General features: G+C 44.2%; 1 protein-coding gene across 1 annotated transcript; it reads left to right on the top strand.

Annotated features, from left to right (window-relative positions):
* The first annotated feature begins 27503 nt into the window (after window positions 1-27503).
* On the top strand, window positions 27504-63244 carry SYT16 (synaptotagmin 16). The gene is made up of 5 exons (XM_058856475.1): window positions 27504-27594; window positions 46686-46942; window positions 50795-51238; window positions 52267-52456; window positions 62873-63244. Exons 2-5 carry the CDS (start codon window positions 46811-46813, stop codon window positions 63184-63186), a joined length of 1080 nt encoding a protein of 359 aa, XP_058712458.1. The 5' UTR covers window positions 27504-27594; window positions 46686-46810; the 3' UTR covers window positions 63187-63244.
* The last annotated feature ends 8098 nt before the right edge of the window (window positions 63245-71342 follow it).

Here is a 71342-nt window from a genome sequence, read left to right as displayed (position 1 = left end):
ATATTCATGCCTTGGCAAGGGGAGTGCACTGCCCTGAGCTCTGTTTCATAAGCTTTTCTAGTTTTGGGGCTCCTGCCTCAGAGACCCCACTCTGTTGCATGCAGTTTGCTCTTTAGTCTTACATTTCTTTTGATTAAGACTTCAGCCAAGAAGAGGGAATAACTGGCCTTTAAGTTCAAGCACTGGGAGATGTATTTGTTTTTTGCAAGTCTAGAGAATGTTGAGGAAGGCTTAATGTACTGAACAAAGTGGAAGTGTGAGATGTTGCTGCTTGTGTGCAGCTTTATTGCCATCCTGCCTTCCCTGCACATTCATGTTTTGTTCAGCCAAGTTTACCTCCGGCAAATGCTGCAGCAATAATTGTTTTGCAAAGAACTGCTATGAGAGTGGTGCCTGCTAAATATCAGGTAGGTGGCAGGTATCCCATGGCTGCTGCTCTGTGAGGGAATTAAATCAGCCACACTGGCATAAAGTCTATTTTTCTTGGTATAGCTGGGCTGATCTCTCATCCAGGCCCAGGGCAGAAGATGCCTGAAAGGGATCTCACAGCTTGGCCAAGCCAGAGGCACATCCTGCTGCTGGGGGAACAACCCTTCCAGTGGCTCCCAGGTGAAAGGATGCTTGATCTTTGGAATAATGGTGTAAAGGTTTATGTGAAATACATTGTCTGGGTTTTAAAAATACCAGCTTGACGTTTAGTGGGACATAAAGGGAATATATCTACAGTTTAGCTGGTGGTTGACAAAGAATAATAAAAACTGACTACATCTGAAAATGTATTTGAATTCCTGCCAATTGTGCTCTAGCTCTTTTAGCACAACAGTTCTGTAAAAAACAACCACAGAAAGGGCAGTGTTGAGTTGATGAGGATGAGAGTTTATTCTCTTGACATCATTGTGCTGTTATTTCTGGATTACTTATTTTTCCCCACTGCAACTTTGTAAAGGAAGGTTTCAAGAATAAAGTAGAGTAAGAACTTCATGTGGGAGATGAAGAAAGGCGGCTGAGTGCATGGGAATCAGAGTGGGAGACACATTGTATGGTCTCTCATTTCCTTCCATAAATGTGATAGTCCTGATGAATTCTGGGGAAATTTGAATGGAAGTGGATAAGCATTCTGTTTCCACAGAAAACATGTTCGAGGCAACAGAGAAAGTTGCAAAAGGAAGAGTTCAAAAGTAAGGGAAAGCAGAGCAATCATTGGGAAGAAGTTCGGAGTAAGCAACTTCTCTGGTGCAGTAAAGCTGGGTAAACCTTATTGAACCTGAGACCTGGTTTTCTCTTTGGCCAATCATTTCACAGCCTCCCTTCTGGCATTGCTACTTGGACATTTATTTTCAGTCAATCATGCAGCATTGGAAACACAGGGAATGCACAGGGAATGAGGCACCCACAGACCGGTGTGCCCAACTGCGCAGGCAGCCTGGCTCTGAAATCTTCATTCTAAATTAGCAGGGAAATTTCCCCTTGGCTTAGCATTTGAGACAAGCCTCCTGGGCGATGGATGGATGGAAGTGGCTCACTCAGCTGCCTCCAGTGACGAGTCTGACATACCCAGACGTGGTGCTTCCCTCGCGGCTCTGCTGCGCTCTCACGTATTTTTAGCCACAGCTCCACAACTCGTCAGCACGGCCACTCAGCCATGCCTGATGTGGGCACCACGGGGACAGGGGACAGGCTGTGAGGCTGGTAACAGCCCTGCTGGAAGGCACCTATCCCCAGCAGTGACTTCACCAGGGCTCTGCCCAGGGAGCCCGACACCCTCTCCAGCTGGGATCCATTGGGATTCTGCCATGGCCAGACTCCTGCAGTACAGGGGATTGAGGTCTGGCCAGTAAGGACTTTTCTTGCTCCTCTTGAGCTCTTCCTAAGTAGCTTTTATTTTGAAGATGCCAGTCTGGACTGCTCTTGGGGGATCTGCCAGGCAGCAGCTTTTAGGAACAAGATCATCAGAACACCTTTTCTCTTCTATTTTTTTCTGGGGGGGTGAACAAAGAGTTGCATTAGGAACACCTGCAGAAAATTGCCTCGGGGAGCAGCTTGCCTTAGAAAGGCAAGATACTGCTGAGAGCAGATTAGAGCCAGCTTACAAATTGCTGCAGGCAGTGGGGCCAGAAGCCCTTTGGGTTGTGAGCAGCCACATCAGCTTATTCCCTTCCTTCCCCCCATTTTCTCTTCACCTTTCCCACCCTTTCTCATGTTTTGAGCATTGTGAGAAGCTGGATTCAGATGTGTGGCTTTGTTTTATTTTATAGCTTTTCTATGCTCTTTCTTGAGGAACATCAGGTATCCTAGAAGCTGGAAAAAAATTTTTTTACACCAATAAATGAATTGTTGGGAAGAGCTTCAGTTTCAATACAGACAGACTTTTTGCAGGCAGAGACTGAGGAAAGATTTGCCCTGAATGTTGGGGGAATGACCCTTCTCATACAGGGATTCAAAACTACATCCAAAATGCACATTCAAAGTAGCAGCTGTGTGGAGAGTGAAGAGAGATTGTGCCCTCATGGTATGTGAGGCTTACACAGAGCCTTCCTTAAAATTAAGGTTGCACTGGGATCAGTGCTGTGCTTACACCTTTTGCTCTAAAACCAGCTTTTACCTGTGTGTAAAAACCCACTGGGAAGCACAGAGCTGCTGGCCCAGCTTTGCCCTTCCAGCCTGGGATCCCCCAGAGATGGAGTAGGGTCTGGCCCCAGGGTGAGCAGAGTTCAGGGAAGTAATGACTGCCTGGGCATGGCAAGTGCAAGGGGCAGGCTGCTCCCTTTGTTTTAGACTGAATGATCCTTACTTTAACCCTTTTACTGCAAATCTGTGGGAATCCAGGATGGGAAAGGTACATTTCCGAAGTGGATTTAAAATACTTATTACCAGGCTGTGAATTTAAGCCAAGTAATAAATGATATCTCTGTACAGGGGAGAAAATCACTTCCAATTTCCAATTGCCTGATACATGATTGACAATTTTTTTTTCTGGGCAAATTTGTCAGCAGGATAATTGTATGCATAAAGACCTAGAGCTCATAAGGTGAGAGCAGTAGTATTTAAATAACCCCTTTAGGAAGTGGCATAGCCTGCTTTATCTCCTTTCCCCTGGTTCACATTCCTTTGGTGGCTGTCACATGTTTACCAACCAGCAGCCTCCCTTCTTCCTTGGGATGTTAAATCAACAAGCACATGCAGAGAAAAGGGCAAGAACACCAGCACCACTCCTGTTTCTCAAACTCAGGACTGTGATTCTCTTCGGCTTTGCCCAACTCATGTGAGTACTACAGATTCTAAAGATTCAGCAGACTGTCCCAGGAAGAACACTTTTCTCATAAACAACACATTTCAAAGCTTTCTTGGGAAATTCCATTTCTGGTTTGACTCATCTTGCTGCTTTATGTAAGTGTGATTAGGTAAGTCTCGTGTTTGGAATGCTTTGGGGCTATTTCTTGCTGAGAAGATTGCTTTCCTAGTTTGTTACTTTGGAGACAATTACAATTTGAAAAGAAAATCCTATGTTACCCTCACTTCTAACTTTGGATTGCCATGCTGCTTTGGTTTTCTTGAAATACAAAGATCTTGGAAATTGCAAGGAATGAAATAGGAGTAAGCCTTTTCTTCTGTTTTCTGCTTTGACATTGTTCTGTTTCCTGCTGTCATTCCAGATCTTATTTTAAGGCAGTAGTAGACTGTAATTCTAGATCCATAATGAGTAACAAAAGTGCAAAGTATTTGCATTCCTGTTAAGCAGAGGGCACATATGATTGCTGTGCAAGGGAAGCCACGGGCGCTTGCAGGTGCTTGTGACAGAGACAGGTTCAAAGAAAAACAGGAGCTTAATGTAGCATGATGGCTGTGGGAGAAAACAGCTGAAGGGATCCAAATAAAATAGTAAATAGAGTCCATAGCTTGGCTCAGTGCATCTGAAAATATCCCAGGAACAGGCTGCACTTTGTTCTTGTGCACCTTTATGTCAAGTGTTCTGCAGAGCGTGTGTGTGGATGTTTGCCCACGTGGGCTGGGCAGGAGCATTGGTGCTGCAGAAGCCCTTGAAGTGCACAGGATCTATTTTAGTCCATCTCCATTGCATCTGTTCTGGCTAACAGCTGCCTCTGTCTGCCTCCTCCCTTCCCTCCTCCTGGCTCTGAAGTGGCACAGCTCTCCATTTATCCCTGAGAACAGCTGGACATCACAGCTTTTGCTTGCAAGAAACTCTGGGTAGATGCTTTGGAACCTCTTAATGACAATGAAACCTCTGAAACAACTTTGTGGCTGCTGCATCTGGAGAAGACCATTCCATCTGAAGAAGACCCTTCTCCCAGGTTTTGAAGTGTTGGGCTCCTGCCCTGCATGTTGTTTTTACAACTGAATTATGGAGGCTGACTTGCAACAGCTGTTTTCTCTGAGATCATTCCTGCTCCCCATGAAATCAGTGACCACTCTTCTGGTTTTCCCTGGCCTGTAGAGACAGATACTTCAGGCATAAGTGTCAGGGTTTATCTTTCATTCAGTTTGGCTGAGCTTTTCAGTCTTTGGCTGAACTCAGGTTCAGTAAAACTGAGGAGTGCCTGGACTAGAAGAAGGTGTGATGTAGGAAAGAATAAAATGGGAAGGCACTCAAAGGGAATGAACTGTTCTCCTGGCCATTTAAAATGAGCTCTGCTTCCCTCTTCCTTATGCCTGCAGCATTTCATTGCCTCTCCTTTGCCACAGAACCCTGGGTTAGCTGAGCAATGACTTCAGTTCCTTCCTTTCTCCATGCAGCCCTAGAAACTGATAACTGGTTTATACCTATGTGGAGAGAGAAATATTCCCAGGGCCATGGTAGAAGGTGGCAGTAATTGCTCAGCTCTTCACTCAATTAAATATATGACTCTAGAAACTGGTGACTATTTTTTTCCCCTCACAAGCATTTATTTTGATGGCTTTTGTTATTGGTAGAACATATTTTCTCAGGGTGTGTCGTGGTTTTAAACTAGGAACTAAAAAAATTACTTATTTCTTGTTGTGAGATATGGATTAGAACAAGAGCAAAACAGGCATAAAACTTAAAAGGAATAAAGTTTATTAACAAACTACAATAATAAGAACACCAGAATAAACTTCCAGAAAAAACCCTTTTTATCCCCCACTATCCACCATTTTCTTGTTCACATGACAACAGAGACAAAAACTTTGGAACTTTGGTGGTTAAAACAGTCCCAATTCCTGTTACAGTCTTTTCATCAGTCTTTGTAGAGAAACAGAAGTCTCTTTCTGTTAATCTATGGAGTTTCTCACACGAAAACTACTTCTGTTATAGTTTTCTATTGCCCTGATGTCAGCTGCCCAGAACTGCTGTTATCAGAGCTCACTCCTCCCATTTCACATCACTCTGAGGTGTGTATGGGCCATGAGTCTAGGGATGGCATTTTAAGGATGAGTTATTCAAAGGCAAAAGTCTTCTTCATCTGTCTCTGTGAGCTCCACTAGAAAACAGTGTTTTTTTTTTCCATTGCCTCCCAAGGCTTCAAATCTTCTAGCACTTCACTGTATCACAATTACTCTACTTTTTACTCAAAATCTACACTTTGAACACTCCATTCCTCCCTACATACTCTATCATGAATTAAAGGAGTTCTTTCAGGACTTTATTGTCCATCTCCATAGCTTTAACAGAAAAATATTTCATCTTAATTAAAGCATCTCCTTATTCTCTACCTTTTCTGAAGCTTCTTGTCTTTCCTGTCACGGGTAGTTTATAAAGTCTCTTTTCATGTTGATCACTCTCTTTTTTCCTCTCTAGATAAAAAGATTAATCTGCAAGTCTCATCTGGGTAATGAAAGAGTTAAAATCTTGCCCAGGTTTTTGTAGATGGTTCTGTGACTTCTGCCAGTGCAGGAGCTGGAGCTGTCTGCGATAGAAGATTCTTCATGGCTGCTCTGGAGAGTGTGGTCTCTGTCTCTGCTTGCTGCAGGTCAAGAGCTTTATATTTTGTTTACTCAGCAGTCTCTGGTGAATTCCATCACGGCAAAACCTGCAGCTTAACCAGGAACCGGCCTGGCCTGGCCAGAGCCCGGGACAAGCCCCGCAGGCCCCATCTCCCGGCCGGGAGCCGCTGGGCCCAGCCCAGCCCCAGCCAGGGCCACATGGCCTGGGCAGAGAACAGGAGGCCAGCTGGAGCTCTGTTACCTTTCACAGCCAGGAAACAGAGAACTAAAGTGCCCTGACTTTACATCTTAAGGTAGGGTTCACAAGTTGATCTCCCTTTTCAATGGTTAAAACGGCTGTCAATTCCCAGTAATGACCAATAATTGGTCAGGAGAAAAGACTCCCATCAGTCCCCAGCAACTTCAACTTCCTTAGCTCTCAAAACCACCTTAAAGGTAAAGTCACCCCGTGACAGGGTGTCAGGTGGCTTGGTTGATACCAGAGGCCTAGAAGTCTTCCACAATACTCTCTCTCTTTGAAATCCCACCCTGCTTTATGAGCAGCAGCCTTCTGCTTCAGGCCTCCCTGTTAAATGCCAACAATTCCTCCATCCTGTTCCTCAAGAGCAGGAGCCTGAGGCTGGTTCTAGCTCAGGTGCCAGGAAGCTGTGGTGGAGCCGCTTCTCCCGTGCAGACATCCTCTGTACCAGGTCAAAAACCATCTGAGGATCACTCATGCCAGCTGTAGCAATACCAGAAGTTAACCTGGCAGCAAATAACCTGTGTGGAATGAGACTCCATGCAGGATCTGTGCCTCTTGGGTTCGAAGAGCTGTGGATTAGTGTCCTCTGAGATGCTGTAAAGAATGATCCAGGAAGGAGAGGAGAACCCGAATGCCAAAGCTAAGTCTGCTCTCAAACACCCTAATTTCTTTTGGCAATTGCATGGAAAGGTCACAGTCAGGGCTGTCTTTGGTGATGTAGCTCTGGTGGTTGTTAGATGGAAACTGGTGGTTGTTCATGGATGTGAATCTCATCACCACCACACAGAATTTCTTGGCTCAGCAGCAGGACTGTAGAACACTCCTCCCTCCCCCACTGCTGCTCATGACTCTTTTTGTGTCCCCTTGGTTTGCTAAATGTCAGACTGATTGTCTGGGTTTGTGTCTGGGCTTAAATGCAAGGGCCAGGAACCTTTAGTGGAACTATATAAAGGTTGGTCTGGCTGCTCCTTTAAAAAAAAATAAAAATCAATGGCTGGTCATGCCTTCAAGACAAAATTATCCACCAAAGCTGCCCCTTTATCACTGCCAATTAGAAGTTTTAGAAAAAAAGTAGGTGTTCTGTGCTGCAGTTTGATGGCAGTCCCTGATCAAGGAAGGTCGAGAGGCACATGCTTGTCTCACTTTTTCTTTTTGGTCAGCAGTTTGCCACTGCTGGTGCCTGGATGTATTTGATGGGAGCTGAAAAAGGGACAGAGCAGCTTCAGAAGGCTCAAAACAAGTCGCACCCAGGGGGTGTGCGATGCCAATATTGGAAACTTTATTTTAATTCCAAAGGTCAGAAGTTAAGGCATGGATATTGTGAGGGCCCTGCATCCTGCCAGGATGTGCAGAGTGCAGCTGTGAGGTTGTGGTCCTTTGCCACCCTTCTTCTCCTTTGGTAGCTGCCAGGAGACGTCTGTGGCCTACAAGGATCCAACAAATAACAGGTCAGGGAGGAGCCAGAGCTGTGTTCAGAGGGTGCCCTGCTTTCACTGGCACGTGGCCCGCTCTCCACAGATGGGAAATCGTCTAAATATTAAGAGATTTGGTTTGATTAGCTAAAATCTCCTGTTGGCAGCACATTTCCAGTCCCTGGAGCAATGGAGATCAGACAGGTTGCCAAGGCAACGCACAGCCTTCAGTGAGAGGTTTACTGTGGCGTCGTCCTTGGTCAATTGATGGAGTAGGGTTTATTTAGGTCTTTGAAAAAAAACCCAAAGCTGCTGTCCAGCCTTTTGCTGTGATGAGTCATTGTGCCTTGGGTCAAATTGGTGAAACTAAGAGCAAGGTTTTGTGGATGAGAAAAATAAGTACAAGAGAGCATAAAGGTCCTAATTAGATTCCTCTTCGAAGAGGTGAGAGCACTTCAGTTCTGAGTGGAGGCAACTTATTCTTTTTTATCCCCCCAAATAAGTGAAACAGCAACTGAGATCCTCCTTTCTGCCCTCTCTCCTCCCATTTCCTCTCTCTCCCAAATGTAAAATACTTAATTTTATTCTCTAGAGGACTCTGTGCTCACTGTTTAATTCTTGACTCATATCAGGTCCTTCCAGTTTGACCTTTTGTCACTGCTTTGCTTGTTGCTCTCTGCTCCTTTCTCTGTTACAGAAGCCCTGGTAAATTCAGCTTATAAAAGTTTCCATTCCATTATTTCTCCTTTTGTATCACCCAGGAGGTGAAAATCTCATCATGTCACCGCTGTGGCACGTGCAGAGAGTCACTGCATCTCTCGTTGGATCCCAAGTCAGGGAGTGCATGGGAACAGGAGCATCTCTCACTGTCACTGCTCCCTGGATTTACTGACACAGTAGAATTGTGCCAGTGGTGGGCACAGCCATCTCTGAAATTTTGGAATGGACCTGATTCAATGTTCTCACAAGCCAAGGAGGGGAATGCCATTGTACTGAGTGTCAGGCCTTAATTTGCTAAGTTAGAAAAGGTTTCTGTTTTAAAATAATTCTGGCAGTGATAGGAAGGTCTCCAAGGCTGCAAGGATAACATGGTCACAGGGAGCTGAAGGTGGTTATTAAGGAGACACCATCAGAGTGCCCCTTTTTTGTTTCTCTCACTGTTGAGATGAATGTGAGTTGTTCTCAGCAGTGGATACCCTGTTAGTTCAGGGAGAAATCACTGTACAAGCAAGACTTGCAAAGAGTCACTGCATGGTTTAACATGGGGAGCCAGGCTGGCATTTTTGAAACATGCAGGTGCTGTTCTCTTTGAGTGTGGATCTCAGCTGGTGTCATGTAGCGTAGGGAGAAGAGAAAGAATTGAAAAATAACTCTAGACACTGCTTGCTGTGCGAGAAATTCTGACCTTCTCTATAATAAAACCGAGGCATGAACTTTATAGACAGTGACTTGTATGTGAGAGGGAAAAATTTTAAAGGGTGGAGGAGCCTTTAAAGTCTGCATTGGCATCCTTATTTATTTATCCTTTTTGAGAGGATGGCAGCTGATAGATGTGTCACTGTGATGCTGCACAGTTATCTTCTTTCCTTGTCTCAAAATACTGCATTAGTGATACCATGGCAACAAAGAAGTTGTCTTTAAGAAAAGAAAGAAAAAAAAAAAGCGTGACTTCAGTGTTCAGGAAAGGTGGCAGACTGACAGCACTAGTCTTCCCTTCCTACCAGAAAGGCAGTGTTGGTGTCAGCTATGACAAAAGGTATCAGATTATGATCTCTGTGTTGTACCATGACTGGAAACAAACCTGGGACACGATCAAAGACAAATCTACTACGGGGAGAGCACGCTGAGAACCTTCTGGGAAAAGATGCTTTTGTTGGACAATTAAATTCTGTTTAAATTATAAAATTTTCTGCAAAGTGCACCATCTTTAAAAAACTTTCCTAGACCCAAGTTGTGGCCTCTTTCAGGATGGAATCCTCCTCTGAGCAGTCTGTGAGAAAAAACAGATGTCCCTTGCTGCTGTGGTAGTTTTTCCAGAGGCTGGAAAGTCAAAGGATATCTGGAAGGGGCAAGTTGAGATCTCTGTGCTGTTTGATTTATTTGCATTTAAGTACAGCTCTCATCTCTATCATGAGAGCCCCAAGAACAGGAGATTGGCTTTTAGGGAGTAGATTCTTTCATTTGTTCTAATTCAAGTTGTATTTATCATTATCACTACAGCCATCTTCTAGTTTTCTACATCTGGAGCCATTTTTATGGTTGTTACTAGAACTGATGATGAACCTCTGGATCACCCTTGTGAGTGGCCTCCACCAGACACTGTGAATTCTCCCTGTCCATCAGGACACATTCCTGTTCCCATTTCTGCTGCCATCTGTGTTTGTGGTGTGTTTGCTTCCAGGAGGAATGAGGAGAGAGCCAGGACTCTTCTGGATGCAGAACTTCAGGTGTCATTGTTTGCAGAGGCTGTGGATTTAAAACTAGTGCTCCACACTCATTTGAAGTGCATCCAGCAAAACTAATAACTTCATCTTTTCTAGCTGAAAAGTGCCTTTTGTTGAAGGCAGAATATTTCACAGAGCCCTGTGTTCTCAGTTACAAATGCCATCAAGAGTAGTGCTCAAGGCCTGGATGGCTTTTTTGCAGCTGGGAAAAGAGTGCATAAGGTCCACAGGGTCGTGCACAGCAAAATACAGAGCAGCCTTTGTAAGGTGGAAAATCTGGCCTCAGGGAAAGCCCTTTGGAAATTGGGCCTGTGACTCTCACAGGTTGGCTGCTGGGTGCTTTGAGGTTTTCTCTCCCAGTGTCTATGTCTTGGTCATTTATATGTAGCAGGTTCTAAGTGAAATCCAGACTGCATCCTGAGAATTTGAGTCTGATTCTGGCTTTTATGAGCAGGCTGAGAAAAATCAAATCTGCTACTACTTCTGGCCCCAACACAGGCTGCATGGTGAGCCAAGCTGAGCCCAAAGGGTAGCAGCTGCCCTCCTCTAGTCCTGCACCTTAGACATGGTACTGGGAAAAGAAAAATGTGGGTTTAAGGGAGAATTTATCTCAGTCCTTCCATTTCTGGTGGGAGAGCACTTGTTAAACACCACTGCCTCTGTGTCTCTTGTTGTGCTGTCAATTCAGTGTGGCCTGAGGGTTTTGAGCACCTCTACTGGATTGCATCCTTTAGAGAATCAGAGGATGCAGTTCCCCAGTTTTGGGGAAAAAAGGTCAATTCTGTGGCTTTTGTGTGACCCAGTGTGACTGAGGAGAGATGCCTGAAGTCCTGTGACTGTCACCATGATGCCATCTGCAGATGAAGCCTCAGCTTTGGGCTGAATCATGAGTTAATTCTAAGCACTGAAATTCCTGTGTAGAGGGATAAAACTTTTCTAGATTGTTCTTTTGGGTCCCTCTTCCACCCTTTGGGGCTGTGCCTGTGCCATGGCTCCTGTTCTGTGGGGCAGTTGTGTTAGTGTTTCCCTGCTTCAGAGACCTGCTGGGGGGATAAATGCATTGAAGCCTGCAAGGTGTTTGGGTGGCTCTGTGGGTGGTAGAAGAGAGGGAAATGAAGTTGATTTACTGTCTTTGAGACCTTTGAAATTGCATACCTATGTCAGAGACCATAAGGGCAGCTTTATCTTTGAAGATGACCTGCAAATACATCAGTGGGAGCTACAAGTGGGCCCATTCCTCCACCCTTTGATCAGACAAAATTGGCAGTCAAAATAAATAGAGGTATAGTCAGGCTGTAAGTGCCTTTCAGTTTTTTTTTATATTCCTTATATAAAAGGACTGGAGAACCTCCTCATTTTTGCTATCTGTAAATCAGCACATAAAAATAAAGTGTGAGAAGCCCAGCCTCTATGCAGGGCAAGTCCTCCTGCCTTGGATGGGAATTTCACTCCTGCTACAGCACCAAATGTGGTCTGATTGCGTTTCTGATAATGTATTTGTGGATCACCTTGAGGAGAAGAGGGGGAGTTATACAACTGTTCCCTCACAGTGCTGTTGGAAAGGGTCGGGCTTTGTCTCCTTTGAAATAGATATCAGGAGAGAGCTGCAATCCTGTGAAAACACACATTTATTTCTGAAGTGTTTGTGTATTGTGTGTGTGGTGCACATGAATAGAATTGCCACCTGTCCAAGGCTGATAAGGACGAGCAGTGGTCATGTTCTTGCAGTTTGCTGTGTGAAGAATTGGCACCTACAGCTTTCCTCAGTCTGAGTTTATTAAATGCTGCATGCAAGGAGTTGCTTCACCATTTGTGGCACTTTGAGTTTGCACAGATGAGGATTTATTGGAGATTTTTCTATAATGGATACAGTGTTAGCCATGGCTTCTGAAAACCCTTTACCTTTTTCTTCTGTCCTGCTGTCTCAGAAAGATCCAATTAGCTGTCCTGTTCCTTTGGGAGTCCACATATGGCACTGCTTTCCTTGATAACCTTGGCCTCAGCTTGTGAGTGGGCAAAGTGACAAGATTCTGATACCCACGTGCTTTGGGCACAGAGTAGAGGAAGTGACTGAGAAAGCTGCTTGGTGTTTCCATTGCACCCAGCAGGGAGCTTGTCCTTGCAGTGGGGCTGCTGCCATCATTCCATCCCACATAACTTCCCTTCCCTATCTGCTGGGCCTTGCCAAGCACTGGGATGGGCTCCTGGGCTTTGCTGAGCTGTGACACTGCTGATAGGGATGAGGATATGTAGATATGCAAGTAGGTGGAAACTCTCTAATACATCATAATAGTAATAATAATAATGTACACTTGTACTGCCTTGCAGCTTTCACTGGAACTTCTGCCCACACACCAGCCTACTTGGTTCACAATGCAGTGTGCATGCTAGACAATTAGTGGCTGATAATGAAAAATGTCATGGGAACCAGCAGGAAAATCATAGCTTACTCCAAATATATAATGAAATGTAATTAGCACAGACAGCAAAACAGACAATTTATGGTTTCTTTTTTTTTTTTTTTCCATAATTAAAAAGCACCAGTAAACATTCCTTTTTCAGGAAATTTGGTATCAAATGAAATTAAGGAACTATTGTCTGGAATTGTATTTTATGCAGAATTTAACCCTTGCATGGCAGAATGGATTAAGATCTTGCTAGTTGCAGACTCTCTAAGTGAATCTACTGTGGAGCTTCATTTGTTCATCCCCTGGCCCTGGTCCATCAGGGGAGGCCAGGTCTGGTAGCAGGATTACTGTGAAACCAGCTACAAACCCAAAACCCAGCTGGATCCAATGCATGTAACACTGTGGCCAACACTTCTCTCTTGCTCTTCTGGACAGACTCTCCCTGAAGTCATCTTGTAGAGTGAATGTGGCTTTGAGGAGAGGCTGGAGCAGGAATAGCATTATAATGCCTTGTGCTCCCTGTGTCCTCTCTCAGATTTCTTCTGTTGACCTCAGCTCCATTTCTGATCTCTTTTCCACCTCGGGGCCCTTCACACTGCACCTCTGGCAAGGAGTGTGAGCAGCTGTGTGGCCCCAGCCTGCCAGGAGCACAAACACCATTTCTTGCCTTGTGCTCCCAACCAGAGCAGCAGAATGAGTGGCACTGCACACAGGTGTCTATGGCTTTATTTCTTTATTCATTTTTTGGCTTAAAAATGGGTAAATAGGGGAGGATCCTGGCTGAATGTTTATGTCCCAAAGCACGTGGTGGTCAGCATCTCCCAGGGTTTGGACCAAGAGTTGAATGCCTTACTATGCCACATTTTCTCACTCCAGGCACAGTCTGTCACCCATTGGTGTGAGGATGGACATCTCATCTGTGTGAAAACTGACACATTCCAGCAATGCTGCAGCACAAGGGATAAGTGTGTGTTTTTTCCTGCTACTTTTCCTCCTCAGCACCTCTCAGGCCCAGAAAGCCACCACAAGCCAGAACAGAGCTCTGCTCCAAATCAGTTTTACTGCTATTTCCCAGGCACAGCCTTAGTTTGGAGTTTCAAATCTGCAGAGAAAGCCCTTCAGCTTGGGGCTGGGAGGAGAGCTGGAAGTTGTGAGCAGGACTGCATGCAGGAGCAGCATGCTTTCCTCTCGATGATGGAGAAGGAAATTGCTGGAGCTGGGTGCAGCAGTGCTCAGGTGAAAACTCAGCCCTCCCTCAGAGACATTGTGGCACAAGCTTCTGGTGTCTGGCAAAAATATTGTGGTTGAGAAAAGAGGAAATTTGTGTGTAAAGCCACAGGACAGGATGCATGAGTTGTGTTGCCTTGTGCTGCAGAAGTCCCAGTCACCTCCTTGCATTTGGACAGACTGTCTTTAGGAGACATTGGAGAGTGGCTCGGTGCCCACAGTGAGGGGATCTGAGGTCTTGGTGGCAGCTGGCTGATGGTCTTTTCCATGCAGGAAGGGTCTGTGCCGTCCCTTCTTGCCTGTGCTCCCAAAAACTCTGCCTCTGTGTGGACAGGTTTTAGTACTTGGCTTTGAAAACTTCTCCTGGAAGTTGATGCTGGACCTTTGGTGAGCTCTGATAGATGGTGCCTTTTGTATTTTTGCCCCAAGGAGTAGGGGAAGCTGGAAGAGTTGTCCCAAGCCCTATGCCACTGAGCTACTGCTTTCTTGTTCTTCTGTATCTGACCAGGAAACAAGAGCTAGATGGGCAATAACACTGTTCTGCCAGTCTGAGTTACTTTAGAGCAAATGCATATCAGGTGATCATTTGTCTCCAAGCTTTCCTTCAGGGTGCCAGTCTAGTCAAACATCTGCTTTTTCTTCTGGGATTTTGCAAGGTATTTGAAGGTCTGTTGAGGAAAAGGAGCACTTCTCTAGCTGGGGGTTGTGTAGCATTTCAGAGCATGTGTTGAATAATTTATATTTAAAAATACTAGTGGCTTGCTTGTGCCCTGTCTGAGAAGGTGAAACCCTGGTGTCTCCTTGGGCTCACTGAGATTTTTATGAAATAAAATAAAAGGTAACAAGTGGTGTCCTTGCTGCACCCATCCTCTTGTGTGCCAAGATGTGGTGATCCTGTGTATTTTATATATAAGGTAAAGCATTATCCTTTTGCCTGCTTATTCTGTGCTCAAGAACAGGGCAAGTCAGTGATGGGATGCAGCCAGGCTTTCATGTATATTCTGGGGTTATGGCTACTTTGATTTATACTCATCCCCTTTGATTTATCCTTGGCTCTAGCAGCCATTTAATGACTTCAGCAGCTGAAAATAGCCAGAGTCGATGTCTCACTCAGCCACTCTCACATCCCCAGCCCTGCTCCCTGGGTTGAGGTGTGAGGGGAAAATGGGTCTGAGATGTGCTGGCCAAATTATCTCAGGAACTTATGGCACCTTATTGCAGTGCTGGCAGGCTCAAGGACAGGTTGGATGGGGCTCTGAGCATCCTAGGGGAGGGTGTCCCTGTCCATATCAAAAGGATTGGAACTAGAGGATCTTTAAAGTGCCTTCCATCACAAACCATTCTGTGATTCTGTGAATTGTCTGTGCCCATGCAGAATAGAGCAATGAAAGTGTAGACTTCACCTTGTTATTTAAGCTTCTGTGATTCAGTGCATATTTCTGTTCCTTCCTCAGGCTGGGATGAGGAAGGTCAGAGCCACCTCCAGAGTTTGTGTAGCACATGTTCCTCTGGGTTCAGTCCCAACCATTCGTTTGTTTTGCATGGGGGCTGCTCCTTTGCATTGGTGATTTTTGTTTCCAGTTGAGACATGCTGGCTTGTATTAATTTAAGTTTTTTAATCCCCTTGGTAGCAGTCATATGGTGCTCTGTCAAGGCTGTAACAGGGCACAGTGTAGCTCTTCTAGCCCAAGTCTTCTGCTGAGTCAAGTCTTATAAATTCCCTGTTGGATGTTCCACAGGCAGGGCTGGCTCTGTTTACATCTTTTCATCCTGCTCATCTCATCTGTGAGCTGCAGCTTTGTAATCACAGGCACCCCTGGTGTGCCAGTGATGCTGCTGATGTTTCATTTTTATGGGGTCTTTGACTTGAATTGAGCAGCTGAACTTCACCCCTCCCTGGTGAAGTAATTACCAGAATAGCAAGCCAATTTTTTTTGTGGATGACACTGAAAGTTTTTGACACATGTGCCCTTGCCACCCACCTCAAGTGATGTATGTAGTGTTTGTCCCTTGTTTTGGCATTTTGATAAGTGTGAGAGAGGTGAAATGGCTTTAAAAGCTTTTTGCTGGCGCCTGTGGTTTGTTGCAGACCCGTGGTACAGGCAGAACATGATCAATTGAAATCAGACTGTTTCTTTACAGTTTGACATAAGGATGTTGATGTACAGGGCTGGGACATCAGCTAGTGCCAAACCACTGTGCTCATTACCTGTGGCCAAACCTGACACTCGAGGAGCTAAACTGAATTACCTGAGCTGGAGGCTGATTTTTTTTCACCCCAGAAAATAATGGTAATTGTGTAGTTTGGTAATATACTTCTTACTTAAGGGTAAAGTAGCAGTTGAATGAGGATCATAGGCTATACATTAACCTGGTTCTTAGTAAATGTAATGAAGTTGGTGAGTACCATTATGTATAATCTGATTTTTTTTAAAGAAAATGCATAAATTGCAAAGGGAGTGTTGGGGCCTTAATGACCAATTGCCTTTTCTTGACTTGTTGTAGCACAGATGGAGAGTGTCTCTCTTAGAGCTGGTGTAATTCTGCATTCCTACAAAAGTTTATTAAAATCTGTTGGTGTCTTTCCTGTGTTGGAATTCATCCTGTGACAGAAATGAAGACCTTAATTGTAACCAAGTCAGTGTGGTGTACATCCTTAGCAGACCAGATTAATGTATTAAATGGATGTTGTATCCAAGCCCAAATTCTGCTGGATTTCAGTTCTATTTCATCTGAGGAGAGGATGGGGAAGCAGAGCCACATCTTTCCCTAGGCAGTTTCTCCTGGTTGTGCTGATGATTTCTTTTTTGACTTTCTGTTCTTAGTTACTCCTGATGCTGCTGGTTTTTTTGTCTGCAGTTGGAGCCTTCATTATCCTCCCTGCAGTCCTCTTTCACTTTATCAACAAGAAGCTCTGCTGTGAAGAGAGAGGTGGGCTCCCATGCCTGGAACAAAAAAGGTGAAGAAAACACTGCAAAGAAAAGTCCAGATCCCATGAAAGCCTTGGTGAGTGTCACAATATTACACTGCCCTTGATGTGCAGAGTCTTCTGGAGGCTTTGATTGCTGGAAAGTCAGACACAGGCTCATTTGCTGTTTCTCAAGTTGTTTGTGTGGAAAACAGTAGGGTTTTGGGTAATAACCTCCCAAATTTGATATAAGGAGATCATAAGGATATGCAATTGCTACCGTGTTCCCATTATCTTTGTTGTCTGGAGTAATGTCTTGAAAAATGAAAGTCAGCACTGGGGAAAGAAGCACACTCCCTGCTCTATATGTTGTGGGAGTGTTTTGCATATCCAGTGAGGAGCAAAATGGGAGTGTTTCTGAGAAACAACTGTGCCTTTCTGCTCATGAAGGATATGCCTGTCCGGGTTTCCTTGTAGTAGCTATTACACACTCCTTTGTGTGCTCTGGAAATGTTATGTCTTGGGTAAACCCATAAGCCCTGGAGTCAAAAGAACGGGGAATTTTACTGTGTTAGAAAAAGAACACTTTAGTTTTTCCCAGCCATCAAAAATGCATCCGTTCTGGTAATGTTGGTGACTGTGAGTTTGGTAATTTCTTCCTTAATTTGTTTGTAAATTTGCATGTCATAAGTGTATAATCACTGAGATAGTCAACCAAGAGGAGGCATCAGAAGCCTCCCAATTGAAAGGTCTCCTTCTCAATGGTTCAGTCTTAAATCCAGCGGCAGAAGAGCACACTCCCAAAACACAGAGCTCATACAAGGTTGTTTTGTTGTTCATTTTGCCTTGTGCTGCAGTGTGGCTGTTGCAAAGGACATGATCTGGTCGTGCTTTGAGACTCCAGGACTCATGGACAGCTGAAGGTTTGGATGCCATCTGTGGTAGGAACTCAGTGGGTCTAATTCTTGCTAAATTCATTAGTGAGCCAGAGACAGGCACCAAAAAGGTGCAAGTACAAATGGTACTAGAAATGATTCCCACTCATGGCCCTCTCGACTGAGAGTCCTAACTTCAGCGTTTCTAAACAAAGACTATGGGGGTTTTTTAATAAGTTTCCTCCATCGATATTTTTTTTAACTCTTCTTCCCCTTCTCTTTGCCTCCCATCAAGTGGTGTAAAAATATGGCTTTTATTTCAGTTTTTAAGATGACACATCTCCCAGGAGCGTGTGGGTGTTGACATTCTATGGAGCTGTCACAGGCTATCATGTAAACATGTATTTGCAATGCTTTTTAAAATGTGAATTATTAATAAACAGAGTGGCTTGCTTTTTTATTTTTTTTTTGGTCTTTGGTGCTTCCAGATTTTGAAGGACAAGAAATTGCTTCCCAGCTGACACTCTCCATGGCAATTTTCGTTTCAGACTAAATCTCATGTGTCTGAGTGATAAACCTTTGAAAACATGGGCTTATAATGGAAACACTAAGTCAACTTTAACTACAGCTGTGCCACGCAAGAAAAATACCACATACATTAATGAGGTGCTAAATCTGATACGGCAGAGGAATGTGTTGTAATCATTAATTACAATGGAAGCTTAAAGCTGGAGTCTGCTTTTTCCGTTCAAATAAAATCGGCTTGGCGAGTTGGAGCTGAGAGTTATTTAAAAATATCACCTCTATATTTAGTTTAAATTTCACCGTGGTGTCTTGGTACTTGTAAAGTCAATATGGGATCTGTGTGTAGGAAATGCCAATGCTTTTAAAGGACAGCAGCATGAGGGAATATATTAAACCCTGGGCTACCTCAGTGTGTCATATGGCGAATGTAGAAACCTGGAGGCTGAGCTTGGGCAGGGAAGCCAGGGAAAGCTGTTTCCAGCATGTAAGGGAGCTCTCCCAAGAGGAGTGTTGACAAGCAAGAGTTTGCTTCAAATTTGGAATCTGGCTTTGCTGGGTAGGAAGGAGCAGGATGGGGAGCATTTGCAACATGCAGTTTGTTAGTCAGCATTCACTTTTCCTCTTTTCAACTTTCTTCTTCTGAGTTATGTATGTTGCAAGGAAATCCTGATTCCAAGGACTCTGGTGTTCCTTAACATGCAGCCCACTAATGGTTGCTCTTCCCAGATCTAAGCTCTCAAACTGGGGAAGGATTTTTGATTCTCTGCATCTGGAATTAAGAGTGCTTAGAACATATCTATATAAATAGGAGAAAAGGCATTTTGCATGACTGTGACATCTGCTATAGGATGAACCCTCACATGCAGTAGCACAGGTGAATGAAGGCTGTGGCCTGGGAAGGGATGTATGGGTTCAGTGTATGAGCTGCTCTTCTTGTCCTTGGATCCAGCTGAGTTTTGAATTATCTACCAATAAAGAAGAGAGTTGGTAGAGAAACATGAGCAAATCTGTCTACTTTGCAGGTATGCAGGGTGACATTTAGAAAACGTACTGTAAAATGTCAGAGCCTCTTTTTTGTTGTTGTTTTTGCTTTCCTGTACAGAGCCTGACCTCAGAACAAGGCAAGTGACAGAATGAAATAGGTGTTCCCATCAACATGGCTCTAGGATACATCTGTCTGGTTTGCTCCTGATTTAATTTTAATTACACAGTTTGTGTCTCTATGGAGGGGCAAAGATAAGGAAAAAATCATTGTGAAAATGAAGATTTCATTGAAAACCTTTTAGGAAAATTCAGGACAAAGGCTCTTAATTACTGGGACAAAATGGATGGCAGATTTTTGGTACTTTAGACCTCTATGGATCCTGTTCTTGACTGGTTCGTTGATCTTAATGATGAGTCCATCTCTTGAACAGGGATGTGCTGCCCTGGTTTCTTCTCACTCAGCTGCAGGAGTCCCTTCACTGGGAGGGCTGGAGCTCATCTGGACACAGCCAGCCTGTATTTAGGGTGCACTTGGCACTGCAGGGGAGAGCTCAGAGAAAGCTGCAAAGGCAGAGAAGCTGGTAACCACATACCTGGTAGGAAGGTAGCACAGAGCATATCAGGCTTACTTGGCCATGCCCAAGCACGTGCAGAAGGAAGAGGTGTGGCTTGAAGTAGTCCTGGTCGTTGTAGATCGATGTAGAGTGATGTAGAGCCTTGATATAGGTCATGTGCAGAGCTCCTCAGTGAGGGAAAGATTGACTGCCATACCTTTAGAGTCAGCTGGAATGTTCTTCACAGCATTGGTGGTCTTCCAGGCACTGGGAGAGTGCCTATGGGAAATTGCCCCTTGAATCATCTCTCCACACAAGGAGGGAGGACCTTCCCTTGAGCAGAAGCTTGAGAGGAGTCAGCGAGGTGTCATGTGAGACCTGTTGATGCTGTGATGGTTTGGTGTCCCTGACTGTAGTGTGAATTTTGGGACCAAGGGGAGGTGGTGACATTCCTACCCATGGTGTTTACAATGTCGGGGAGCCCTTTACTTCAGAAGTTCACAGGTGAAGTGAGTTACACAGGTACAATGCAGGACAAAGCTTTGTGTAAAGAGCTGTAACCAGCCATATGCTTCAGTGCTGTGCCTCGAGAGTGTGAAGGGTCCTCTTTGTTCTACACCATAATCTTTTCATAATTATGTGACCTGAGACTGGGAAAGAAACTGTAGCTTAGTACACTGTGCTTTATATGAAAATATTCCAGTTGTGCCTTGCCTTGAACACTTGTTAAAGATTACTCTTGGTGTGTGAAAACAGCATAAATATGATGAGGTTTAAAGGAAGATTTTTTTTTTCCCCATTTTTCCTTCTGTTTTGTCAGCCTCAAGAGCCCTTTCAGTTCATGTTCTCAAGCTGTTCTGCACAGCCACTGTTCCAGCCTCTGGGGCTAGCTTGCACACTTGAAATAAACAAATGGAGATGCAGTTCTTACATAAACCACTCATCTTTCATAGCAGAGGTTTTAAGGAAAGCATCAACACCTATAACCCTCACCCAGGGCTGGAATGTTTGCAGTGCTGCCTTCCACTGTCAGCGCTGCCCGGGGCCCAGGCAGACCCTGGGGACCTGTCACATGCCGTGAGTGGGACTGTCACATGCAGAGATTCATCTTTAGAAATAAGAAACGTGGGTGAGTGTGATAGCACCAGTCTGGCTTCCTCCAAAGTTGTGGAAAACCCAGGGGTGTACTTCTCCAAAGGAATACTGTTGTGGTTGGTCCTTTTAACTCTGATGCTGAGTACTCGGTTGCTTCACTGTTCTCGGCAAGGGCAGATTGCGAGCGAGCCTGAGGTTGTTTCTGTCACCCAGCTGAGGTATGTAGTTGACATTCCTTGGCCTCCCAGAGCCAGGAAGGAGAGAAGCTTGTGATGTTTCTCAGTGCCCAAATGAAGCTGCTCTTCTAAATTGCTTTTTCTCTCAACTGCTTCAATAGAGGCATGTAGGAAGAGTGGCTGACCACGGGACAGTGTGGCTGCTGCTACTGATGCCTGCCCTAGATGTTGGAGAGCCTGGTTTGCAACAAGCTGAATTAAATGAAGGATTACAGCAGCTGAGGGAGCAGTCCCTAGGTCAGAAGGGACAATGCCTGCTCACATCTGTGGCTCCAAATTCCTTTAAAACCTTTGAGTCTGGGTCTGTTTTTCCCAGTGACCTCTCAGCCTCCCGGCAGCTCTGGCTAGTGCTTGACTTAGAAGTGAGAGGAGATGGGAGCTACAGACTCAACCATGTGTGCACACCAAGATGGATCACCAGGAATCATCCACTGTGGTTTTGTCTCCCAAAAAGCCCTGTCTGCACTGCTCTTGGTGGTCCACACAGAGCAATTCCCAGAGGCTCTGTAAGGATGGAGTGTGTGCGTGGGGGAAGGAGTAACAGGAACTGGGTGGCTCCTCTAAATGTTTCTAAAATAACTTCATTTTGTTAAGCAGCTAGACATCCTCTCCCACTGCTAATTTCCATGCAAGTAATTGCTCTGATTGACCCCGGTTTGTTCACTTGCTGCAGACTGGGTAGCACAATTACAGGCGAGGTGGAGTCTATGGGATCTGCTCTAGGGAGCAGCTTGACAGCCCAGGTGGGTGGGTTGGAGTGGTGGTGTAAATCGGTGTTTCTCCAGCCTTTTGAATTTGTGATTTCCTTTTGGCTATTCTGTCTTCATGCAAGCCAGTGAATGGCAGCAGCTCAATTAGAGAACTTGCTGTAATTTCTGACTGCAGGTTTCTTCTTTCATTCCCCTAATCCAGTAATTACAGATGTTTCTCACTCTTTCAGCCTGAAAGAGCACAGTTGCCACTACTAACACCACTTTTCTAATACTCCAATGATTTGTGAATTTCTTTATGCCCTTTATGTAACCCTCGGCTGGAGAAGTATAAATGAAGTTATTCATTGCTGCTTTTTGTACAACCATTTGGCATGGAACAGGGTTTTTTTGTGCCTCTGGTGACAAGTAGCTCTTTAAATGCAAAGGGCTTTATTTTGATTTGAAGGATGTGACTGCCTTCAGTGGAGTGACTCTGGATTTAACACCAGTGCCAAGTCAGGATCTGGCTTGCCTAATATCCAAACCAAATATTATGGCCAGGGAGGTGTAGCCATTTTCTCTCTTCTGAAAATTCCCCCAGGTTTTGTATGAATATTTTGGTGGCAATAATATTTATCTGTGCATTCACAGATCCTCTGCTTTCTGGGTGCCCTGGGCTTCCATGAGATGAACACACCTCTGATTTCAGTAGTTCTTACAGTCCAGGTGAAAACAGAGTTATGGAGAGGTCAGCATAGGAAATCACCTTCAGCTCCTCAGCCTCATTGCTGTTGGAGTTTCTGAGCAAAATATTTGGATCCTGGTCTTCCAGGAACTCTTTTTCTTTTTTTTCTTTTTTTGCTTGAATTTGTCATCACATACTCTGTATGATAGAGAGACCTGGGTTTTTTGAAAAAAAGCTCCACAATTTTGAACGATAAATGTCATATTTGCATAATTCCTCTTTTTCTTCTACCGCTTTCCTCTTCTCCCCATCCCACTGAAGCAGTGAAGATCAGTAATTTTTGCCATTGTTATTGACAAAAGGAGAGCATGAACAAAGGAATGAAAAGAATGTAGGAGACAACATGGGGCTAAATATCCCGATCAAAACCACTTTTGTCATTTGGGTATCAATTTTTACAACTAATTTGGCACAGCATCACTAGCGAGCTGCCTGCAAAGACATGAGATGATTTGGGAGTGAGAAATAAGTCTGCAGGCTTCCTGTGCGTGGGCTGAGCCCCGTGCAGCCGGGTACATTGCTGTCTGCCTGAGCTCATCTTTGTTTTCTCCTCACCATTCTGGGGCTTGCAGGGCCAATGCTCTGCAGCAGTGGGTTTATTGCTGTGTTCGTTTGTAACCCGTGAATGTTTCCAATGAGATGTGTCTAATTTATTGGCATAAACCATTAGATTTTCCTTCAGTGCCCCGGAGTTTCTGATTCACCAGCTGAAAACTATTATCACAGAGCACATAATCACTTGGAAAGTGCCTCTGTCTTCTCTTTTTTTCTGTGTGTTAGATTCAACCACATAAATAGCATTTTTACAGCACAAAATAGGCCAAAAAGGTACCAGATGTTCTGTATTTCTGTTTTGTCTTTACCTTAGGGAAGTTTGGTCAGTAGTGATGCTCACAGCTGATGTGAACCTTGGGCACTGTCTGTGAACTTACCTCATAACACTTCTGCAAGAGGCTCCAACCCTCTGAACAGTTTCAAGTGCACAGGCTGGCCTTGGCACTGTGACAATTTCAGCTGGAAATACATTTTCATCATAGTAATGTTTGGTGAGAGCGCAAGGGCTTTGCAAGCATCTTGTTAGATACAATTCTGGCAACTGCAAGAGGAGCAAAGAATCCAGATTGTTCCCAGAACCAGGATAGAGGATTTCTTGGCCCCGTGCTGCTGCTGCCTGCCTTCATCTGAGTACATTTCTAATCTACCCTCTGCTGTTTTAAATGTGTATTTTAATTGGCTTCTACCCTGAAAGGAGGATCAGACTCATTACAGTTTTCAGTAGCTCAAAAAATCTTACCTCTCCAAGCCTTCCTTATTTCCCCCTTCTGTGAACAGCAAAAACCTTACCTTTTGCACAGATCCTTGATGTTCTGGGCATCAGCTTAGATTCACACCTTGTTTTAGGTTTTCCCCCTAAACTTGGAGCAGAACTTCATGCTGGGTAAGTCACACTGTTCTTCTTTGACATCCACACAAATAAAGTTCTTGCCCATGGATATGATCCATTTCCAACCTGTGTTCTGCCTCTAAGGGAGGGGTTTGGTAGAAAACTTTTCCAAGAGCCACACAAAAAGTGACTGAAGAAAAGGAAGTTTGTGCCTACACTCGGCAACAGCTTGAATAAGGGAAACATTAAGGAATGCACAACTGATGGCACTTTTTTTAGGAACCTACCTATCAAAAAGATTGAATTGTAATGTTACAAACCTCTGCATTGTGGTTGTATTTGAAATTCTGGTAATAGTCTACTTTTTTAGCAATACAGTAATTGCACCTCTCAATGGGAATGCTACTCAGGAATAATGATCCTATCAAGACAAGAGAATATGGATTGTAGTAAAGGTTATGATGGTTTCTGTGAGAGGCTCAACATTGATCCTTTTAGCTATCTGATTTTCCATGAGAGGGGAAAAAAAAATCCTAACTACTTTGAGTTTAGCATGTGATTTGGTGTGAAAATTCTTATGGGCGGTTTTAGAAGATGGAACTTGAAGTAAATTTGCTAAACTGCTTTTTTCCTCTCTCTTGTTTGATGAATACTTTTAAAAAGAAATGGATTTTTTTTTTTATTTCCCACACATTTTAAACTTTTCTCAGTTCTTTTAGTTGTTTTTTTTTTTTTTTCCCTCTTCTAATGCAAGTCAAAACTGTTAGAGAAATCAAAAGTAAAAATCCGTTATGTTGAAAAGGCCGTGTTGTGAAATATATCATAAACACGCTGTTAGAGCAGTGTCTCCTAATTAATGGAGAGAGCTCCTGGGAAACAGCAAGCCTGTAACACAGCTCAGCCCCCTTTGATCCTCTGGTGAGTTTGTAAAATCGTTGCCCGCCTAAACTTGTCTGCAGCTTGTTACACATTTTATCCATCTGCTGCAAGAACAAAAATAAACCATTTATAATTCAGCTGAACTCCAGTTGTTTAGCATATCACTGACTGTGGAGTCTTTAGTAAGAAGATGGTGGGAAAAGCAAAGCAAAGGTGAAATAGAGTCAGGCACCCTGGAAAAGACATTGCTACTAAATGCCTACAGGCAACTCCTTGGTATATCAAAGTTCACGTTCAAGTTTTGTCTGCTGCCCCAGATGATCGAGTGACCACATCCAAGCTCATCTCTCCCAGGTGGCTGCAGATCACTGCTTTCCTTCCCTTACTGATACAAAATCTGGCCTTGAGAACTCTCTCCATCTTTATGCTTGTGGTACCAACTTCCCTGTGTCAGAGTCTGTGATGTTTGCCTGAGTTTGGTGTATCCAGAAGTGGGATAGCTCTGTTGGATCTGTCAGGTGTTAGCTTCAAAATCTAATAACAAGAGGAGCTAATTATTCCCCATGCAAATATCACAAGGCTATGTTCTGTTGATTTTTAGAACAGATCAGCACTTCATTTCAGCACGCATATGTTTTATCTCCATTGGTTAGCTATCACTTCTGGATACCTGCATCCCTCTGAGGGCTACTGCTGCCATGGATCCTGCTGCTGAGACAGAGGGAGAGCACTGTGAAGTTCTCCTTTCATCAGAAACCAGAGATTCTTTTGTTCTTGCCTGTAAATAATGCCAGGTTAAAAATGTCTCCAGTATCTGGCACTTACCCACCAGAGTTTATGTCCTTCCATGCCTGGGAGAATCTCACTGTTAAAAGTACCATCTCCTCCCAGTGACTTCTCTGGTGCTGTGATTTACCAGTAGATTTACCACATTATGCTGCAAATGGGTTGTTTGGAGCCTGTAATTTCTTTTTGGTCTATGAGAAAATCAGTTGCACAAAGCAGAGAGGCTTTGCCAAAGGCAGGGTTGGAAAGAAGAGAGTCAGTGAAGGGAGCTGCTCACCTGGGAGGCGAGGCTATGGCACTGTCTGTTCCTTGCCAAAGATTTATTGCATGGCAGGGAGCTTTACCTGGGTCCCAGGGGCTGAGCTGAGGGCTGGAGCCTGCCAGATGGATGCTGGAACAGTGTGTGCCCTGAGCCCAGGGGGTTTGTGACAGCCACAGCTTTAAAAATGCCTTTAGTAACCCACATTCATTTACTGCCCTTGTTACGGCTGCAGTTCTTAGCACATGCTGAAGCTGACAATAAACCTGTTGGAAGTGCCTGCAGCAGAAATCAACATAAGTGAACAAAATTATTTGGCACAGGTATTTTAAAAGTTAAAGTCCTCTTAAGTCACTGATCTTGTGTCTAAAAGAGCTGCTCACCAAGCAAAGTGGGGTCTCCTTAGTCTGTGCTCCATTTAAAGATCCACAGCACTGAGATTCCCACTACATTTCTCTGGAGATCATTTCACAAGTTAATACAGGTTGCTGCTGAGCTTATTTTCTTGCTGTTACACTGTATTTACCCTTTCATACTTTGATTGATTTTAGACTTCTCAATCCAGAAAGACATTTATATTAACTTTGAAGCTTCATTTTAGTTGTCATTTAGTCTAAAATCTGGACCTATTTAATTCTTTCTTCCTAAACCCATATCCCACTTGTAGGTTTCTCCTTCTCAGAGTTCCTAAAAGAATATCTGTCTTGTGATAATGTGGGAAGATGTATATCAGGCAAAAAGGCATGCTAACTTTCTGCAAGTTATGTTTTTATTTAGAGTTTAGATGAATTTTGAAAAAGTATCATATCGAGATGACACCAGTGTTTTTGTTAACTTGCTTCTGTTCCCAGTAATTTTGTATCTATAATGTTACACCTCCTCTGTTTGGCTTTTTTTTTCTTTTTCCCCCTCATTTCTGTGAATGGCAAAACAGCTCTGGGCTATGGGCAGAGGGAGTTTCTGCATAACTTTTCTGGAGCAAAACATTTGAGATGCTTGTCTGCCATGGGCTGCTACTGCAGGCTTTAGGCCTGCCATTTTCATCTTTCAAAACATAATTCTCCCCAAATTCTCCTCCCTTCAGTTTTCTCATCTGGTTATGCTAATGCTAAGGAAATTGGGGCCAGGAGGTTATCTGAGATTTTTGAATGCAGGTTGTTTTGTGCCTTTTTTCCCCAGGTCTGTTGACAGCTGTAACCAGAGTGTGTGCACTTCAAAAAGTTACTTGTGTGTTCCAAGGTTCTGTGCTCTTATTTTTGTCTAAGGTTTAGCAATTGAATAAAAGCTTTCCAGATCTCTGCAGGAATATGTGCAATTTGTCCATCATTTCTGGATTTCTGGTGGTATTCCCAATGAGTAGAAGTTCTTTTTCCATTTCCCTCTCTCAGTTCTAGACGTAGATAAAGTTCTGTCATAGATAGTGTGTCGACAGGTGTTGATGGACAAGCAATTTACAGTAATTTCTTATGGTGCTTATTCTGTAGCTCCCTGAATTATAAGTGACACGCTGGCAAAGCTGAACAACTGATCACCAGGCACTGGCATAGTGTTAAACATGGCTTCTGAGGCTGCTCAGAATTTCCTCCAGCCACTCTCTTCTTGGATGTCTCAAATATATGAAGCGATCCAACAAGCAGGAGACTCCATATCTTCCTCGCTGCTGAATTTGAGTGGAGTGGGTCGTAAGCCAGAAGAAGAGAGGACTCAGGACTTGGAGAATAATGGAGGCGTTTATGAGGATTATTCTGAGGAATCAGATGATGAACAAGACCTGGACCTTTGGGATGAGGACTATTTCTATCCTAGAGAAGACAGTTGCATTGGAGGCCCTGATCTTGCTTCACAAAACCTCCCTCACGGCTCTGACATGGGTCCACAGAGGCAAAAAAGAGTTAAAAATACCAGCACCTTGCCAGAGCAGTGCGTTGAAAGCAGCAGGACCTTGACAACCAATGGATCCTACTGGACAAGTGAAGACCTCCAGCCTCTTGATCGGCTTCCTCCCATCGCTGAGGAAGAAGGTGAGCCCTCTTTGAGGATGGGAGGTCTTGAGCACAGCCTCAGCTTGGGTGGCTCCTTAAACAGTGCTAATGGCACGGCACTCTGTGCAGGTAAGCAGCTGGCCCCCTGACTGCTTTATCCAGGCCCTTTTTTTTCTGCTCTTGATTTGATTTAGTTGCTAATCTGCTCGTTATGTTCTGTATTGTCTCTGTTTCCCACAGCTAAAATAAAACTCCCCAAATCTCAAAGAAAAATCTGACCTTTCCAATTCCTCCCTCCTTTGTGAGACTAATCTCATTGAAAGAATTGGAGATCTCCAGGGTGAAATGCTGTGTATCAGAAGGTAATCAGGCCCCGTTGCTCTAGCAAGGAGTGTTTGGCTTCCTCCCTGTTTAGTTTCTGGTAGCAGGACCCTTCAAAGGGAATGTTTAGCCTTAAACCTTTGCTTTGAGAACCATCTGCCTTTGCGTCATTGCTATTAAAGATATATATACACACACACACATATATATATATATATATATATGTAATCTCAAACCTTGTTTCTTTGTGCCAGGAATCTCAAGATGTTACTGTGCCATGTGCTGTGAAATGCTGTACTAAAAAGCCAGCCGTATCTCATGATTTTATGGATGAAAGGCTCCCAAATCGCTTTCCTTCCCTCCCACCACCCCCACAGGCTTTTCAAACAAGACTGAAGAGACAGCAGGCAGGAGATTATGGGAAGGAGAACTGAGTTTGATATTTTCAGTTTTAAATAGGCCTAACTATGACTTCTGATCTTTAAATGACAGCAGGAGTGTTTTGAGGCCCAGAGCTGAGTTTCAGCCACATGACTTGTGCTCACTCCATGCCACCACAAGTGTGGCTGGAGCTTTCCTGGGTCACAGAGCTCTGATGTAGGCCCTGAGTACACCCAGGAAAGTGTACACTGCAGTCCTGCTGACACCATCCTTGGGTCTTGCTGGCATAAAGCTGCTCTTTACAAACATCCTAGGAATGGGGATAAGGGCGGAAAGAGGATGGGGGGACTGGGCTCTACAATATGGAGCTGGTGAAGAACTTGAGACTCACTGAGGATCTACAGAATTTGGCTTCAAATATCTGATTTTTTTTTTTTCTTTTCTTTTTAAGCAGGTGGTAGATGCTCTTGAAAATGTGTGTTTTATTATGACCAGGAGCTTTTCTTCACTCTTGGCTTCTAGGGAGGATTACATATTTAGCCTTTTCTTTGCAGACTGTGGAAGATCAGCCTGTTTGTTTTCATATTTAACAGGAATATCAGACTGAGAGGGTATAAACCTTGACAGTGCTCTTTAATGACTGTAAAATTAGCTGTTTTCTTTATTGCTGTTTCTCACTCTGTTCTGGCCAGGGAGTAAATAATTAAAAAGCGCTTTTGGTCTAGCTGTTCTGCCTCCCAAACTGGGATTGCTTGCTTTGTATTCCAAATGAAAGATTGCCAGCTCTCAGATTAAAGGTCTCAGAGTTGTATCTCTGGGAGCCCAAACCCTACCTTCTGGTGCCCCCATACATTGCCTGTGCAATATTCTGCCCCAGGGTTTGTCTGGGGCACCGAGCCAGCGCTGCTGGGTTTGCTGTGTGTGCTTGGACTGTGTCAGCAGTGTGTGCACAGAAGTCATGGAGCAGGGCACCAGCTGTCCATCCAGGGAGTGCTGGGATCCTCTTGGACAAGTGTTAGGGCACAGCCTTGTCTCCTGCAGAGCCTGCACCCCTGTGCCTCAGGAGGGGCAACATGTTGGAGCAATTCACAGCAATTCCTGGGGTCAGCCAGCTGCCAAATGCATCATTCCTGGGGCAGCTCCTGTCCCTGGGCCCTGCTCAGGGTGGGAGGGAAGGTGGTGAGCTCTCAGGGAAATGGGGGCCAGGAGTGGGCTGCTGTCCCTGTCAGAGCTGTTTGTCACCTGCAGGGACACCTGAGAAGGAGGGTTCTTAGGAGTGGGTGATGGACCAGATGGAGCTTCCTGGGGAGAGAGACTTAGTGACAGAGAGATGCCAGAGTGACCCATCCCTGCAGCTCAAGGGATGAGCTCATCCCTCTGCTCATCTCTCCCAGGTGAGAGCAGGTACTGGCCAAGTTGCTGTTTGGCTCTCTCCACATATTTTGGTTTTCCTGCTCCCCACTCTTCCTGGAGCCATTGTGGACTAAAAGGCTGGTCCCACAGAGCTCCCAGCACCTACAGTGCCGCGTCCCAGAGCTCTCTGCTTCCTCTCCAAGCACTTCAGGGAGCATTGCACAGCTTTTTGCACCTTAGGGAATGTCATTCCAAATCATCTCAGACAGACTTTAATCTTTTTACCTCTGCAATTCACTGTACAAGGGCCATCCAATGGTCTCAAGACTTCACAGTCACAAAAGTTGGCTGTTTGAGGGCTAGAGGGCTGGGAACTGATACCTTTTTCTCTCAGAACTAAGTTGTATAATGGGAGAGAAAGTCCTGAACTGTGATTTGAAAATGTCTTCCACAGACCCTTTGATGTGGAAGAACTCGTTTCACTCTTCTAAGTGAACTTTCACTTCCAAAACACACATGCTCTTTGTATTTTATTTTTCAACTCTTTATTTCCTCTTTTTCCTTTAGATTCATTCTCTAACATCAAGAGTGTGAACTGCTCTGATGGTAACCTAGACATGCAGAGAGACTGTAATACCCTGGCAACTTAAAATTTCAGTCATGGATTAAAATGATCAAGAGAAGATGTTCGAGGTATCCTTATTTCTGTTAGCTTTTTACCTAACCCTAAGTGACAATGTAAGTGACACATGGACTTGCTGACATTCAGCAAAGCTGTTCAGTAGCATCAAAATGAGCTTTGAACATTTTTCCTTCCATTTGGCAGTTCCCCCCCCATTCCTGCAAAATACATGTTTCCTGTTTATCCTTGTATTCTTTTCAGAACATTGCATCTTGACTTTATTTCACTTAATGTACCATATTTCTCTCCACAATAGAATATTTTAAAGCTAAATTGGCACAAAACAGTAGCAATGCTGAATGCTTTTTGTTGCCATGGAAATATTTCTGGGCACTTACTGAAGACCTGGTTGCCAATAGTAATGTAAAAGAGAAAATAGATATGCTTCATTTAGCAGCCACCAGTGATTAAAGAGCCACAAAAACCTGTTACAAGGTCATTCCAATATATAGTTTATTTGGTTTAGGGGGAAAAATCCCTGCAGCCCTAGGTGAGAATAATTTTGATTTAAAAGAGATGCAAAACAAAATCCAATAGATGTTCCCTTCTCTTAAACTGACAGCATGCTTCTGAGATGAAATAAAATAACACTGTGGTTAAAAACCATCATTACTCCTTCTCCTTTTTATCAAATATGTTTTTGATCCCATTTTTGCCTTTTAGGAAATGTTTCTTGGCTCCCAGAGTAGATTTTCTAAGGCTCTGAAGCAGCACACATTACTGAAAACCTATTTTAGGCTTAGGGATCTAATAAATTGTTTGAGCAATGAAATTCTTGGGTTTTGAAGTCAAATGTCCATCAGACACCATGAGGCAGGTTAATCACAGGGTGCAGGTTTGGCTGCTGCCCACTGCTGGTCTGTAATTAAATGATGGTAGTAAAGTTGTAGCAAGTTTTCAAACAAATGCAAGGAAAAGTTTTTGGGGTTTTTTTGTCCTTTTCTTTTTTTTTATTTATTTGGGTGCTTTTGATCCAGGGTTTAATACTGAGAAGGTAGCTCAGCAGGGCATGTTGCAGTGCCAGGTGTTTAAGAAGTTAATGATGGCAAGGCAGAGTCTTCCCTGAATGCAGATTGCTGCCACCAGCGGCAAATCGTGTGAATTCTGCAGGAACAGATGAGCCTGCTGTCTCAGACCCTTGTCCACTGTTTAACCTCAGTGTTTGTGACAGAGAAACTGTCTCACAGTGCAGAGCAGGGAGAGAGCAGCCTTTGCATCCCCCCACTGCTGCTCAGCTGACTGGGGGTGGCTGGCAAGAGCGTGGCTGCCAGATCCATCACTGCACATTTGGCTTAAGAATTGAAAAAAAAATCCCAACCAACAAACAGTGGAGCAAGAAACCACATCTGAAAGTAGTGCACTGCAAGTAGAAGGGTAGAGGTGGCCAGTTCTTCTGCTTCCCAGCATGAATCTGAAGGGGAAAAAAGCCAGCAATAATGAAAAAAGTGAAGAACAGCAATGACTGTGCAGCGAAAGCAAATGGGCTTTAGCCCACTTCTCCCTCAGGGCTGTTGTCCTTTGCAAATAAAAAGCCAAAGTGACCATTAAATTGTCAGTCTCACCAGACACTGCCCTGGAGAGGCACAGGGACAGCCACAGAGGCAGAGCTGAGCCTTCTGAGTGAGAGCTGAACTATTTCTGCACAGTGAGGGCTGTGCTGGAAGTCTCCCAGGCTGTCTGACACTGCTCACAGCACTGGTGTATGGACAGGTGAGCGTGGCACTTCCACTGCAAGAAACCCTCAGAGATTTTTTTTTCTCCCCCATCAACTGGACAACCTCAGTGCCAGCTAAAGGTTGCATTTCTATTGCACTAAAATAATTTTTGTAACCTTGGAATGCCAGGAAGTGTGACACCCCTGTCTAGAAGGCTGGCTAGTTTCCCTCAGCACGTGTGTGAGGGGAAGCACACCTCTGAGGCTCTGGGAATTCTAAAATCTAGAAAGCACTATTGTATTTACTTGCCTTGGCCTCCAGCTTAACAGGGGTCATTGATTTTTGCCAGTAATTGCTGTAGTAAGGGAAATTATTCTTTCTGCTCTATATGAACACTCCTGACCTCAGTAAATGACCCTTCATATGGGCAGGAAATCCTGGGCAAGAAGTGAGGCTTTCATTAGGTCCTATAAACACATATAGCAAAATATACTCGTAAGAAAAAGATGTTGATTATGGATAAATTACATTTCTGCTTGAACTTGAGACTAAAATAGATAGATGTCCAGTCCCCTCATTGAGAAGTGAAGTGTTTATGAATTTTATCACCTGTCTGGGTATGGAGCCAGCCAGTGTTCCAGCCAGAATATAACCCCATAAAAATCAGTGCCTGTACTCCAAGAGGCACATTTAAAGAGGCTACACTGACTCAATACCACCATGAGGACTAAGGGAATGAAAGCAGAGGCAGACAGTGGACAAAAACACTTCAGAGAAAACACTCCTGGAAGCTCGAGTGGGACAAAGCACAAATGTGACTGGGGACATGCATCTAGTCTCTGAAGAATGAGATACAAGCCCGTGGCATTCTGAAGTGCAGATGTGAGTTTGCATTGAATTATTTCTCTATGGGAAATTCAGAACCACTCAAAGTGTTCGTGCACAGACTTTTGTCCTTGAGAAGATGGTACAATGTTCCTACCCATATTTAAAGTACTCCTTTGCAGTTCAGTCTCTTTAAATTTTCAATTTTTAAGGGATCTCCATGCAGGATGTCACATGTGAGTGGAGATGAGAGAACACAACAGCCCCAAAAGGAGGGGGGATTGTGGCACGTCAGCTTTACATCTGGGGAGGAAAAACAGAGGTTCAAACCACAGTTTCTCAAAGGTGGTGCCATTGCCAGCTCTGTCTTGGGCCTGTCAGCATTGCTGTTCATCCTCAGACAGTGGTTTTAGACAGAGAGTATTTGTCAGCCCACAGTAGACCAGGGGTTTGGGTTTTCACCAAGTTCCTTGTCTGGTGGGCAGAGCTTCATCGTGCCCATCTCCCTGGGGGCACGGGGAAGGATGCTCTGCTCAGGAGTACTTGTCATCTGCTCTTGTCATCCAGAAGGTTGCATAAGCTGTATAGAGAAGGATTTATTTGAGAGGTTGAAATGGATTTTACCATTCAGTGCCGTTACAGAACAAATTGTGTGTGAGCGTGTGTGTTTGTGCATGTATTTTCTGATCCACTTTTGCTAAGTGACATCCTCTTCCCACTCTCCATATGGCAGTTGCGACTCTGTCTTCCTCTGGGAAGGTTGTTTAGGACTCAAGAGACTTCATTTACCAATAAACAGCATCTTGGCAGCATCTGGGAAATGCTGCCTCTCTCCTAGAAACCCTGCCTCCTCACCTTCCCTCTCCTACTACAGGCGAGGCAGGTGTGAATGATCTCATTGTGTTGTGGTGGAGGTTGCGTGCAGGCAATACTAGCAGCACTCTGTGCAGAGCTGGAACATAGTATTTCTGGGTGCTGACACAAACAGTAGTACTGTTTGTCTCTTTTTTTTTTAATTTTAATTTGTGTGCATGTGTGTTTTTTCTTTTCTGTTGCAGTTGTTGCTATCTTGGCCTCCAGGGGCTTGGTGGAAGCACAAATAATCCATCCCTGTTCCCTCCTGGCCTCTTTGCAATGCTTAACAGCACAAAACCCACTAATGTAAGCTTATATCAGATGGGATCACTCTGCCAAAAAGTGAGCTGCTGTTGATCTTCACCCTTTGCCAGACAGGGGTGTGGATATGACTTCCTTGTGCCCAGGTAATTTTTGGCTGTTGTAATGACCTGGTGGCAGCAGCCATCATTTGGAGTGGCCTCAAAGGCTCCTCAAGTAGTTTCAGTAACCAAGGGGAAAATTAATTTCTGCAATGAAAGCGAATAGGGAGATTACAGTCATGTAAAGGTAAGACTGTGTAGTTTCAAAGACAGGGAATGCCACTGTTGGGCTTTGGAGATCTTGAAGGAAATGAGGAAGGTGTGGTTGGGCTGTACCTCCACAGATGCTGTTTGTGGGATTCTTGTGCAGTTTCCACAGATGGACTTAGGGACACTTGATCAGTACCTGTTTGTAGACCAGCACAAATGACTTGGGTTGAATCTTAAATCAGTCCATAGCAAAATCCATAGAAAATCCCTTCCCCTGACCATGAAAATAACTGATGCTCTCATGGCATCATTGCGCCACCTAAAAGTTCCCTCTTGTCCAGGCAGGTACTTCTCTGACTCAAGAACTCAGTACCCCTGTGAGATGAAGCATCACTGGAGGGACTCATGAGGACTTGTCCCCACAAGCTGGGTGTTGGGAGGAATTTACATCCTCAGGCTGAGAGGGATTCAAACCTGCTCAATCTACACAGCATAATTGTTGTGGGAGTATTTGCTAGCAAATAATGAGACAGGTGGTGCTGGAGAGAAAGCCCTGAATTTGGATTAATGAGAGCCCTGTGGTTTGCTGGAGTTCTGTGTCTCAAGGTCAGTTTGGGGGTTAGACTTTTTGCCATAAATAATGTAGCTACAAAACCCTTGGGCCTGAGTTTTGCGATCGCCGCTTATTGATGTGAAACTGCAGCTGGGGTAGAACATCCTTCCCCTGTCACACAGCTGAGCTGCTTCCCTTGCCTGGCCTCACCAGTGTGGTGACTGAGCCCAGCCTCTTGCCTCAAACTGGAGCCAGCAGCCCCTTCCCTGTTACCTCTGGACCAGGTGAGTTGGCCATGGGATTGCTGAAACCAAAACAAAGGGAAGAGGGGAAGGGCAGGAGTTCAGGGTTGTCCCTTTTGGGTGACAGCTTTGGCACATGAGTGTTGCTGCACCACCCACTGCTGCTCCCAAAGCTGGTGATTTTCCCAGGAGTGCTGTGCTGTTACACTAAAGGGGGGCTGTGGTGAATCAACCCTCTGGCAGCAAATGAAGTTTCAATTAGAAAAATCAGTGGGAAAATAAATATCTGCCTCGTTGCAGTGCAGTTGTTTTCTGTATCAAATCCAAACAAATATCTTTTTGAGGGAGTCCATTTCCACACTGTTAATCAGCAAACAAAGGCTTGTGGGTGTGAAGCTGGTGGCTGGGTGCTGTGAATGGTATGTGCATACACTGGGTCTCCTGTGGAGCAGTGAAACGGCTTTAAAGAGGAGCAAAGTCAGTGACCCGAGTTTTCTGGATGTTTCCTTGGCCAGTTTGAGTTCTGATAGCTAAAAACAAAGAGTGCCAATCCAGAGAAACTTCCTTAAACATACTGGAGGAAGTTTAGGAACTGACTCCCTTGCATCAGCAGAAGTTCATATCCAAGCCAAATGAAGAAATAGAAGAGATGATGGATGGGTAACCTGCAGGAATTCAACCCATTGTGGTATGAAAACTGTCTTAAAAGTAACACTGGTGAGGGGAAAGTCCTTTTTCTGTTGGAAGGAAAGGAGTTTTCTACTTCACCAGCCACTGGCATCCAGCAGTTTGTTTCGTTTCTGAGCCCATGAGCATCTCCAGGCCCACACCCCAGATCACACTCAGCTCCACCTGTGCCCTGCAGTGTCCCCAGTGTAAGGTGACATTTGCTGGCAGAAGGTGCTTTTCTGCCTCTGCAGCTGCAGGTTTCCTGCACACAACCCAACCTGAGCTGTCAGGGAGGTGCAGGCTGACTCATGGGTGTAAGTGCATCCACACCAGGGGTTTTCCTGGCTTCCCAGTGTCTCCTACAGTGTGTAATCTCCTTTTTTCTTCCACTTCTGCACAAATCCTGGGCCTGTGTTAATAGAACCCAGTAGAACAAATGGAGCCTGACTCATATTTGCTCCACGTGTAAGATGTAAAGTAGGTGACTGGGAAAATCGGGGATGATTGTGGTTCAGCCTCTTGGCTGCCATTTCCTGCAGCTATGGAAGAACCTTAGGCATCACAGTGAGAGCCAGTTTGATGTGGAATCCCATGTTCCTATTTTTGAAATGCAATTTTGTGAGTAGGAAAGAAACAACAGGAAAATATGCTGGTTTTCATGCTGTTTTCTGTGGGCAGTCCTCTATTTCTTTGCACAGCTGTGTGCAGAATTGGTGTGTATTGCTCTGACTGCTGTATTGTTTCACTGTAGAGGTGGTTAGAGCCAAAAAATGTCCTTTTTTTTCTGATTACTCTCTTTCTTGCTGTTTTGTTCTCTTTTCTTAGAAAATATTTTACTTGTAAATATCCCCTGGTACAAAGATTTCCAAGTTGTGATTCTCTCCACCTGCAAACACACAAACTCACATTGGAGAGCTCCCTAATTGATTTAGTCGTGGAGTGAGGACAGAGGGAGAAGCAAAAGCAAGGCACTGGGTGTTGACACTCAGCAGAGTGGGGCAAACCTCACCTTTAGCCCTGGACACCAAATATTCCCTGGTTGTTAGACCTGGCAGGAAGGAGTGAAAACACATAGGGATGGTGCAAGGAGAAATCCCCCTCAGCAGTAAATGACCAGTGTGTGTTAGTCAGGGGTGTCCTGTCAGTGTGTAGAAGCCTGGGTTTACTCCAGCATTTTTTAACACATTTGGGATCTAAGGGAATGGCTTGGATTGGGTGCCCTCTTCCTTAGTCAAGCCTAAATCAGTCAGGTCCTGCTCTCTGTGCTCCAGTTTGAATTCCCAGCTCAAGGGGCTGAGAGCATGAGCAGGAAGAAGGCTCCAGACTGAGAACTGCCACAGAGCTGCAGCCACCCAGGAATTGTAACTCCGTGTGTGTTGCTGTGTGTTCCCTGTACAAAATGTTCCTCCTTTTCCTGAGATGCTTTAACAAGTCCCTCGTTTGCCACAGACCTTTCCAGTTTTCCAAAGAAAAGCTTTTCTTTCTGTGTGCAGTTCTGGGTTTTGCTGAGGTGGGAGCTGTTGCAGATCACTGCTCCTCTCTGTCATCCTAATCATGAAAATTTTAAGGCCAGGCCTGTGTGACTGCTTCTGCAAAAGCAAGGAACATGGCAGTGAGTGCTCCTGGGACGCTCTGAGTCTATGCATTATGCATGGATGTACTGATATTGTCTTGGTTATGTGATCAAATGATTTTTTTTTTTTTTGTGTACAACTCTTGCTTCCTTCAGGGCTTGGTGATGTTCCCATTGAAACTCTCGCTGACTTCCATAGAGCAGAACCAAAATCTCTAAGACAAAAGTGGATGCAGAAAGGCAGCATTAAATGTGTAGGAAGACCAGAAATTTGGCATTTGGAAAGGTTCCATTGTTCAGACAAAATGACTGTTGTTTGTTGTTGTTCTTTTAACATGCAGGCAGACAAGATGTATTCAGTACCTCTGTATTTCACACCTACATGATGTATTTTATTCAGTATTTTTTTTTTTCCTTGGGTAAGCTTAGAGCAAATGATGAGTTATTCTTTCTACTTGGTAACACCGCAGAGAATTCTTGAATTATTTATTTCATGCATTTTAGCTTGGTGTATTTGGATGCCTGTAAGCTAACTTTGTAACTGATTGGGTGTTTGAAATTTCTAAATAAATAGTGGTAGTTTGAAATACCTTTCCAGAAAAAAGGGGTCACCCTTCCTCTTCCCCCACTGTCTCCTCTGAGGAAAAAAATAAATTAAAAATCCCACATGCCTCGTTATGAGCAGTGGGAAGTTGATTTGTAAAGCAGATGCTGCATAGAAGTAATTGAGTTGAAGTTGCTAGAAATATGTATATGCTACACAACATCTGCAGATCTCAAGATGTATTCATTATCTTTCCAGAATTTAGATTGTAATTATGGGCCCTTTATTTAAGTTTCCATGGTGATGTAGAAAATGCTTCCCCCTTGTCCTTTGCTAATCAGGCCACTTGTGTGTTTGAATGGTGATCGTTTTCCTCTCCCCTGGGTTAAGTTACTGTTATTAATACAGAGATATTAAGTTGACAGGGAGCTGTCGCTGCTCAGGCAGCGATTCAGCAGCAGGCACATCAGGCTTTTGCTGCAGATTCCCCAGTGCCACCGTTTAATTAGCCTGTGTGCTTCCAAATGTTTGTGAGGAATAGCAGCCACTGTCATAACAAGCGATGCAGTCGTGCCTTGGGGATTGGGGAAGTTGAAATCAAAGTCAAGCAGCCAATAATATATCACACCATGCCGAGCTTCTCCGCTCCATCCCCGCAGCCTTCTCCTCCTCTCTTAGCAAAGGGCTCTGCTGTGCTTTCTAGGGGGTTGCAGGTGGGTCAGTGTCCTGACAGGAGCTGTCCAGGAGTCCTGCATCCACGTGGCCTTTGCAAAATTTCTTGTGGTAATCAGAATTTCACATTCTGTTAAAGGCCACTCATCTAAGTTTACAGCCTCACACCCATGGACCCGGGATTTTAATGTTACAGTTGAGAAAATGGTGAAAGGTGTGGTTTAATCACTAAAGATGTTATTTTACACAGATTTATAGAAAGTTGTTTGAGTGTAATGTGGACTTTTGATAAACTGAGGTAATTTTTCTATTTTTATCTTAATCACCCCAAAAATATACACATATTAACAGAACTTTATAGCATTTGTTGAGCAATCAGATAAAATTTGTAGACCTTACATGAACTGCAAGTAGAAATGCAGGTATTATGCTGAAAATGAATGTTTATTTTTATGTATTTTGATTATTTGAGTAGATCACATTTAGGCCATGGGGTTATTACAGCTTGAAATAATTTTTATCTAAGAAAATTTCAAAGAAGGTTATTTTTAATAGCTTACGTAAAAGTAATCAAATTTTATGACAGCTGGTCACCAACCATTTGCAAACCAATGTTTAAAAAATTTTCACTTTTATCAGAGCAGGAACACAGCTTTTTTCCTCCAACTCAGAGCAGTTTTCCAGCACGAAGAGCAGGCTTGTCATCAAACTGTGGCACACCAGACAAGAGGGTCAAACCTACCAGTGTGGTGGCATGAAAGGAGTTGTCTTCTGCTGGGATCAGCTGGACTTGGTGCTTTGTCCTGGGGGAGGAGTGCAGCAGATTTATGGAGCTGTGACAGCACTTGCCATTAAGTTTATACTGCAGATTTTTAATAGACCAAGCAGAGTCTGTAAAAGCAGGTCCCAGTTCCCTCACCTGAGGCTGATGTTAGGTCTGAGGTGGAGGAAGGTGCTTTCCCTCCCAAAACGGCAGAGCCTCCCTCTCCACCTGTTTGCTCAGCTGCTGGGGTTTGCCATGGAGATTATCAAAGAGAGTCTTGGCAACCAAACCATGCCCTTCGTGCTGCAGAGTGAGCAGTGGCCTGACCACCCTTGACAGCTGGGCTGTTCACACCCAAACCCGAGTGTGCACAGCGACTGCTGCCACCCCAGCGCTCCAGCATCCTGCTGCTGTGCTCCCCTGCTGCTGCTGGCAGGGACATCAGCAAAATGTCACCATGTTTCCATCCTGACTGAGCCAGGACAAGAATATACAGCATGTCCTGAACCCTCCTTCCCCCATCTGGAGGGTGCTCAGCGCTGGTGAGGGTACAGCCATCCCCCATGGACCACACGTGGTGGCAGCAGGAGGGCAAGGGCAGCACGGGGACGTGCTCAAATGCCTCGACTTCATTTTTAAAGGTTATAATTTACATTGGTCCCCAGAGCTCATCTGCTACTGGCAGATGGAGCCAGCAGTGCCTGTTAGCCACGTGCCATATTTATGTGTTTGTGGCTCTGCCCTGAGCAGGTCACACCTGAGCTGCTGCTTTTGCACAAGAGAAGTTCTCCCCCCACCCTAGCAGGGGCTGCAGGGGAATGGAAGCATGAAAAAGTTTTCAAGTCCTTTATTTACTACTTTGTTTTTGCACATGCAAATGATTTTACAAGTGGTTCTTCTGTGTGTTGTGACTTTGTGTTTTGCTCTGTTAAGTATCTTCATTAAAGCAAAGAAAAAGTAGGTTAGCATGCAGAGCTGAGCAGGGTTAATAATGTGTAAATGATGCTGACACAATATGACATCACCAAGCTTTCCAGAGGTTTGAAGAAGCTGGTGATCCTCATGTTCATGTCCCAGCCCTCCCTAAATCCTTGGTCATGTTTCCTCCCCAGAGGGTGCACCTGAGGGTCAGTGCTGTGTCCTGGCTTCTTGGCCAGGAGCAGCAGACTGTCTGAAGCCCAAGCTGTGTTTCTCTCCTGGTGAAGAGGTAACAGGGAGGAGGATGAAGAGGCAGCATCTTCAGGCAATGAGCATGATGTGATTAAGCAGTTTGAGACCTCTGTGTCACATAGTTTCCATCAGAAGTATTTGAATAAAAAGCAGATGTGTAGAACCAAATTCAGCCACTTGCCCTCCAGCCACAAGGAGCATGGGACAGTCAGGATGCAGAGCTGCTGCTTGCATGGGGAAAGGCTAAAGAAGCTGGAGTCTTGAGATCTGTAGCCTCAACACAGAGAGGTTCTTTTGCTGTGGAGAACAAGTCCTAGTTCTTCCATCCTCTCTTCCTAAATTTGATTTCCTGATTTTACCTGCAGCTAAAATACTTAGAGGGAAGTGTCCAGGTCCACGACTTGTTGAAGACCATTAAGATCTTTCCATTAATTGCATATTGTTATTGAATTCTGTTTCCTTAATCCACATGGATTCTCATGGATTTTTATTGGAAATTTTTCCAGAGTAAAGACTGCAGCTGCAAAAGGACTTGGTTGCAATTATGTTTTATCTGTGCCACATTAAGTTATCTCTTTAGCAAGCTTTTTAGCAGAAGCTGAATGTCTCCTTTTGTAACATCTTCACAAACACAAGGTGAACATTGAATGAATTATGCTGTATCGTTTGCCAGCGCATACGCCAAATGTCAGGCAATGTCAGAAACTAAAAATTTATGGCACAGAAGGGAAGAATTTTATGATCTTCCATGGACTAATGTAATGACTCTTTTATACAAACAGAGATGAAATACATTTAAAAACATAGCTATTTAGAAAATTGGCCTGAACACGTTCTAAAATCTGGAGAAGTTCATCAGAGGGAAGAGCCATAAAAGTGCCCTTTGTTTTTAGTTCAATAGAATGTTTTAATTTTGAAATATAATTGCTTGAATTTAATTCACCCTCCAATTAGAATATTTGAAGATATGTCTCTCCATCTAGCTCTTCTGGTACAACATGGTACAGAGCTGATCTTACTTTTATTTTCAGAGGTACCTAACTGGTGCCACGATCACAAACCATAAAGATTTGTGGATGTAAAGCCATCACTGTGCCCCAAGGGTGTATCATACACTGCTCCAGCTGAGCAGATCCTCTGGGTGGGAAGGATGAAAGACATTTTGGAAGTGCTGAGTCTAGACCGGGGTCATGTCATGTTCAGACTTTGCCTGAGACTTCTCTTCTCCTTGTGTACTCCCAATAGACCTTTTACACATATTGCTGGTAGTTTTCATTTGTTACATAATCCAAAATCTATAGCAAAGGCAGGCACAGAGCGAAGCTGAGCATCTTGGAGAGCCCTGAATAACTTCTCTCCCACTCAGACTTGGCATACGGCAGAGACTTCTCACATCGTGTTCTTACAGGAGAGTTTCCTTGACCCTCGGCTTCTGTTTTCACTGTTGTGAGAGTCTGCACTTTGGACTCATTTAGCTTTAACTTTTCACCTGTTAAAAAGTCTCTGTATTAAACTGAATAGATCCTGGAGTGCACACAGCGTGAAGGAAGTGTTTGGAGGATGCTCTGGGGAGTTGAACAAGCTCGAATGCCAGCTCTGCCCACAGCCTCTCTGCAAATCACCCTGTTAATAAAGAGCCCATTTTAGTTCTGGAAACATGGAGCCTTCTCAGACTATTACCCAGCATGTGGTAAATTAAACAATCTTGGCCTGATTGCATAATGTCACTTGAAATGGAAGATCCTTTTTCTCTTTAACCCCTAAAATTTACAAGCCATTTTTGTTTAGATTTATTGTAATTAGATAATGATTCTGCTCCTTTGAGGCTCTTCTGTGAAGTTTTTTAGTGCTCTTTTGGTGGCTAATCTCAAAATAAGCAGGGGCAGGAGCACTGCTTGGTGTCCCTGTGGGTTTGTCTCAGTGCAAGGGGTTCAGGGGTACTGCAGAGTGGTTTGGAACTGGGGCTGTAACAGGGGCCAGGCAAAAGAACTGCTGCTGTGTGAGAGCAAATGTGCCTCAGGCCCACTAATCCATGGCTCTGCTGTCTTATAGGAAAAGGGGTTTGGAAAATCACTGCTTGTAGCTAGGAGGATTTCAGGTCCAGAGGTACCTAGGTTCATCCTGAAATCCTTTCTTCCTCTGGACTATATTTAAACAGGTTCTTAACTTTCATCACGAGTTTATATACAGGTTAAAGAAGGGATCTAATTTCTTTCAAAGCAAATACATGCTTCTTAATTTTTTTTTAAAATTTTAAATTTTCTTTTTGCATGGAAGCACAATGATTCCTCGGAGTTCACCTAGCAAACAAAGCCTTGGTCAGCACAGGTAACAGGCACACATGAATTCTTCATCTATGTTTCTTGCTGGTTAATGAACTCTGTGGTACTAATTTAGCAAGATCTACCTGTCCCCATCTTTTAATTCTGGCAGTTGAGTTTTAGGAAGTGATGAGACCTCTCAGGACATTTCTTTGGCACAATATAATGATTCATAGAACTGAGAGATTGTGTGTCATTGAAAAAAAAAAAAAGAAAGGTACTGTAAATTAGCCAGAACATTTGCCTGCCAATGTGAGGAGGGACTGTACAACATTTTCCAGCCTGGTTTTCAGTGTTGGATGTGCCAAGCATTCCTTGTATCTTTGGAGACATGCTTCTATATCCCAGTTCCTGTTAGGGTTCTTTTAGGAGGCCATGCTCATACTTTCATCTGACAGTTTTTTCACAGTTCTCCAACCCTGAACACAGACTTTTCTGATTTATTGATGATTTCTGCTACCCAGTATCCCCCCCTGCCTCCTTCCTGGATTGTGAACATATGACCTGAAAGGGAAAGTTTGGGAGACAGAATTCTTAAGGAAAATCACATTTTTCATTGTACAGTACTATCTGCCCTTAATCATTGAATTGTCTGCTATTGCTCTGCAGGGAATCTTGGCTAATTAAAGTTCAGATAATGCTGTCTCAACCTCTGTCCCTGATGCTGTGCTGTTTATTCACGTCAGGTATTCATAAGACGGTTGACATTTTCTTCCTTAAAGATCTCTCAGGTAAATTACAGGCATTTTAGTGCTCTGACCTTTTCCTTTACAGGAGGAACTTTTGTTTTCAACATTTATTTTGTGAATATACTATTGGAACGGATGTAATTGGAGAGGTGTAGTTGTTCTAGTCTGTGTGGTCGGTCTATTACCTGTAATGATCGTCTAATACTGGTATTTATACGTGATTATCTCTTACCAAACTGCTCTAAATTTAAAGAAAAAGCCAGACTGTTTCTCTGATTGGTTTGGGTGAATCACCTTTTTCTTTACTTCCCCTGAATATTACATTTGCTTTCCTAACACATTCATTTTGTGCCTGAGTCTCAGGGAGATGGCTTGCTCTATTAATATATTTCTGGAGTTCTCCTGTTACGGGTAGACTTTTATGGCTTTAATGTAGTTTTTGAAAATTCCTCTATTATTGATCTAGATATTATCCCAGCAGGAGTCAAACCCACAAGACAATTGTGTGAGGATAATTTCTTACTACAGAAGCATTTTATTCTGAAAGCCTGCTGTGTGGTGTGTGCTTTGATGGATGACCCACTGTTTAAAAGTGTATTAGACATTGGCTTGCTAATTAAATGCCTTAAGGAGTGCCTGTATCCATTCAGTCTCAGTAAAAGCGTGGAATTTCTGTTATTTTATTTCTTGCTTATGCTCTTTTGTTGAGTTCTTTCTGTTTTCTGACTGTAGAGAAGAAGGGGAGTAATGGCCAAAAAAAAAAAAAAATACTTTCTACCCACACTGAAGACTTTCAGCTCAGGGCAGAGGTGAGACAATGAGGGCTCTCAGTTCAGAACTGGGTCTGCCAGATGGGAGGATGAACAGGAGGAGAAGAGATGGGTTTTACATTTCAGAAGGGAGTGAGAAGAGCATTCACCTGGAATTTGAGAGATATGAATTTGGATCCCTCTTTGCTCCTGAAGGACCATCTCCCATGAGGAAGAGGATCATAATTACAAAGCTGTGAGATGCTCTCAGACTTCTTGGTTGAAGTGCCTGTGCTTGAAGCATTTTACTGGGAGGGAGAGTGGAGATTGTTCATAGTTGAAGAAAGGGGATAAAGTTATTCTCCTAATTTCTGAGTTCTTAAATGGAAAAAGCAGCCAAGGACAGGAATAAGGACTTCTGTTCACCTGCAGGAAATGTTCCTGAGTATAATCCCCACTCCTCTTGTTGGAATTCTGTGTGTGGAGCAGATAAGCATCAGAAACAGTATATTTGCTGATAATGCCAAACATAGAATTTCTTCTACTCATAAAGATTTGGGCTTTCTATTCTAAGACAGAGAGATGTTTAGAGGATCATAGAATGGCTCAGGTTGGAAAGGACTTTTGAAATGTATCTAGTTTGATCCCCCTGCCTTGATCAAGTTATTCAGAGTCACATCCAGCCTGGCCTTGAACACATCCAAAGCTGGGGTGCCCACAGTTTCTCTGATCAGCCTGTGCCAGCGGTCTCACCACCTCACAGGAAAGAATTTCCTCCTTGTATCCAACCTAAATTCACCTGTTTCAGTTTAAAATATTACCCTTGCCCTGTCACTACAGGCCTTGGCACAAAGCATCTCTCCTTCCTTCTTGCAATCCCCCTTCAAGTGCTGAAAAGCAGCAATAAGGTCTTCCTGACCCCTTCTGCTCTCCAGGATGAGCAACCCCAAGTCTCTCAGCCTGTCCTCATGCAAAAGGTGTTTCAGCCCTCAGACAATTTTCATGGCCCTGCTTTGGATGTGCTCCAACAGGTCCATGTCTGTCCTGCATGAGTCAGTTCCCTCAAGATCCTGGAATGCATCTCATCAGGTGCCATGGATCTGTGGATGTTCAAGGCTCTCAGACCTGATGTTCTCCTAAGTTGGGTGGGACTTCATTCCTCCAGTCCCTGCCTGGAGATTCACAGACTTGAGAGATGTGGGACAAGCAGCTGACAGTGAAAACTGAGAAACAAAAAGTTATTGTGCACTTCAGCCTTCTCCATGTCAGTTACCACCAGATTCTTGATCTCATTTATCAGACAGGGAATAAAAACATTGATTCATTTAACAAAAACAAACTAATAGTTTTCTATTAAACACAGTAATTAATACTATTTTTTAAAATTTGAATTTGAGACCAAATTTGAAAAAAAAAAATTACTGTTCTTTAGTAGTGACCTTCACAGGAACAAAGCAAGCCCTTCTTGAGCAGGGGAGGGGACAAGATGACTTCCAGAGGCTCCTTCCAACCTCACCTTCCTCTGTGAAGCCTTTAAACCCCAAATAGCTCTGTTTGCAAAGGAGATTGTTATGTTTTCATTGCTGTCATCAGCTGTCTGGATGTACAGCTCATTCCTTCACTGTGACTGCTTTTTGCTTATTTGAAAGAGATGAAGGCAAAATCTGTCTTTCCATGTTCCTGAAGCAAGGCTCATCATGAGATGCATTAGGAGGCGGAATGTCCCTGGTTTTCTTCTGAAAGTGCTTGCAGAACACATCCAAGGCCAAATCACGGTGTTTTTTCATCATTAATTACACGTCCCTGGACATGTAATTATCTGTGCTGCTCCACCCAGAGAGCTCTCACTGGTGCTTTCAAGTAGAAAAAAGCGCCCTGTGTTCATAGTAGAGATTTCAGTGGTGTAGAAAAGGAACCTGTGGTGTGAAGCAGAGAGGATTATTTTATTCTCATTAATAAAGCTTACTCTAGCCCATGGAGTACGTGCGTGTAGGACAAGATTAATTGAAACTAATAAAAGCAGTTAGGAAATTAGATAACACATCTCCCCTCAGTCGTCCTTGGGAGGACAATTCAGCCCAAGCACAGATTTTGGAGATTCCTAGTTGGTTTTTGGAGCTGGCCATGCTCACCTAAGCTCTCAGGGATGGGTGAGAGGGTAATGCTGGCCCTCTGCCTTGTTATCTCCTCCTCCTGACCAGGAGGAAATGGTGATACCTGTTCATCAGGCCTCTGCTGCGCTTTTCTGTAGTTTGATTTGTGTTTTCATAGAAGAGGTTGCTTTGGGTCTGCACTTGAATTTCCCAGACACTCCACTGACACTTCCATTTTGTGGGTAACTTGTTCAAGTAGAGGCAATGGGTTTCTCAGTTCAGGATGGGGTGAGAAATAGCCATGTCCCCTCTATAAAATGCTGATTTAAACGGGATTGGCTATTTTATAGGTTCAGTGCTGCAAGAAACAGAAACTGTCTTTCGTAAGCACTGGAGATTAGGGGAAAGTTAGAAAAAATGTAAAAGAAAGGAGAGACAGGCACATTTTGGAAGGGGGAGGAATTTGTTCTAATCCCTCTGAAATTGTTTTCTTGCTGAAAATTGTTAGATCTGGATGGACTAAGCCAACTGAGTTACCAAGACAACCTTTCCTGTCGTGAAGATGACCACGTATCTGTTGATTCAAGAACAACAACCAGGAGTAAGGGCACTGGGCAGCACAAAGGGCCCAGGATGGAGCCCAGAACTGGGGATGGTGTCAGCCAGTCACACAGGGAAGGACGTCTGGAAATGGAGACAGCATTTGCCAGCCAGGGATTGGAAGTAAATGATGCTACTGACAGCTCATCGGCTTGGAGCCCTGAGGTACAGTGGATTGTCATTTATTACACATGGTGAAAGCTTTTGAAGGATATTGGGGGCCAAAAAAGGTTAGAGGAGAAATGAAGTGAAAAATTGATCAGCGCAGCACAAGATGATGGTGCTTCTGTGTGCTTGTGTGCATGAGCATACACCTCTTCCTTTGTGTTTCCCCTTTTTCCTGGTATTTTACCTCTTGCTACTGACACTGATTCACAGAAACGCTTTCATTGCTTGATTTCTGACTGCAGTCTCTGAACTGAAGTTGGAACTTTAGCTACCCAGCAGCAAAGAGCTCTCTGTGGTGTCCCAGGGCTTGGTCACTGGCTGCAGGTGCAGGGTGTGTGTCCCAGGACACGGTGTGTGGTCACTGGGTCAGATCTGCCTCTTTTTCCAGGTAGTTTCTATGACTCAGACAATGGGAATAATCTGAAAAGCTTGAGGCCAATGGTGGGGGCTGGCCTGTGACCTGGCTAAGTGACCATAATCTTGTCCCCAGTGATACCAGGCAAACTTTTAGGGAAGGAGAGAACCCGAGTCTGCTTTCCCTCAGATTTATTTTATTTTGAATCCTCAAGGAAACATTTCAGATTTTAAGGCATTATAAACACCTGATGACTTTGCATCCCCCTTTTCTCTTCTAATCTCTCTGCATGATAAGTTGATTTTCGTTATCTTACCACAGGATTAAGTTTCTGGGAAAATATCAGCCTGCATCAGACATATTAAAAGAACAGCACAAAGGTCATATCTTCTCCCTGAGTTAAAAGAGAGCTGTGGAAATCCATACCTCCATCAGACTCTGAGCAACAAGGCTTTGAGGGAAGCTCCCTATCCTTGGAGCAGGCTGCCTGCAGCCAGTTCAGAGCTGGAAGGCAGCTCCTTGGTGCAGATGCTCCAGCCCTAAGGAGTGTTTGGAGCAGCATTTTGGTTTTCTGCACAACCCAGTCCCACAAAACACCATTCACCACGTGGCAGCTGTGTGTGCCTGCAGCCCTGCCCTCTCTTTGCTGTGTTTCTGACACACTCTGTCTGCCCTGTGAGCCCCATCTGAGGCTCATTTCTTCTTTTCCACGTTTGATGTGCTTTGCCACGGTTCACATGTGCCGCAGTGTCTCCGGTGTCCTCTTGTATTTCTTTGGAATGCATGGCTCATTTTGCTCCTGGTGTCTACATTTTAAAAATGCAAAGAAGGGTTCCAGCATACTGGAGCAGAAATGCCCAAGACACAGTTTATCTCTTACAAGCAGCTTCTCATTCAAAGGTATTGTGTGGATTAATGAAAGACTTTTTATTGCAGGAACTAAATGTTCTGACATGCCAGAAATGTCCAAGTGTTATTATGCTCCACTCAAAGGACCTCTCTTTAGAGACAGAAATGGTAATTTTATGCTCCTGCAGTGGAACCACAAGTACCATTTCAAGCCTTGTCCATAATTAGCTGCTCTTTCAGGTTTCTCTGGCAGAAATGGACTTATTTTACTTAGCAAAGTGGATGTTGGCTGTCCTGAATGACAGGGTTAGATGTACAGTATCAATGAAGATACTTGGCTTGGCCTCTCAATAACTGTGGTGGGAAGAGGGAAAGAAAAAGACTCAGATGGACCATCTAAACCCCAATCTTTCCTTGGATTCCAATTCAAGTGTCTACATAACCAGCACATTCACAAATCACTTGCAGCCCAGCTGGGCTCCAAAGGCAGAGGGGAATTCTGTCAATGACTTCCACAGAAGGAGGATCTGTAGATGTGTAACAAACCTGCATGGGGGTGAGTCCTGGATAGCACAGTGCTCTCAGGAAGGGCCAGGCCATGAGGTCTCCAAAGCTTGGTTTCCCATGGAAATCTTACTGCCAAGGAGTTTGGCATTTCTCTTTCCCTCTTCGCCTCCAGTTCATGCAGTTTTCTCTGCAGTGGATTTGGCCACAGCTCTAGTAGCTGAGATTTCCTGAAATCCAAATATTTTCTGGCTGTTAGGTAAAAATGCAGATATCTGACCTTCAGTCTGCCTTACACACTGCAGAAAGTGATATGCTCAGGCAGGAAAGTGACTCCAGGATTTTCATTCCTGTGTGTTTGTGCTGATGCACTGGAGTTCACATTTTCCGGCTCAGACATGAAAGCAAAGCTATGCCTCAAGCACGGTTGTCTCCACACTTTAGCAGCAGTCCTTAAATGTGCCTTGATTCAAACTCAAACTCACAGATAAAAGTGTGGAGGGATGAAAATGTGGAGGGAAATATGAGTCAAGCACAATCCCATCCCGTATTGAATATTATTTTACCAGACAGACAGAAATAACTTGACTGCTACACAGGAGCACTTAACATTTTTGTAACTCCATGCTCTCTCCAGGCAACCTGGCCTGCCTTGCATTTTTGTTTTTAGCAGCCTGCTGTTCATACAGAAAGGTGTTTCTGTAGCCAAGCAAGTAGTTTTGTGTGTTGTTCTCCCTTTGACATTACTTCTGCAAGACATACAACAGCTGGTCTCTAATCTGCACGCTTGGACTTTTGTGTTCATGCGCACAAGTCTTAAACACCTCTGAAAATGTGAAAATCTGGAGCTTTGCATGTCATGGCAGATGAATCTGAGCACTTCAAAAGTAGATTGACAGGAAGTAAACAAAAATTTTGATGTTTATCCGAGGCCCTGTTTGAGACACACCACCCCAGACACTTCAGAAGGGACTTAACACCAGACGTCCCGTGGCCCATCATCTGTTCTCTGAACAAAAAGATTCCTGTGTTGGAAAGAAGTGTTACTTGAAATGTGAAAAGAAGATAAATGTTTGAGGAGGAGGGTGACTCAGATGGTGGTGACAGGCCTTAATTCACCTTCTGGCTATTAACTGAAAATCTTTCCCTAGTACAGTGTATACTCATGTTTAAATACAAATCATTGATCACTATAGCAACCCCTTTATCATATGAAGCACATTCTAGCTCTAAGATAAAAAAGCACTGTTGAACAGAAACCCACACACCCACTCAGCAAAAGGTAAGGTGAGCATCCATGGTTTTATCTTGTTTTATCAAGATGGTTTTTGTTTTAAAAGTAGGTAAAAGATTGTGTGTGAATTGGTCTGCACATGTTGTGATTGTTTATTTTGAATTTTTATTCTGAATGTATTAGTACCCAAACTGAACAGAAGGAACAGATGCCTCTCTTGGGAGATTTTAGAAGGGTATAAAGAATCAATATGTATTTAATCAGACTGCTTTTCTCCATTATCATTGCTTTTGCAATAGAAAAACTATTGAATTATGGGATAGCATCTAGAAATGGAATTTCCATTCCACAAGAAATTCTGACATGGTGATTTCCTCTTCAAATTGAACACAGTTTTTTGTGTTTTTTTTTTAATTTCTAGCAGAACAAAATATCAAAAAAGTTTGCAGATTCGGCTGAATTGTTTGATTTTAATAATGTAAAAAAGAATCCACCTTGAAAAACAATTCCAGTGTATGTTCAAAGTAACAGGTTAAGTAGGTCAAAATGTTTTGCTGGTGCCTCAATATTGACCTGAATGAAATGTAAAAATCCCTTTGTTTAGTTTTTCTCTATGTAGAATGTTTGCCAAATTAACCATCTCCTGCAAAACACTTAAATATTGATGAAACTTTTTGCTGGAAATGTTTCAACAAGTGCTGTTGCTTACTAGAGCTTATGGGGACTATTACACAAAATCAAGCAATTAATCATTGGCCTTTCCAGAAATAGTGGGATCCATATTTCACACAGCAACTGCCTATGCTTGCAGGCACAAGTGAGAAGAAAAATTTCTTTTTAAATGGATTTGGAATCATAGAGGCATTTGAACTCCAGTGGAGGTTTCACTTCTTCCTTCTCTTCGCAGGAGCACAACGAAGCGAGCATCGCGCCAGCCCATCACGGTGCCCATGAGCCCATCTGCAAATGTGGTGACCTGGATGTCATCTTCACCTATAAATCCTCGAGCCAAAAGCTCATAGCCACTGTCCTGGAGGCCAGGGACATCCCAGACAAGGACCGCAGTGGCGTGAACACCTGGCAAGTGCACGCGGTTCTGATGCCGGGCAAGAGACAGAGGGGTAAGACGAGTGTGCAGAGAGGACCCATCCCCATCTTCCAGGACAAAATCACCTTCAGCAAGCTGGAAGCTCAGGAGCTGAGCAGCCAGGCCGTTCGCTTCCGCCTCTACGCCGTGCACAAGGTGGTTGGGGAGAAGATGATGGGGGAGCAGCTGTTCTACCTGAGCGGCATCAGCCAGGAAGGGGAGGTGAAGGTGACGCTGCTCTTGGAGCCAAGGAGTAACCTGAGTGTAAGTTTGGTGAAGGACAGATGGAGTCCATGACACTGGTTTTTGGTGAATATGGTGTTCCTGGAGTCCTCCATTCAGTGTGTGTGACTGGTGGATCTGACCTGCTGCCACTACAAAAGTTATCAGTAAGGGGAAGCACAGGGCTTTTCTTCCCTGTGTTTTATTAACAGCTCAGCTAGCAAGCTTCCACAAAACCCTGTGGATCTACTAAATCTGCACGAGTCACCACATGCTGTGCCGTTCAGATACAGCAGGCTGGTCTGGGAAGCACCAAGGCATAATTAGTCTTAATTTCCATAAGGTTCTTGTGCACCACTGTGCTGGTGCTGCCAGTGCAGCAGCTACCTCATTTGGCCCTAGATACCAGCTCGTGGATCTCCACTGTGCAGTTTCCATCTTGCCAGGAATGCTTAGTAAGGCTCCTCTACACGGCAGATGGAAGTGGAGAGGTGGGTCATGTGAAGAGGAACTGGATGTGCTGCTTCTTGATTTTCCATGCACATCACAGTTGTATCCAGCTCTGGCTATGCCAATCAATTTGTGTAGATGAGCTCTGTCATGATTCATTGTCTACAAAAAGCTCAGAGAGAGGCTGTGCACGTGAAATGAATAAAACCTCCTACTCCAGGTGAAGCGGAGAATAGTGAAAGCGTTGTGGCAGCAAGGAGAGAAAGTAAGAAAATTCACAGTACAAGGCCAGAAACTGCCAAACTGAAAAGTGTATTCCATCCAAAAGCCATTATCAAGGAGATGCACAGAGTATTAGTGTAGTAGGATGTTTGCTCATCTCAGAGGCTTTGATTTACACTCGTGATAACACTTCACTCAGAGTTCCTCATCTTTAAAGAGAAAGTTCAGAGATGTGTTTTTGTAAAAGTGATGCTCTGATTCTTCTGGTGCCCTAGCATAATTAATTCTCAGTTATTGTAATTTCTTCAGAGACATCTTACTAAACAAGGCCAAAAGATATAAATTAAAGGGGGGGTGGTGAATGTCCTGATGATTCTCTCAGTGCTCTTTCCCTGCAGAGTGCAGATTCTCAGCTGAGTCTGTCAGCAATCTCTCACAGTGATAGCGCTTCCTCAACACAGTCCCTGTCACATGGAGGGGTGCCAGAGCTGCTCGTGGGACTGTCATACAATGCCACTACAGGGAGACTGTCAGTGGAGATGATCAAAGGCAGTCATTTCCGAAACCTTGCAATTAATAGACCACCTGGTAAGTACTTTCTCTGCTATTAAATAGCACCATTGAGCCAAAATTTCCTTTTTTATTTTCTTCCTCGAGGAACTCAACTGCAGCGTTTCTGAGCTGGGTTTCCTTGCAGAGTACCTGATTGAAAATTAGGTATTATTTCAGATCCATGCATTGATAAATATTACAGGCCAATTGGAGGGAATCATATGAAGGCTCAGCTGATGGGACATTAATACCCAAATGTCTGCTTTATTGCTCATACCTTTACAGTATCTGATTATGGCAAAAGTGCTGTTGTACCCAATGCACAGAGTAATTCTCAGCAGATCCATTAAAAAAGAGTGAGAAGCACTTCCCAAGTGTTTAAATGTCACTATGTGACCCACAGAGACCCACAGAGAAAATTAAGTGTTTCCCAGGGCTACACTTGGTTTAGTCCCCTTGCTGTGCTGCTGAGTGCTGGGGGACCCAGTGCTCTGGGCCCTTTTGGGACCCTCCTGCTGTGAATTCTCCACTGCTGAACAAGGAAATCTTCTGCAGAAGGAAGATTTGATAGTTGTTGCAACAGCTGAATTCCAGTCCTAAAGGAAAAAATGGAAATTGCCTCAGAGTAGGTGCAGTTGGTGCCTGAGCTGCAGAAAGTCCTTGAGAATGATGGTGCTGGTAATGTTCATGGTAGGGACAGAGTCACAGCCACAGTCACCTGCTTGCTGCTGTTCAACCTTGTTCAGCCTCATTCAGGGGTTGGGCAGCAGTGCTTCATTCATCTCCTGCTGTCCTTTTGCCTGTCTGAAGCCAGCAGCTGATGGCAATGTGAAAACACCTTTCTGTGTGTTGGTGTGTTTGCTTTCTGTGATGTGTGCCTGCTTGTCAAAGCTGGTAAACCTTTGGCAGTTCCTTGCCCTCTCTGGGTTGGACAGAGTATCTCGAGCTGCAAAACACTGAAATTGCTTTTGCAAGATGCTCTCCTCTTTGGTTCAGATCTAGCAAAATATTTATGAGATATTTCATTACATGGAGGTGAAAAGTCAGGTTTTCCACTAAACTGTACTTAAGTAGGTTGCAGAAATAATCTGTGTCATCAGTCAGTCCCTTGAGAATTAAGGGTAAATCTGTGCAACATTAAAACACCTGACACCAGCCTGTGCAGCTCTCACTGTCTTTTATTAGCTGTGACAACATAGTTCTCCACGTGGATTACTTATAGCCACGTTCTTGTTTGCATGTACATGTTTTAACAAAAGGTTTTAAGCTGGGATCTTTTTCAGTAGTTTAAAACAAAGGTAGACAAAGGCAACCTTGCCCCAGCAGAGAGCTCTCCTGTTTATATATGCTGCAGAGTAGACACACCCTAAAGTTTTACTCTCAGAAATGAAATTAAAGTAGTCCCACTATAGGTCCAAATTAATTTTCAGGCATCTGTAATGCCCACTTCTTTTCCACATAAATGAAATTTCATCCTTTCTGTATCCAGATGATACAGAGCAGTGTCAGACCAACGTCTCTCAATGCTAGATCAACTTTTAGGTGAAACATAGAAATCCATAATTTATTATAAGGAAACTCTGAACCTATCAAAATCTACTTTTTTTTTCCAAGTCACGCTATCGCTTCTGCCTTCTGAATTGTTCTTCTCTGCCTGCAAAGCCCCCAGTAGTGTGGTGAGAAAAAGAAAACCCAGTGAAGCAGAAACTGAAAGAAATTAAAAGGAAGGAAGGAAACCAGCCCTTGCCCAGATGCTGGAGTAGCATTTCACTGATAACCCCTCAGGCCCTGCAGAGCAGGGCTGTGAGGGCCCTCGTTATGTCTGGAACACGCTGCTGGCTGAATGAGATGCTCAGTAAGTCCTTCACAAGGTGAAAGCTAAAACTGCTGAGCCCCTTTTTGGAGGGTGAGCAAAGAGCCCTTGTGTTTTCTTAAATAGGTCCTATTTGAGCTTCCGTTTTTCAAGGCACAGAGGGAGTGATTTCTTTAAAGTATCATGGAAATTTTGGATATAATAGCCCTGTGGAACACCTGAATACTGAGCCTAAACTGCTATTCAGGGCAGCCATTTATAGTAAGACTGAGAGGAGCCAAGGGGCAGAATCCCTCTCCATTCCCAGCCCTGCACACACAGACCCTGTACAGGACCCATAGGTGGTCCTGTCAGCTTTTAGGAATGGCAAAGGAGTTTTGCACAACAGCAAAGTCTCCAGCTGTGCTTTTTTCCCACCTTGACCCTCTTCTCTGCCACCTGTACACCCACAGGATGTCTGCTGCCTCCTCGGCATCCTTGCTCAGGGATTTCAGAAGGAACTGGACTGGAGCATTGGCGATTTTAGGTGTTAAAGATTGCAGAGGCTGAAACAGACAATTTTCTAGAGAAGAAAAGGGAGATGGTGCCTGTCTCAGTGTTTCCTGGGCACATTTTCTCCTTCACTTAAACCTTTAAAGTGAGTCAGGTAAATGTCAAAGTCATGGGTGTTTGTGTGGGTAATAAATGGGTTAGAAAACAGCTGGGCAGCTTACAGAGACTTAAACTGTGCAGGCAGTGTCTTCCTTTCAGGTTACAAATATGGGATTTAAGAATAGTTTGGTGGAGGATAAGTGTGCAGGTATTGTTCTGGGGAACATGCTGAGCTATAGGCCTAAGCTTACATTCCCTGATCACACAGATAGATCCATTATCACTCAGAGCACTTAAGAGCACTCAAGAGCGTGGCTCCAGCATTGGACCGTAAATTATCTGGGTGTGCCAAAAAGCCTCGTGCAGAAAAGCATCTTACAGTTTTGTCAGATGTGGACACTGTTGGTATTTTAGTGCTAATGGCTTGTGTGCTGTGCACCTCATTCTCCTTGCTTCTTTTAAAAATCATTAACCTGTGCTGGCATTTTGTAGGAGTTCGTATTTTGGTCTGTGGTCTTGTATCTTAGAGCAAAATGCAGTGTTGGTTTAAAGGGTGTTTATTATAAAAAAGAAAAAGTAACAAGAGAAGCTTACACCACTGGCAGAAATGTCATTAAAAATTTATAACCAGTTACATACTATGTGCATGGAAGTAATACCTTGGGATCACAGTGATGGACCAGGAATCATTTGAGCTAGTCAGTGCATAAACACAAAGCACAGAAATGTGTCTGCCCATGTGATACTAAACCTTCATCAGCTGCTCTGCTGGGTACAGCTCTGTCTCCTCTAATCCAGCCTTCCTTCTGTTCCCTTCTGCATTTCTTTTGGGGTTTATGTCTGTGTGTAATGCAATGTGAGAAGAGCTATTGTGAAGTTATTCCCTCGCCTAAGAAAAGTCCTCCAAGCTTCTCGTCAGCTGCAGAATTAATCACACATAATAATTGCATCCGTGCATGATCATTATTATACCAGCAGCATATTAACCCCATTAAACAAATACAATAGAACTGATGCTGGAGTAGACAAGAGGGGAGAGAACAAACTCTCAGGATTTCTATGGGGAACAGGAGAAATTCTTGAAGTAAAAGCTTGTCTGGAAACAAACATCTACCTGAGCCCCAGGTAACAATGCCAACAAGTACAGAAAATGCTCCCATAGGAAAATTAGGATCTTTACATTAGGATCCTATTTGTTCTGGGATCAGAGTGCTTGAAAGCCATTACTGGATTTTATTTTATCTGCTTATTTTTGAGGGAAGAAAAGTTATTATCCCTGTTACATTCCTGGAGAACAAAGGCGCAGGTTAATTCCTTTAATTCAAAACAGGCTGGGAAGCTGAATAAAATAAATTAACTTTTAACCTGCATATCTTGCTCTGAACAGGGAATTTGTTTGAGCTCCTAAAGCTTTGTGATTCATGTTCCCATGTCATCAGTAATGGAAGGAGGGATCTGTGCCAGGGCAAGCTGGGATGGATTCAGTCCTCCAGACATTGGATATCAGAGATGTGCTGGGGAGCTTCTTGCTGCTGCTGAGTGCTTGCCAGTCAGTGGCAGTAAGATTGTGGAAAACCACCTCTCCTTCTGCACCTTCTTGTTGCCAATCCAGGAAAATAGCTGGAATAAACTTATAACAAGAAGAGCTGAGGAAGCTTTGTTCTGGGTGGAAAAGATGAGGCCAGATGCAAGGAGCCCCAGGAGGATCTCAGTAACAAGCAGCTGGGCAGTGAGGTGGAAGAGGAAGTGTGGATGGGTGTAAGGTATTGCAGGGGGACACAGATGGAATTCAAATATGATCTGATGGACCCAGAGCCACTTGAGAGTGAAATACTAGGCTTATGGTAAATAGCTGCAGGAAAATGTCAACTCAAGGGTCACCAATAGTAGTGAAAAAAACCCCAAACAATTTAAGGTGGACAAAATGGAAAATTGGTATTTGATTGTGAATACATATTCACTGGTGTAACAAACACTGTGTACAGTTCTGCCTTTCACTGTCCAGACAGAATATGGCAGAACAGAAAAGGTGTGGTGAGGAGAGTTGTAGACAATCAGGGGAATGGGAACAGTTTCCAGTGAGCTGTAGAGGAATAGACTGTGCCTCCCAGGATGCTACAACAAAGGGAGATGGGGGAGGATTCACAGAGGTCTCTAGGTGTCATTAAGAAAGTGACTTGACAACAGTAATTTGTCTTCTCCTGATACAAAACCAAAGGATGGTAAAAGGAAGGGAAGAGGGAGCAGGTTCTGAAGAGGAGACAGCTCTTCACCTACACCCTCACATTCCTCACTACAGGATGTCCTGGACACTGGAAGCCTGCTTCAGTTCTGTGCAGCACAGGAGAAATCCACAGAGAAAGTTCCACAGAGGATTGTTAAATACAAAGCCTCTGACTGAGGATGTTCTTGAGTCACAAATCGCTGGAGATTCGAGAGTGCTTGTGAGAGAACCAGCATTTGCTGTATTCTCATGGACTCGCTGCTGTGTGTGGCACTGGCTACTCTTGGGTGGATGGGCTGGCTGGGTACAGCTCTTCCCACCACAGCAGGGACCTGGCACTGAGCAGGCTTAGGAGAACGAGTGTCACAGTCAAAACAAGTGAAAAATGGGCTTTCAAGGAGGGACTGTGAGATTTTTGCAGGGGATATTCCATAATAATCAGACATCCAGGGATAGTGTGTGGTTATCCAGTGATGTTTTCAATAGCTTTAGGTTTCTAAAGGGTCTGCAAAAAGCACAGTCCACGATACAGGTGCTGGGTATAGAAATGAAGATCTTTCTGAATCAAAGGACTGCATTTGAAGTGGATGGATGGTGATGCTCTCCCACTCCCATAGCTGTGAACAACAAAATTCTTCCCCTCCCAAAACAAGCAGAAGAAAAAAGCCATGTCTACCAGAATGGAGCAATCCTAAATCCAAATTTCAGCTGGAGCTGAGTGCTCAGTGTGAATCTGCGGTGGCGCTGTGGAACAGCAGCGTTTGCAGATCTGATCACAGGCTGTGTAATCAAGCCATGCCCCTGGGTGCTGCTGCCGGAGGTGACCAGAGCCGGGCTAAGCATCCTCACATGCTGCTGCTCCCGTGGCTGGGAGGGTGTGTATCCATCCATGCTGCCTGATCTGCTCGGCTCTGCATTGCTGGTAAAGCTCCAGCCCCCTCTCTGAGGCAGCAGCAATGCCCTGATGTGGAAAAGAGCAGAAATGCCCTTATCAGAGGAGCGACACCTCTGGGGAGGTGTCTGTGCCCTGCTTGGGCTGAAGCTGCACCTCCTCAGGGCTGGGGAGTGCAGGCAGGTGGTGAACCTGTCCCAGGAGAGGCTGTGCTGTGAAATGGAGTGGCCATTGAGGCAGCAGAGGAGGATCACTGAGGAACTGAGCTCCAAGGTTCTCTGGAACTTTCCTTCCTGAGAGACCTGTGCAGCTGGTTCCAGGGGGCCCTCATCTCCTGCCCCTCTTGCAAGTCACTGAAGCAGCAATTCCCTCCCCTCAGGCTGAGCAGTGCTTCCAGGGAGCATTCCTTTCTGCTGCATTTGAAATTACAGGCGCTGCTGGTCTGCTCTCTGATGACTCACATGCTGTGAAGGTTGCCAGATCCCAACCTCTCCCTTGTGAGAGAGCCACCAGCCCCGGGAGAGGGAACCTGAGAAGAAGAGGCTTGGTGGAACAGGGAAAGGAAAGTTGGCTTCTCAGCAGTGTAGTAGGCAGCTCCCAGCTCTTGTATGATTTATACACTAGGCCATAAACTGCCTTAATCCAGACTTGCATGACGTGGGGTTGGGATCAAAAGCTTGGGTCTCATTCTCCTCCCTGCTATTTTACTGATGCAGCTGCAGTGAGCCCAGCTCAGAGTGTGAATGTTCAGTGTTCTGCCCAACTGCTGGTTGAAAGGGGAGGCAAAGCCAGGACTAATGCTCTTCTGGGCCTCAGTCTGAGACCTCACGTTGAGCTGCCTGTACAGAGCAGCGCAGAGCCGGGCTCCGGGGCCGCTTCGCCATGCGGTGCTGCCGTTTATTATGTAGGCTGGGAGCGTGGGCTTGCCAGCTGGGGGAAATTAAGCTCCAGGCCCAGGGCTTTCTTCTACTGTGGCTGTTATTAGTCTGGATTGCAGCATGCTGACATGGTTATCCTGCTTTTGGAAATGAGCTAGCTTGCCTGGAGCGCGGGTGGGAAAGTCCGCACGGTGCTGTGCGGTACCCTGCAGTCCACAGACGTGAGGGGTCAGGAGTCTGTGGTTGTTTACTTCCTTTCTAAATATAAATTCAAGCAGGGGGTTGGCTTTTGTATTTGCAGTGCTCTTGCTCCATGGGTCAGCTTTACTAATAATGGTGGTGCTTAGTGCAAGTGAAAGCAGAATGAAGGCTGTGGTCCCTGCTCCAAAAACAGGAGTGCATAAATTACAGTTGATTATTCCCCTGAGTTGTCATTATCAGTTAGTTCCCTCAGAAGAATCATGACAGAAATGGGTCATTAGAAGAATCCTGGAAAAACTGATTGCCTTTGCAGATGAGCTCTGGAGAGGTGTTTGATGGTTGATGGAGACAGAGCAGTCTGCGTGAGGAGAGGTTTGCCCAACCCTCTGGAGTAAGAAGATGCAGCACTAGCCCAAAATGTGTCTGGCGGCTTACAGCATTCCTTGATTTAGTGCTTTTCACTCTGGTATTAAATGCTGAGATGTTGATATTTTATGCATACGTGAACATTGGTATGAGTCCACTCGTACCAGAGAGGCAAGATGAGTTCAGAGTGAAAATGCTCTGCAGCAAGAACTTCTGCTCCAAAACCTGCATGGAAAGGAGAGCATGGTAGATGCGGTGCTAAAATTGGTCTTGGCAAAATTAGACTTTGTTCTTGAATCTTCACAGACTTTTGTGTAACCGTGGGCAAGCTGCAGTCTCAGACACTCCCAGATATTAAGAGGTCTCACTGCTCCTCATGTCAGTGGGATGGGTGCCTAAACAGAAGGTGAGCACTTAGGCATTTTCAAGAATGTCAGCCCTAATCTCTTTTTCTTTTGTGCTTGATGGAGGTGGCACAAAAGTAAACACTCTGAAGAGCACAGAGTGCTGAGACACCACGGTAATGAGGCCATTACTGAACCTGAGCATGTAATTAGATGGAAAATGTTTGCCTTCATAATGAATAGATGCTCTTACACATACATTCCTCGGTAAATCTTCGGGCTCATCCTTGCTGTAGCTCCACTAATTTCACTGTGTAACTGGGGATGGATTTTCTTTGGCAAAGTCATCAGGAGGGGAGAGCTTCCCATCAAGAAAAGCTGTGTTTTCTGATGAGATACCTAAAAAAATGCTGCCAAGAGCACAATGCAGGAAGGGAGAACGACAATCTTAAAATTTAGTTAGTGAGGCAGAATAACAGCTCAGCCTCGTATGTACCATCTCTGCAAAGCAAATTTCAGATGCTAAATATATGATCCACACCTACTCTTTTATTTCTGTTCAGGCAAGCTTGATTCTTCTGGCTGGTAAAATACACCCAGTGGAATAAACTTGAGGAGAATTAGCAGCCCGATTTAGTTGTCATTTGCACTGGTTTTGTGCCGGTGTTTTCTCGGGGGTGATTAGGGCTCCTGGTATTGTCTCTGGCTTGAGAAGAGTCTCCTTCCAGCCTGACCCAGATGATACACACAGAATCCCCACCCACCTTGGTACTGAACAAACAAGGCCTTGGTATAGAATTATGTAAAAATCTGAGATATATTAAAGAAAAGGCCAGCTTTTCTGACTTTAACTCATTGCTGGTATGCTGCTCATTTTTCCTCAAAGCCAGGTGTGTTATCCCTCATTTGCAAAAGTTGAGACTTCAGTCAGGGTTGTGACATCCCAGAGTTTATGACTGTAAGACACTCATCCATTCATTGCCTACAAAATTAACTGGGACATGCTGAAACAGTATCCTGTGAGGTGTTTTAGCTGTGGTGCTCACTTTAGTGTTAACACCTAAATCATCTGTAATGGTATCACTGTCTGCTTGATCACTGCTGAGTTATGGCATCTGCTTTTTTGATTATGAATTGGTTGACTCCTTTGGGCACTGTTCAGATGAATGTGCCTGCAGTTAGGTGTGATGAATCCCACCTGAGCTGCCACTACTGGTGAAAGTCAGAAGCAAGGATGACAGCAAGGTATACTAAGGCTAAAATCTAGACCTCAGTCTTCTCTGTCTTCTTAGAAAAAGAGATGCAGGCATGTATGGGGGACTTTTCCCTAAAATAGCATAGGGAGGTACTGTTGGGTTGGTTGTGAAAAGAAAGAAAAATTTTGAAGTTCAAACAGAGGATTGTACTAATTATCTGCTTGTTTGTATTTAAAAATCAGCCCAGTGGAATTCTTCCAATATTTTGAAATCCCTTTCTCAGAAGAAGAAAAAAACAAAAGAAAAAAAAAAAGAATACAATTAAGAAAATCCATAAAACCTCTATTTCCAGGGAGTTCCCTGCAGTCTAGACCAGCAGCCAGGACTTACACATGAGGAATGCTTCAATGCACATTGTGGTTTGTCATTGCCAAGCACAGTGACATCCCTACAAATACTGTAGGAGTAGTGTCTGGTTTCACATTGAGTCAAGCTGGAACACAGGGTCCTCTCTTGGGCTTTGTGTTCCTGATGGGCCTGAAGTTCTTACAGATTTCAGTCCCTCAGCACTGAATATTTAGGTGGAGATCAGTCCACCTTTCAATAAAGTGTTGGTTTTTTTTTTCCTTCGCAGATGCAATCAGGAAATTGAATCAAATCTTTGCCCTTCTGTGTGACAAGTGGGTTTTTGCTGGCAAGATCCTCTTCATCCCCAGCGTTGTGCTGGGAGCCAAGCAGGCACCCCCAGCTAATGGCTGGGCTGAACTTTCCCTGCAGTAACTTGATAGCTGTACAGCTGTGCAGGCTCACAATTTGCTCCTTGATTGTCAGCCTCCTGACAGCTTTTTCAGTGGAACAGTTTGAGAGGAGCGGGAAGCCCTGCTTTGGAGACATGGAAGTGTTTTCACACCTGAAGTGCAATTTCACACCTTGTGTTGCTCAGTAGATAAGAGTGTAAAATAGCACATCAAACGGGAACAGAAGAGGATAGAAATGCTGCAGACAAGAGATGGAGGCTTGTTATTTATTTCCTATCTTCAGCACACTCTGAAATAATACTCACTTGCAGGAACCCAGGCACAGATTACGAAGGGGTTAGCAGGGGACTTGTCTACCCAAGCAATCTGTCACTGTCATGTGCAGAGCAAGGTGAAAACTTACACTGAGCTGGGTCTGTGGAGCACTGGAAGCTCTGACAGCACAGTATTTGCTACCACATAACAGAGGAGAACTGATTAATACACAAGGCAGCAGAAATTTAAAGAGTAGATTTACAGGAGCACTAAATTGGACCATCCCTTCCTTGTATTTGCCAAGTCTGTTTACTCCTTGTATTATATACTCCTTAAATTGTAAATAAAATTGACCTTGAGTCCACCAAAAAGGTAATATGAGAATTTGGAAAAAATATGAAACTGTCATGGGAGATCAAATAATTTCACTGTTTATGCAGGTTTTTCCCCCCCTCCTTTTCAAGACCCTTAATTTTTTGGTATCTCAAACAATAGATCATAGAGAGTGGTGGAGGGGCAAGGGAAGCCTGAGTAAGACAGCCCCAATAAGGCTTGATTGTGAGGGAGAGGAAGGGAAGGTGCAGACACCATTTGAAGTGGAGAATCCTTGGAGATGCTCATAGAGTTTTGGTTAGTCTTAGACATATTTGCTAGGACTGGATAGCTGATATCCTGTTCTTTCCAAGAGAATGGGGCTGAAACATGAGTCAGTTTTCTCCCCAGCTGAAGATGAGAAAATCCAAGAGGTGCTTTCATCTTCTGCTTCTCATCCCCTGGATTTTACCAAGGAGCGCCATCCAGCCCTCATGTTATTCACTGCAGACTAAACTGCTCTACTTGGATGGTTTTGGGGGTGTTTTTTGACTGTCTGGGCCTTTCATTGAGCCTGCCACCTGCACCAAACATGTAATCTCCTGGTTTTTTTTGGTCTTAGATACCTACGGGAAGCTCTGCTTGCGCAACTCCGTGGGTCAGGAGATGTCCCGCTGCAAGACCTCCATCCGCCGGGGACAGCCCAACCCCGTCTACAAGGAAACCTTCATCTTCCAGGTCGCCCTGTTCCAGCTGTCAGACGTCACCCTGCTGATCTCCATCTACAACAGGCGCAGCATGAAGCGCAAGGAGATGATCGGCTGGATCTCCATGGGCCAGAGCAGCAGCGGGGAGGAGGAGCAGAGCCACTGGCAGGAAATGAGGGAGTCGCAGGGGACACAGGTCTGCAGGTGGCACACGCTGCTGGAGTCCTAGCAGGGACCAGGGCAGCCTGGGGCAAAGGGCTGGCTCCCCTCGCTGTCTGCCAGCAGGAGACAGCTCTGGCAGGGCACACAGCTTTAACCAGCCCGCTCAGTGCCAGCAGCCGTGGTTATCAAGGCTTGGGAAGCGAGTTTAGCCCTTGCCTTTCCGGCTTGCCCTGCATTTTCTACATGCAGATAATTAACCCTAGTGAGAAGCAGTGGGAATAACTGCAAAATCCTTTCCTTGGTCACTGTCTTGCTCATTTTTCCATAGGTTTAATCACCACAGACTGATTCTGATGTGATGCTGTTTTCTTCTGGAGCAAACTCTCTCTCTTCCCTCTCTCCCCTTATTTATATTAATGAAGTTTGCAAATATTCTTGCCACGCAGATAGCTCACAGAAAAGCTAACCTGCATGCAGATCACATCCTCTCCCTTTTATTATTGTGTTTCTAAGTCCTAGAAATGAGCATTTGATACCACTGTAAACTGGATGATATATTTTTCAGGCAGCATGAGAAAGCACTCTTGAATTCTCTGTCAACTTTTAAGTGCCTAGACATTACTACTGTTCTTCTGTACTAAAAATTGATATAAGGACTAAATACTACCGGTATTTTTAATTAGGCACCCTGTGCACTTGTTAGCCTGCATTGACATAGGTTTGCACAAGAGATAACAAGCATCAGTTTTATATTGCATTATACAATGCATGTTTAGATGTTTACTTGAAGTTATGGCTTCTGTCATCACAAATACCAAAAAAAGACCAGAACAAACTGCACAGCCACCTTTGTGCCTGAATCACTCCTTTCTGCATCGTTTTGCCCATGTGTTAATATGACTTTTGGAAGTGAGGTTCATTCAGAAAAGCAATTCTGTGAGCATTACAGCAGAGAGCTTCAAATCCGTGGTGTTTCTGTGATTCAGCAAAACACTACTCAGTTTTCTGTGGGATCTTCTGCAAATCTCCTGTTCTATCCTGTGATATCTCCTTGGGATATGGAGGGGGACTGGTTTTGGCATGCTGAGCAATAGAGGATGCCAGACCATGTCACCTAACCTTGGGAAGGAGATCTCCTGCAGGCCAGGAATGGGATACAGAGGGGCTGCTGGCTCTGCTGAACTGGAGAATTGTGCTTCCTGCCTCCAGCAGAAAGCAATGCAAGGAGCAGCCTTGCTGGATGAGGTGATGATGCTGTCACATGGTTACTTTTCAGACTACATTGTCCTTTTCCATTTTAATCTCTTTTCCTGTCTCTGTAAGCTGAAGTCATGGAGATGATGGATAGAGGATGTGTCTCAGTCTGCTGCTTGGCTAAGTGGTTGTTGCAGTGCCGTGTGTGACACAAAGGAGGATGTTCATCCTCAGTGGAATGCAGGCAGTGAGGTGCTGAGATCTCCAGATGCTATCAGCTGCCCAATCTCCCATTCTCCACACTCTCTAGGAGAGGACTGTCTTTTCTCCATTCCTGCTGATGACAGCAAGACACAGGAAATATTTTGCTGAAGAGCTTTGTTTGTACTGAATCCTTTCATGGTTTGGTTTTGCCATTTACTGACACCTGGCACCAAATTCTGCCTCCTCCTGCACCCACAGCCACTTCCTTCACTTCAATGGTGCTGTGGCTATCAAACTAATGCAAATTTTGGCACTGGCTGTTTGACCAGAATTGGTCCTTGGTGCTGGTTTTTGTCACATCCAGGCTAGACAGGCCCTGAGGGCAGTGCTGTGACACTCACAGGTTATCACTGGGTGTCACACAGAGGCTCTGTCTGTCCTCAGGAGGCAGACAGAATAATCTGCACAGAGAAGCACTGCTGGAACAGGTGATACAAGTTATTCTTCAGACCACGCTCTTGTATCTTCTTATCACCTGTCTGAGCATCATTTTTCCAGGGAGACTGGTGGTTATCCTATGCAGGAGGGTTCTCCTCCACTGTCTAGATAAGCTGGCTTGTCTGCTTTGCACTACTGGGGTTTTATAACACAAAGAAGGGTGTAACCCAAATGCAGCTCATCCAACAAATATGTTCTTGACTGCACTGCTAAAGCAATGCAAGAAAAAGTGAACATCTGAGTGGTAATCAGCAGAATAGAATTTCATTTATCATACACTTTCTTCCTGGGGAAAAATAAAAAAAAAATAAAAAATAGAGGAAACAGCCCAATTCAAAAGGTGCATTTGCTGATTCCAGTTGTTTTCCAATGTCTCCATCTTTTTTGTCCTGAACTGCATAAAATGTATATGCAAGTATTTATAATTAATTTTATTACCTGGAATGTATGTGTGTGTAATAAATTTACTGAGATTCTCTTCAGAACTTCTTGAACCTGCAAAGTCTTGCCTGTGCTTCATGATTAGCTAAGGAAAAAGTGTGAGTTCATAATACATGTCAGCAGTGAACTGGAGATAACCCAGTTTCATAACAGCATGATTAAAAAAAAAGAACCTAATGAAAAAGTTCATTTTAAAAAGCAATGAAGTACACTGGGTTTGGACTTCCATGCTGTTTTCACATTAAGATCTTTTCTGAAGATATGGCATTAAGGGAATTGAATTTTAGTATATAATTTCATTGTAGAGTTTTTGGAGTCAGAGAAAAGCAAGTGAAAATGGCTTATTTAGAGTAAGTTAATATCTAAGCAAGTGTTAAAACTTTGCTGTCCAAGGGAAGCAGGTTGCTGTGTGCTTGCTGCCACATTTTACCCTTTTATTTTATCAGAAATTTTTAGAGGGAGGGAGCAAAGGCTGTGGCAGGGGGACCATTGTGCCAAAACTCTTGGCACATCCATGCCTTGAGAAGTGTTTTCGTGGGGTTCTTTATGTTCCTACTAAAGCAATGGAGAAATCTAGGAATCTTGGGATGAACGAGGTGCTGGGGGTACTCGTGCTTGCTGGGTATATTTTGGGATTTTTATTGCTTTTCTGGTTTATTTTTCCTTCCATTACTGACTGTCTGTGAAATGGAGGCTTTGCAGCAGCTCTGGCATATTCCAAAGCTCCTCTAACTCTTCCCATTGACAGAGTGAATTAGTCACTGCTAATATTGATACAGGCTGGGCTTGTGCTCCTGGTCTTTCTTATGTAAACACCACTGCCCTTTTAGTCACTGCTTCAACCTCTTGTTTCCTTTGGAAGTGGCTGACAAGAATGATTTTCCAGGAAGTTTTCCATTGCTTGGGAATCCTGTCCTTACCTGACTTGCAGAGGGCTGGTAGACCTTGTGCTCCACTGGCCTTCTCCATGGGGATGCTGATGGTCTTTGCTTCTGTGGGGGTCCAGGTGGGGAGAGAGCTGTGAGAGGGCCATGGGGGTTTCAAGGAGCAGGATAGGAAGGGATAACCTGGATCCAGGGTGCTTGGGCACTTGCAGGTCTAGATTATGGATGTTTCCTTATGCACTCATGTCTTCTAAGGTAATTCATTCCCTTTTGACACCAATGTTTGTAATCCCTTTATAGTTTATTTGAATTTTAATTTTTCTTTTTTTAAAGCCTGGAAATGTGGAAAGGGATTAACTGCATTGGGCCAGAGTATTATGGGCAAGTGCCCTAGATACATCTCTGTACCTTGAACAGCATCGTTCAGTTGGTTGCAGTCTGTTTTTCCATTGTTCTCCTCAGCCAGCATGCCCCTGTCCTGCCAAGCTCTCTGCTGCTATTTTATTTTTTCTTTTTTAATGTTTATCGACAACAGAACAGAGTGATCTCACCGTGTTTATATTCCCCATAATAAACGGTGATCTTCAACTGATGCCCACAGAAATGAGTTCCTCTTTTAGCCCACTGAGCTGCAGCAATTGCTCACTGATGTGCCCATTTGCAAAGGCTTTATCTGGATGATCTTCTGCTTCCTTTGATTTGTCTGGGTTTCCTTTTTACCGGTGTCTTTAATTAGCTGGACCCTGCTGTGGCCTGCCCGTTCCTGTTGCTCTGCCTTGTCTGCCTTTCCCTTCAGGGGCGATGTGGGTTGTGCAGCTCCCGGGGTACATGGACAATGCTTGGGTGTATTTTTAGCAGCTGCAGATCCCGAGGAGTTATTTGGTGCTTTACACAGCCCACTGATCTTCAGTCATGGATGTCGTTAGAAGTTCCTGGATGCACAGATCCAAAGGCTTCCAGCTGCTATTGATCATTTTCCCAGCATAAAGCTGAAGGTGGCAGCTTGGCAGAGGAGCAGGCATTTCCTCTGGTGGCAGTTCATTTTCCCCTTCAGCTGGAGCTGGCAGTGACCTTGGAGCTGGCGTGCCTGCAGAGCTTGCTTTCCGCTCCCATATTTATCATCATTTTTAATCTGTGTGATCACAGCACTTCATCTCTGCCTCTCAGCTGCCTTCTGCCCTTCAGCACGAAAAGTTGACTGAAAGGCTGAGCAGAGAATATGGCCTTCTTCATCATATTATCCCCTCCCAGAGGGGTCAGCTCAAAGTTGTGATGCTCCTGACCAAGCCCTCGCCTCCCTGCTCTCTTGTCCACTTGTAGAGTTTGAAGTTTGTTGGTTGGGCTGTGACATCTCAATATTTACAGAGTAGTGACACCCATTCACCTCAGTGTGGACCAAGTTAATGGCAGAAGAAACAACCTGTTCTGTATTTGCTTTCTTCCTTTTCTCATGGGCACTGTGTTCTGCAAAAGGACAACAGAGCCTGCAGGAATTAGTATGCAGGAACATCCTCTTTCCATTTAAAATGTGCTAAGTGTGATGTTTGCAGCTATGGTTTGAGGGGAAGAAACAAAGCAGCCAGGGTTTGTAGAGGAGCTCACACTTTGAATGAGGCAGGTTTTTCCCTCCAGCATGTGATACCCCAACAAATACATTCTCATATCCCAGGAAGCAGTGCTGGCTCTGAGCTCATCTGCTTCTGTGATACAAGCAGCCAGAAGCTGACAGATCCTCAAGCTTGGAAAAGCATCCAAGATAATTCCACAGAGCTGGTCTGGGTGTTTATTTGGGATCTGGTGAGGATTTAACAAGCTGTCATGCAAGAAATGAAAACCCCAAGCAGTGGTGGGAAGGTGGTGGCGGGGGAGAGAGGCAGGAGGGGAAAGCTCTTGGTGTGCTCATGCTGCTGTAGAGCTGGGAATTTGCTCACTCCCTACTCCAGAAATCAGCACAGCCGGGCTGCAGAGGCATCAAGCCTGAGCTGAAAGCCAGTTTCTCTGCATGACTCCCGAGCTCCAGATCTGCTGAAGGCATACAGCTTTTTTATTCAGTGCAGAGTGAGCTTGTGTCTTCCTGCAGCCTACGCTGTGGGCCCTAAGAAATGAATGTGTAAATATTTTGTCTCTCACAGCAGCCCAAGGTCATCTTTCTGGAACAGCAAACAGGCACAGAATCCAAAGAAGATCAGTCTGTCATATGAGTAAGGTTAGCATCTGCACTTACAAATGACAAAGGCTATTAATCCTCATGCTGTAATCCCCAAGCTGTTTGCCAGCTGGCAGCAGGAAGATGCTCCTGCTCAACCCACACAGCTATCCATGTTTTTTCACCTTTATAAAGAAGATATAGGTCAATATTGTAGCCTGAATAAAAAAACTTGGTAGGTGCCATTCATCTCTTTTGTCATTACAATCCCTCTCCTCTCCACACAAACTCTCTATACAAATGAAGGGGTAAGAGGAGAGCTCTGGGCTGGGCTTTTCCTGTGCTCCTTCCCCAAAACAGAAGGCTGAAGGTGAGATTTTTTTCCCTCTCCTCTGCTCCTGAGTTTGTCCTGGGTTGGATGAATTTTGAGATCTCTCTGCAAAGCTGAACAATCTCAGCAAAACTCTGTCACTAAACAGGTCTTTACACCCAGAGCAGGGAAAACCAAATTCTTGCACAAGGAAGACAAAATTCCCATGATAGGACTTTTTTTTGGTCTTAATTTGGGAACCTGCATAGGATTTGGGTATTGCCTATGACAGGATCATAGACCCCTGAATCCTCTGAGGTATCACTGATGGAGCAGAAGGAAGACTGCAGGTAGTGATGCAGGTAGGCAGTCTGTGGTCTCACACACCAAAAGCTGTACGGTCACTGTGTTGCCCCCAGTGAATATGAGGCAGCTGGGGCTGGAAGCAGTTGAGGAAGAAATACGAAAGCCAGACAGGAGCTATGAAGCTCCACTCAGATCTGTTACTTGCTCATCTCTCAAGGAAATTGGAAAGCAAATTTTAATTTTTTTTTTATTTTTTTTTTTTTTCTTTAGCAGAAATCACAGCTGCTTTGGCAGCTGCAGGTCTGAGGAGCTAAGGATGTTTGCTCCTCATTTTTGTATTTCCTCTGGATGTAGTGGGGCACATCAAACAGACACCAGATACTCTGGAGATGTTTGTCCCCTGTAGTGTCATTCCCAGTGTGGGCTGATATTACTGAGAAACAAGAGACAAAAAGCTGGTATTGGCCATAGGTGAGGAACAAGGATTCAGGGTTCTCACAAAAGCAGAATTCTTCCTGAGCCCCACAACCATTAATTAGCTGTGACCTCCAGGGAAGGCACTTAATCCTGCCAAATACTTCCCTTCCCCTTCATTTCTCTTAGGGTAACACTGCAAATTTCTCTCTTCATTAGCAACTAGGAAAAAAATCATATAATTTTGCCAGCTTTCCTCATCCCTGTTGTGTCTTGTTAACACTTTCCAGGTGTTTTTCCTTCATGCTGTCTCCATCACTGCATCACTCATCCTCTCATTAATATCTACAGAGATCTGGTCCGAGGCAGGTCAGTGCCTGGTAGCAATATTTGATGTTCATGGTGCTCAGGATAAAACCTGTCCTCTGATCCCTTGTCACTACGTGGCACCTCAAGCACAACTTTTCCAATTTCACTGGTACCACATCTCTCCCGTATTCCTCTGCTGGCATTGCTGTGGTTTGTGTCTTGCTGGGCTGTATTCTCAGCTGTTACTTCATTGACTTTTTCCCAGCAGAGAGTTTTGTTTGTCAAGAAGAGTAAATGAAGTAATCATTTGGTAGACTTAGCATTTAAATACTGCGTGACATTTATATGTGTGTGTATATATAAAAATGTTTTTTATGGCAGAGTGCCGCAGGGCATTTGCATGAAGCACATCTCAATGTATCTTTGACTGTTGATTTAAATATATGGTATGTAATAAGTTATTTTTAGTGTGTATTGACTTCTTTCTATATTGGAACAATATACCATCTCTGGCAGGGCTTTGTTGTCTCTCTGTTGCAGGCACAGCTGGACACTGAGGTGTGTCCTTGTCCTGTTTCCTCCTGGTGCTCCATGGGGTGGGAGTTGTTCCCCTCAGGAGCTTTGTGGGTGGGTAGACATCTCTCCTGCCACAGGACAGTGTTGTGAGCCTCCTACTGCACCTCCCTCCTGGTGCTTGGCAGAATATTTAATATTTCTCCTTTCTCTGCTGTCATCCCCTCAGCACAGAGAGCTGCTTGGTGCTTGGAGTGATTCAGCCCCGTGGCTGAGGGAGCACCAGGAGCGATGGAGATCTCAGCTCCCCTTTCCCAGCCTGAGATCACAGAACCACAGAATGGTTTGGGTTGGAAAGGACCTTAAACACTATCCCATCCCAGCCCCCTGCCATGTGCAACCTCCCACTAGACCAGTCCAACCTGGCCTTGAACACTTCCAGAGATGAACATCCACAACTTCTATGGTCAAGCACAAAATTTATTTATTAATTGTTTGGACAAATTAATAAAAATGCCACATCCCTAACTTTAGTTGGTGCAGAAGCAAGGCTTCCAGAGCTTGTATTTATTGTTGGATTATTTCTATGGTAAATAAATCTGTAAAGGGGGAACTTTTCCTACTGTGAGGGTTATAAGGAACAAATTCATATGGTCTTTTCACTTTTGTAAAGCTCAAAGATTTGCACTGTAAATCGTACCTTGAATAATTGTACCTTGAATCTAGTTACTGAATGGTTGGTATTGACTGGTGAGAGGCCACTGGGATGGTGTGAGCATTGTTTCACTTGCTGGGGATGTGATTGAAGGAGATACATGGAGTGCAAAACTGTGATATAAAAGATGAAAAATACAAGGAAAAGATGTTTGGATATTTAACTGGAAAACTGCTATGGGTTTATTCTTAGCTTTTCATGTAGTTGACAATGAAACATTTTTTATTCTACTTAAGTGCTAATGTGCATGATCATACAATATATTGCCTCTTGCTAATTATATGCTGTG

The sequence above is a fragment of the Poecile atricapillus genome, chromosome 1 (genome assembly GCF_030490865.1).
Source record: "Poecile atricapillus isolate bPoeAtr1 chromosome 1, bPoeAtr1.hap1, whole genome shotgun sequence".
In the NCBI taxonomy this organism is placed as follows: Eukaryota; Metazoa; Chordata; class Aves; order Passeriformes; family Paridae; genus Poecile; species Poecile atricapillus.
The sequence above is the reverse complement of the archived record's forward strand: the minus strand, read 5'-3'. Positions and strand labels throughout refer to the sequence as shown.

Coding starts and splice junctions, on each gene's coding strand:
- SYT16 (XM_058856475.1), top strand. CDS start 46,811: ATGGAGCCCAGAACTGGGGATGGTGTCAGCCAGTCACACAGGGAAGGA. Junction 51,239..52,266: donor AGCCAAGGAGTAACCTGAGT/GTAAGTTTGGTG, acceptor CTTTCCCTGCAG/AGTGCAGATTCTCAGCTGAG. Junction 52,457..62,872: donor TGCAATTAATAGACCACCTG/GTAAGTACTTTC, acceptor TTTTGGTCTTAG/ATACCTACGGGAAGCTCTGC.